The sequence below is a fragment of the Hypomesus nipponensis genome, chromosome 7 (genome assembly GCF_054491055.1).
Source record: "Hypomesus nipponensis isolate SF chromosome 7, ASM5449105v1, whole genome shotgun sequence".
In the NCBI taxonomy this organism is placed as follows: Eukaryota; Metazoa; Chordata; class Actinopteri; order Osmeriformes; family Osmeridae; genus Hypomesus; species Hypomesus nipponensis.
In genome coordinates this window covers 6071427-6127500 of record NC_140367.1, presented here as the reverse complement: position 1 = coordinate 6127500, position 56074 = coordinate 6071427, and the positions used below count along the sequence as shown (strand labels likewise).

Genomic DNA, 56074 nt, shown 5'->3' with positions numbered 1-56074 from the left:
CAACAGAGTTAACAAGTTAAAGATCTGTGGGACTATAAACACATGCAGCTTAATAATGATGACGAGCCATGGAATACTTCATAATTTGGAGGCTCGGGATGTGGAATGATGGTCTCAAACAGCCACCCAGCCGGTGCCCCCCTGACCATCTTTGAAAGGCAGATTAATAAGCAGGAAGAAAAAATATATAATGAATAATGAACCACACACGCAAACACACACGCAAACACACAAACCGCTAAATCTGACAAACTAAGCCAATTAGTGTGGGTAGAGAAAGCACACCCCTATAACTACAGTTGACAGCTTCATCTTGTCATACCTCAAATACAGTGCTGTACTGTATCTGTGCAGTATGAACCATTATAGAAAGCTACACAAACGTTGCAGCTATGTACTCAATCCGTCCTATATCTCTCTATAGTGCTGATATGATGAACAGAAGTGGCCAGCCATCTCCATTACAGTAAACCTGGAGAATTAATAACTGTTATTAAAACACAGCAGCTATGACATGAAAGCTGCTGGAGACAGAGTTGGTCAGAGCGACGGGCAGACCTGCCCTGTAGAGACAAGGGAGCAGGAGGACACCGATGAACCAAATGCAGCCGATCTCCGTGGAAACGACAAGTGGAGAGATAAAAGGACTGAATGAAAAGGTGAAGGGCCGGGGAGGAGGTGGGGGTGGAGGAGGGGGAGGAGGAGGGGCTCAGAGCCTCACCTATCCCTGCGGTCTGAAAGCCTATCTTTCAGGAGGACAAGGGAGGACTGGAGGGCTTGTAGCTTTAAATAAGTTGCCTCTGCCTCTCTCATCCACAGCTGGTATATGCCTCAATGCCTCCAGGATCTGGCAGCTGATTAGCATTCCACACTGTGGAGAGATGAAAAGGGTTTGACTTCTTTATACAATGGCTTCTGTCTTTATTTCATCGCCCATCTAACTCAATCTCCAATAAGATGCAGCCCAACAGCCTCGACTACTGATGAAAATGCCCCCCAACTCAGCTACACGCCTGTCCACCAACTGCCTCGACACATATCCGAGTGGGAGAAGGGACAAGCTGTTTGAAATCTGGTTGGGGTTATCGTCCCAGACACGAGCGTTCTGTGAGGTGGCACAGAACACTAACTTCCACAGCAGTTATCCAAATTAAAACATTGCTTGGAGGTAAACTTTCCATCATATCCTCAGGAGAAGGATCAAGTGGTGACACTGGGAAGAAGATGGTATCATTGAGATGGCAGAGAGAAAATGACTCACATTCAGCTTCTGACTGTTCTGATCAACACACACACACACACAAACACACAGAGACACTCTCTCCAACACACTCTACACACACACACACACTGTTCAAAAACAAGGTGACCATACCTAGATCAAGGCAGAAGCGGCTCATCGGGAGACTGCAGGATGTCTTCCAGCAAACATTTGGTCCACAAAGGACAGTGGGCTGAGCTGCAGAGTGGGAGGCTAAGATTGTGTCACAACAGTCCTTGGAAGAGTCTTTGTCCTCATCTAAAAGCCCATGACAAGTCACAAAGACATGTGTCATGGTGCATGGAGGGCCGAGAGGTCAGGCCATGTTTCAGGAGTGATATTTTCAGGAGCAGCTCAGGAACGTCTCCTAGACCTCTTCCTTCCAACACCATCTATCCATCACAGTGGGCTTGCGACAGCTCCCAGCCTCGCCATGGACTAAGCCTCCCTGTCCAGCCGAAGCTGGTGCTGGAGTGAGCCCTGTGAGGTATAGGGACCAGTGGGTGCTCATCCATCAGGGCGTGTGGTGGCAGTGGGGAAAAGGTCACTCCATCATGAATGGATTTTAGTGGGATTTCTCAGGGTGTTGTCTCCCTGCTCCTAAGCTGCATCCTCAGTCGTCAAGCAGAACCAGGTCTTATCTCTCTCTGCAGGGAATACAAGACAGCTGAAGCTGCAGCTCGCTTAGCTGATAGGATCACAGGCGCTAACAGGGAACGTGGAGTTGCCCAAATGTTAAATGCTGGCTTCCCAGGTCCATTTCACATGCGCCTGGCTGTGTCACAAGATAACGTGACAGCCTCTACGACAGTGTGACAAACAGGCAGCTACACACACACACACACACACACACATACATATACACACACACAAAACAGATGTGCACATTCACAGCAGAAATGACCACTTTGGAATACAGTACACAGCTTTAATTCACTTAACCATCCCCCCCCCCCCCGCCTTAACTCTCATCAATTACGTATCCTTTAAGGTTGAATAGTTCTGATTTCATTTGAGATAACCTTTCCAAGCACAGTGTTTACAAGACTTGACTTAACTCTCCTGGGTTAGAGATTGAGACTGATACAACATCAGAATTCTCACTCTGTGCTGTCTTAACCGCTGAATATAGGTTTTGTTTGGGTTTTATTTACAGATAAGAAAGGAGAAGACATTTTTAGAAGGTATACCAAATAAATGTGTTCCTCTATACACGTACACGATCCCATTCCACGCTTCCATGACTTTGCGTGCTTCATGGAGCTTCACAGTGTGAACCCAGACGAGAACAGAATATCAATGGGTCAAATTGGGAAGGGTGGGGCTGGGTGGGGTTGGTGACTCAAAACATACCCAGCTTACCAATTCCATATCTGTGTCTATGGCTGGTTGGATCCATCCCATACAGAACTCAAGCTTAGGTCGAGAGTGAGTGGGAAAAAGGGGTGGAGTCAGGTTCCGCTGACACGCAGCGATAGGGCAGCAGTTGTTGAGACAGAATGCTGTGGGAGGGGCTGCAGCCTCTATCTGTTCACCAATCAGAGTGACTGGGGGCGATTCATGAGTAATTAAGCAAGTGATGGTGGTGCTTTTTCAAACAGAGAAAGAGAGAGAAGGAGAGACAGAGTGAGAGTGAGACAGAAATAGATATAGAGACAGAGAGAGAGAGACAAAAGGAATGTAAAAGGAAGAGTCCAAGAAGGAGAGCCAGAGCAGGAGAGAGGACTGCGAGAAACAGAAAGGGCGGGAGACTGTGTGTGTGAATAGAGAGAAAGGGAGGGGGTGGAAGAGGCAGTGTGATAGAGAGAGAGAGAAAGGGAGAGAGAGAGATAGAGGAGGGAGTTTTTGAGTACAAGTGCTTTCTCGTCCTCTTCCCAGGGAAGAGGACGGCTCCCTGACATTGTGTCATATCGCAGGTGAAAAGACGGGAAAAGTTTCAGACATCTTTGTCATGGACGAACACTTCCCACAGATACCTGGAGCAGGGAAACCTGCACAGCACATCCCAGTCTGACAGGCAGAGGAGGGAGACAACTGTTGGTGGACGACAGCTGGAGGGCAGATACAGAACACCAGAGCGCTGAGACAGTGAGGAATGGGAACCTATTTGAGTGACAAGATAAAGGGGAATCGAACTACAAGGTTCACAGCTTTAAATCCTGCTCATGTGAGTGAAGGTGTCTTAGTTCTGTGTGTGTGTCTATGCTCTGACAGATGTTTGTGCTGGGGTTTGGAAATATATATTTTTTGCATGACATGCAGGCATTTGAATTTCCAAGTTAAAGATAGCACAAACGTGAAATATGGTAATGTGTTTATTATATTTTGTTGGAATCCATTATGTAAATGTTTAATTTGGGATTCATTATTTAGCCATTTTTGTTAACAATTTATGTATAATTTTAAACTCTTATCCTTGAAATATTTAATGTCAAACTCTCTACAAATCTTAGTGTAAGTAATGGTGGTATTTGTTTTGCTTGAGGGAGAATTATACTCAGTTCCAATATATCCTTGACACTGAAAGCTACCAGACAAAGATAAAAGGTCAAGGTAAAATAAACCGATTACCAACGACAAACACGTTTATCTGTAACTTCACACTGAACATGACAAAATGCACAGAAAATCTGAAAAATGTTCAGCCTCTGGCCAGACCTCTGTCCAGCCGAGATGTTGGTGTGTGTGTGTGTGTGAGGGGGGGGGGGGGCTGTGTCAGGTCTTATCTGTGTGATACATACTGCAAGCGTGGCCCTGGGGAGCTTTTAACATGGAAATAACCACACTCCCCTGGAGCCACAGAAACAAGTGTCTTATTTGGAGTTCCAAAATGGGATTGTGAGATTCATGCACACGCCAATTTAACCTTTTTGTGGGGTGGTGGCTGGCATCTTATAAGGTTTTTTACTTTTCCATTCAGTTACACACTCATGGTTTTTGTTGTGGTGGCTCTTGTGCGGCGCAGGGCTTCGCCATCACCCTGGTAACCTCTCCCCAACCCAGCTTTAGATGTCTCTCTCTCCTCCAAAACCAACCCTCTTCTGAACAGCTGTTGGCACAGCTGGGCTAGGGGCTTAATTTGTCTTGATTCGGAATCAACTGCCTCACCCGCCTCCACGCCCACACACCCTCACCCCATTCTTGTAACCAGCCCCCCCCCCCAATCCAATCCCATAAAACCCACGCCTATCTGATGAGTTCTGGATGAGGTCCAGAGCAGCAATAATGATCTCATCAACCATCAGCGAACATCAGAGCTGAGCACATGGCTATAGAGAGATGCTGTGGAACAGGTGGTTGGCGACAATTATTCAGAGAGAAACCCAAACAGACTAGTGAGCATTCTGGGTAGAGATCACACTCCGGTCAAGGTCTTGTCAATCAGACACCCAGAGCTCAATGGTTATTCTGTACAGCCCCACCCTGAGAGACACCAAGCCCTTTCAGTTCAAACACACCACAACAAAATATTCCCAGGTAACTCAACATTACCTTGACCGAATAACACTATAAAAATGTCTTTATGAATAAGAATTTTAAATATCCTTTTTATGTCTATTTAAAAAAACTCCGTCCCCCCTCCGTTTAAAACCTCCGCTAGCGTCAATTAGGAGATTGATCATTGATGCTGTGTGTGCCAAATGGCTCATACATAAAATGACTTCTTAACCTTGTCTGAGATAGTATGTGCTCATCTCCATGTGTGATGCAGTCCTGTCAGTGATTCAGTTCAAAAATCCCTGGGACAGTTATGGATGATAACAGTCAACAATCAATGAGATGTCTGTTTGTAAAGAACCAGGCTATGCCACATTCCTGAGTAGCATCCACAAGCCCAGTGGACAATTTAGTAGCAATCCTGTCTCCTCACCTCCTTAGGAAGGACGAGAGAGGACTGCTCCCCTCTCATTCAACCCTTCCTGATAAGTAACTGAAGCATGGGGAGGAGTGGTCCTGAAATGACCTTTGTCTTGGATTGACAAACATCTCCCCACCTTACAGAACCCTAGATAACATTCATGGTTCAGCGTTAGTCGACGGGATGAATGAACGATTACATTACCGCGGCTTGTTCCATCCCCCACCATCGCACAAACTGACAGACAGCTCATTAGGCGAGCAAATTAAATCTGCATCCTGATCATCATCTCTGTCACAAAGGGCCGTCTCTAGGAAACGGACTATGTTGACCAGGGGCTGCTACCCACCAGCAGCGATGGGTGCTACTAACTGGGAAAAGCAGCAATGTAAATGTGGTCATTTAAGGCTCTGTGGTGAGGGGTCGGGGTTGTTAAATGGCAGCGTTGGCAGTATTGATGGTATGGAGAACAGGATGAGGGGATGGGCAGTCAGGCGGCACCTACAGAGGCATCAGAGCACAGCAAGAGCACCTGCTAGGAATCACGGAAATCACTGGTGGAAAACTGAGATGGAGGAGAGAAAGAGAGAAAGAGAGAGAGAGAGAGAGAGAGAGAGAGAGAGAGAGAGAGAGAGAGAGAGAGAGAGAGAGAGAGAGAGGGACAGAGAGGCTGAGTGAGACAGAGAGAGAGTGAAAGAGAGATAGGAAAAGAGGATGTACAGACAGGATGACCGGCGAGCAGAAATGGAGATGTACAAGAGGAGAGATGGAAGGATGATTCAGGTCATTGCTTCAGGGGGCGGAGTTGAAATCATTGTTATGCAGAATTCTCACATAGGCCCACTAAGAGCACAGTACATAGCTCACACAGGAACACACACTTACGTACACCTACACACACAAACACAAACTGCACCTGACCTAATTGACATGACAAGATGCAAACAGCCAAACCATGAGCTCACAGTGACTAAAACCACTATGAGTGAGAGTCTGTGAGTGATCATACTGAAGTCAACCTAAAGTCAGCTAAAGTATGACGTGGCCAGAGGAGACGGTCCAAACAGCCGAGCTGCCAATCACCTCTCATTGCATCTTCGCCCTTAAAATGCTCATTATCTTGTTTTGTACTCTGTCGTCTGAGGCCTCTGTGGGTTAATTGACAGCTCCAGTGTTGAGTGTGACGGATGGAGATGCGCGTGGGTATGACAGCTGTTTGTGCAGTCCGACAGTACCCTGAAGACCAGTCATTTTCCCAGAGTAAATGCTTTGAACAAAATTACACTTTGAGAGCATCGACACCTGTTAAAACGTCATTGCACTTTCTGTCTGTCCCTCCTAGTCACTGAAGCAGACTGCCTGCAGATGTGGAGACCGCATGCAGGAAATACATCAAGTCTTTATACATGCAATACAGTACAATACATACACTCCTCACACACAACACAACCCTTATGGCCAATGACTTCTCTCATACTGAAGAAACTGATAAAGCAGCTTGTTTAATGTTAATATGTCCCCTTCCCTTTATATAGGATGATAATACATAAAGGTTTCCAGTAAGTTAATGCTGTGCTATCATGATGTTGATTGACAGGTGGAAATTGTTGTAATCGATCCCCGCTTTGTTGCTGCCTAATCTACACTCCCAAATCTAACACGCTGTTGACATGACAACCCACATCCTATAGACGGAATGCCCCCCCTCCCCCCTCCAGCCACTCACACCAAGCCTCAGCAAACACATTGTATTCTCATCCCTTGCAAACACACATGTACCCCCCCCCAAAAAAAACAACCAAAAACAACATATCCACCAATCCCACTCAAACACACGTGCATCTAACCCGGCATGTCTATTTATGTTTTCTCATTCTGACAGCTCCTCACCTGGCGTCTGCTATTGTTGTCTCTATGACCTCCCAGCATGCTCTCTGGTCCACCACTGATGGCCCCGGGAACTAAAAGGCCGTAATAAATCGGGAGGGAGAAATGCTTGGGAAAAACACAAGGAAATGTCCCACACTGCCCTCAGCTCCCGTCGCTCGTCCACAACCAGCCCGTAAACACCCCGGCTTATTGAGAGGCATGTGCTGTCAAGACTTGGCATTCAACAAGTTAGTGGGGTTGTAAAAGAGTAGGAGAACTGAAGATCTGTCAGGGAACACTTGGAGCATCTATGTTCTACGTCTCGTCTTGGCTCATTTATTGTGACATTATCTTTTGTGTTGCTGCCCCTTCCTCTAATTACCCCTCCGCCATCCATGGGCTGTGTGCAGGGCTGTATGGATGATTTAATGGCTGTGCGTGTTTGACCTGAGCTCTTCCCTGTTTCATTAGTGCATGGATCACATGGAGCTTTACCAAGCGAGTTGTGGTGGTGATCCTGTTCCAGAAACCTCTGCCCTGCACTATAAACCTGATTGATTGGCAACTGAACAACAGACAAGAAAATAGCTGGCTTGTGAAGGCATAGATTATCATCTGGTTTATAAGAAGGTAAAGAACAACATTGAAGTATTGAGATTCCAGATGCGGAGGTGTGAAGAATGGATTCAATGTAAAGGCTTCAGAGAATAGAGGTGTGTAATTATCTAGTACATTCTCTCTTTAAAGGAGAATGGCAAACTTTGATGAGTCTCATTGACCATAATTAATGCTCTGCAGCTGGGGGGGGGGGGGATTCCACAAAGGGGAGAAAAGCAATGGGAACAATCAATTGACTTCAACGGCTTAAAGACAAAATATAAATCGATCGTGTACATTCAATCCGTGAGCCATGCACTAATTATCAACACTCAATCTGTGAGTCTTTCAGCACGCAAAAGCGCATTACGACAGATGAAAAATGCAAAAGCATACCTTTGTCACCATTTCCTTCCGCAAAGTCTATTCACAAAAGGCCTGTGGCAATGTTGCAGCAGTCTGAGGAATCCTGTCACATCGCAACACATCATTGATCTATTTCAAGAAATAATACATGGATGGACTGCAGAAATGGTGCTGTCCACTGGAGAGCCAGGATTTTGTGCATGGTACGTCAAAGTGTACCGCAATTCGATAGTCGGATTCCAAACATCAGACACAGAGCTAGGCACAAACTAAAATTGTTTTCTTTTGAAGCATCTCTGCTTTCTTTAACTCAACCTAACCATCTGGCTCTTTCTGACAGACAGTCCAGTTTGACATTTAGACACTCAGGCAAAGTTGGCATTTTTCCTAACTGGGAAAAGATGAAAGAGAGATGGAGAGAAGTTTGGGTGTAGTGATGGAGGTTTTTTTACATGTTGTTCAGAAGCACAGGCCCCAGAGGGGCCTGCTTGGTCAATGGGGAGGGTTAATTTTGCTCTCTGGTCTGCTTTGTCAGTAGTTTTATCGGATCTGATCAATCTCAGCAACTGACAGTATAGGCCCATCTCAACGCTATCTCTCTTTATGTTCCTCTGTATCCTTCTGTCTCTCTTTCTCATGGGTGCTGCGCTCCTTAAGCTGAGAAATCCTGCTTGGTTTGACATTTAAGGCAGAACAATGTGTGCACAACCGCGCAGATGAATTAGCCTGCCACAAAGGCGGGTCCTGGAAACATGGTGTGTGTGTGCTTTTGTTTTCCTGTCCTCACAGCAAGATATCAAAACATTGAGCAGGACACCGGTTTCAATTACATTTCCAACAAGAATCAATTTTAACAGAGCCATTCATCCCTGTCTGGTCTGAATGACCCTTTGGGACTTTCACATCTCTCAAAATTAATGTTGAGAATATTACAACCTTATTTGACTTTTTTAAGAAATCGGAAAATATCATCCGTCTGTACACATTTTAAACAACCTTGTGAGACGGCCGTTCCCTTTAGCTGCAAAGATGTAATTGAACATCAAGTACTCTGTCAAACCAAACTAGGGAGGTGCAGTAAACTGTTTGGTGTACACAAGTGAAACAGAGTGGAAACCGATGGCTCTTTTATCATGCATGTCTGTAAGTGTTCTGTTTTAGCCTGCAAGAGCTCTTGTGGGTGTCATGGCAACACTCACCTGTTGCAGCGGAGAGGAGATCATTTCAAACACGGGAGTAGAGAGAGCGAAAGAGAGAGAGAGAGAGAGAGAGAGAGAGAGAGAGAGAGAGAGAGAGAGAGAGGGAGAGAGAGAGCTACCTGTGATGTATCGCTCTCACTGAGGAGACCCTTAAAACATGATGACACACACGATCCCCACACTGTGCCTGAACGGGACAATCGTGTACACTGACACACCAAGACAAGCATGCCAGTGACAAGGACAAACCGTGAAAAAAAGTTGTCCAAAAAAAAGAAAATAAAGTCACAAGACGATTAACTTTTGTCTTTCCCATCTGTTCCAAGCTTGGTGTGATGTCACCCTGGAAGACGTGTGTGACTGAGGTGTGATCTACGTTAACCATGGCTCTGGCACGAGCCATCAGGGGAACACACTGCACTGACACATACACACTCGACGCACCTCACCGACACACCAAGGTCAAAACACAGATCACACTTCGCTCAACTCTGGGCTTTGCATCCTCAAGGTAGGGTCTGACACACACACACACACACACACACATACACACACACACACACACACACACTCACTCACTTTCAACCCTCCTCTTCTCTCCTCAGATGTTAACTTCAGTGCAGCAGTGCTGTTTGGGGCCTCCATCATGGACAACGTGACACCCAGCATCCCTCCAGAGGGCTTGGACCAGGGGGGTTACAACTACCTGGCTCTGATTCTGGGTGTGCCACTGATACTGATCATCATCCTGGGCAACATCCTCGTGTGTCTTAGCGTGCTCACCGAGCGCTCGCTCAAAACAGCCACCAACTACTTCATCATCAGCCTGTCCGTGGCAGACTTACTGCTGGCTGTGTTGGTGCTTCCTCTTTACGTCTACTCTGAGGTGTGTGTGTGTGCGTGTGTGTGTGTGCGCGCAGAGCGTACCATATGTGTCCCTGCCTTGTCTCTTTGAATGAGGATTAGTGTTTAGGTCACTGCTGATGGTGTTTGTTGTGCTGTGTGTGTCTAGTTCCTGGGAGGAATCTGGACCCTCAGCACGTACATCTGTGATGCTCTGATGACCATGGATGTCCTGCTGTGCACTGCCTCCATCCTCAACCTGTGTGCCATCAGCGTGGACAGGTGACTCATATCTAACATGCCGGAGGACACACAAACCTGGCTACGCCACACCCGTTAACCATCGAGTGTTTTCGGTTATCACAAGAAAAGGGTAGTTATCGCTCTGGATAAGAGTGTCTGCTAAATGACTGTTTAGTCGAGTAACACATCGCTTTCATAAAATACTCCAAAAACATATCAAGTTGCACAAGTTAGATTACCCTACATCAATTTTTTCCCAGCTTCCTCCAGACTTTCAATGTGGTTTCTAAGTGCAAGGGAGGTGGGGACATGGATTAGTTCGGAATAACACATTGAATGCTAACCAGGGCATAAGCAGTTGATCAGGCCTACGAGGTTAGCTAATGGAGTTAAGGGGCAAAGCAGAGTGAATCAAAGACTGCAATTACACAACACAGCAAGAAACCCATCACAATAAACCACTCAGGGGACTTTAATACTCTAAAACTGCATAAAAAGACTGCTAGAGAACAGCTTTGGATCCTGTTGATAACAAATACAATTCTCTACACACGTCCGGCATATTTAGATGTAATGTTTTGTTCGGGAGACTCAGGCTGTGGAATGGAAAGCAATACATTTGATTAGAACACAAGAAACTGAGCAACATTGAGTCTAATCACCAGAGAAAGATAAATATGATTTTAGAAGGCAGAGAAGGTAGGGTAGGGAGGAGGTATGGGGGTCAATACCGGGTATTCACAGCAACCAGAACCACTCAGCATCATATCTTTGCCATATTTTTCTCTGTGATGGGACCATGTCTGACACTTACAACTGGATTCCCTTTGGTGCTGGACTGTCCTCACAATTATGGTGACAGGAAATTGCTTTTTTTCAAGTCAACTGCTATTAAGGCGGCAGGAAACTGAATTTGAGGCTGTTAGTTATTGATGCATTTTCTATAGGTACATCGCAGTGGTGGTGCCCCTGAAGTACAACAGGAACCAGTTCAGCGTGCGCCAGCTTGCCCTCATCACTGCCACCTGGGTGCTCTCCCTGGTCGTGGCCAGCCCCGTCATCTTCGGCCTCAACCAGGTGAAGGGCCGAGACCCGAGGGTGTGCAAGCTGGAGGACGACCGTTTCGTGGTGTACTCCTCCATCTGCTCCTTCTTCGTGCCTTGCCCCGTCATGCTCTTCCTGTACTACTGGATGTTCCGGGGGCTGCGCAGGTGGAGCTCTGGGAGGAGTCGCTCCCAGCTGACGAGGGGAGGCCGCTGCAGTCTCTCCCTGCGCCTCAGCTCCGCCCTGAGCAGGGAGAAGGCGGGGACAGGGAGTGGGCGGGAGAAGGTGATGTACCTCATGCCCGCCGGGTTCAGCCCCACCTCCGTGTCCGCTGGGTCAGCCGCGTCGCCAACGGCAACCCCGGTGGCGGAGGAGCCACCGGACGGGGCTGGGGTGGGGACCGGGGGTGGGGCGGAGAGCGACCCCATGACCACACAGCTGGACAGCATGTCGGATGCAGAGCCCACGGAGAGGCCTCCGAGGGAGGGGGGCAGCGGCAGGGAGAACGGCCTGGCCAAGACCCGCGGGGGCAAGAAGAGCAGACGCAACAGCAAGAGCAGCAGAGTGAGCGGGAGAGAGCGCAAAGCCATGAAGGTCTTGCCCATTGTTGTGGGTAGGTATAATTAGTGTGTGTGTGTGTGTGTGTGTGTCGTTGTTTGTCAAAGACATGTCTACTGGGATTTGCATACGTAAAAAAAAACATGATTACATGACACAATACAAAAAGCATTTTTAATACATTTTTAATATAATTGTAATGGGGAACTTATTGTTCGGCATGAGCCAGTATAATGTAGCATTCAGATTCAGCTTGCCCCCATGGGTTCATCATGTTGATGTTTTTATCAAAATAGAGGAGGGTAATTGTCTAATATCACTTACACTGGTAAGGCGTATTACTTAGATGGGCTACATATGTTTGGTAAGCTGCACTGACAAGTCCCAGGTTATATTGAACCTGCTCTGCTTGACCCAACCCAACTGTGTCTGAAAAAAAGATTGTCTATGTCTCTGTGTGTGTCTGTGTGAGTCAGTGTAAGAATGAGTGTTTGTCAGCAAGCAAAACAATGATTTGTTCAGATGAGTAATGACATCCTGGGGTATACAGTAAGAAGTTTCCAGAACGGGGTCTCTGTTTAAAGACATACTTCCAGAAATAGAGTTCTTGTGGCACTTTCTGCCACAGAAAGAATTATCCACAGCTAATGGGTAAACTTGTGAACCCTACCAGAGTGCCCCGTTGGGTGTATAATGATGGTGGTAGTGCAGCAATACAAACCAGAACAACTTGTAATCACTATCTCCTTGGAAACAACTATTTCCTCAGCCTCCAATAATACACATGCACAGCATTTGTCACTTTTTAAATTATAATAAATGAGTGTTACTTAAACACAGTGAATTAGGGAGTCTGCCAGCAGCTTTATCTGTAGGCCAGGTAAGAAGAGAGGTTGACCAGTTTGTACACCAGCTGTCGGTTGTGTCTCTGTGTGACAACCTCTGCATTGCTTCCCATAGGAGTGTTCCTGGCCTGTTGGACACCCTTCTTTGTGGTGCACGTCACCAAGGTGTTGTGTGTGTCCTGCAACATCGGTCCCACGCTGATCTCTGTGGTGACCTGGCTGGGGTACGTCAACAGTGCCGTCAACCCTATCATCTACACTGCCTTCAACGTAGAGTTCCGGAACGTCTTTCACAAACTGCTCTGCTGTCGAACATGAAACCGCCTCAATGGGAAAAGTATCTTTCACTAAACTCTTCAATGTTACCTTTGACACCTGCTGGCTGCTTGACTTCTGGAAGGTCTTTCTCGAAACCTGTCTGTTGCTGAACATGACATCTTTCATTTTTTGGGTTTACTGTAAGTGCTTGCCAGATGTATAGTGATCAACAGTAATAAAAAAAATACACAAATAAATAAACTTGGACACCCATATTTGCCCAATGCCTTAGAGAACTTAGTGGACTGACGGACATGGACTCTTTTCCAGTGTTTTTACATAGAAAGTCAAACATTGCTGAGTTTCCTCCTGTAAATATTGATTGCCTACAGTAGATGTGAATACTGTTGATATCATAGCCCAGAGGCATAAAAATGTGAACAGTTAATGATTATAAATGTATTTGATATAGGTATGTTATTCTTGAAATAAAATATTCATGTATAATTAGCTTAAATTTTCTATAATGTGCAGGTTTGCTATAAATCTCACAGTAGTTGATATTGAACTAACTGTCAAAAATTATCTAAAGGATTCAATCTGGGTTACAACAACGAATATTATTTAACAACTTTTGCTGAAAGCGTATTTGGATGTTATGTTGCATCTCAAAAAACCCTGTAATAGAACATACATTCTGAGCAGGGAGATACAAAGTTAACATTACATTATTATGTAATAAAACCTGTCAAAATCATAAGGGTATTTCGATTTGGAGAATTAGAACTGTTTTTTTTGGGGGGACAACAATGACACTTCTATCTTACTTCAAAAAATATTGACTGTGCAAATGGGGAAAACAATTTAAATGTTTACACAACCTTAATCTATTTTTGAAGTTTCACAGCCAATGGAAATTGTGAAAGTTACAGTAATAACAATGACCTCATTTGTAATGTTATGACTTGTGAAGTATTGCAAAAGTGCTGTGAAGAGGTGTCTGTGACAAACTGTAAACAGCACGTCTTGTCATTAATAGCTGAAACGATTAAAAGACTAAAGTGGATGGTGGAATGATGCGGTTGTAAGGGTTGTTAACTGTCATGAACTGGTTTCAGAAGACCTGCTTTTGATTCCATAGGACAACGACATGGGAAATGATCCACACACAGACACCGATTTTCTGTATACACAAAGCTTGTGTCTCGGTGAGGTTACGAGGTCGCTCTGTGGGCCCCTGGAAGGATGCATATAGATCTAGAGATGTAGTCTGTCTCTGTGCAACCTCTGCAGAGCGAGGAAGCAGATAATGGTCTCCAAACTTAATTGGAGACCATTGGACCGTGATGCACATGGACCGTGCCCCATGTGCATCATTCGTGGAATGTGTACTGTTTAAGGGCATGTTTTGGTGGTTACTACATCTGTACTGTCCAGCTCATGTAATTGCTATCTGAGAGACATAACAAGTAAGATTATCGTGTTATTAACAGAAGAAGGAACTCAATCATGTAATTTAATCTGCATGATTGATGGCCACGGAAACCATCGCAAAGAGATGTATTTGTTGCCAACGGACCCAGCTGGCACACAGCTGAATGAAAACACCTACAGTAGCTAATAGCTGAGACATAGCCTACTGGTGACTAGCCCTGTGCGTGTGTGTGTGTGTGTTTGTATGTGTGTACTCAAAGGGACCACACCACTGATCTCTAGGTGACAGCCTCCATATCTCAGCTCAACAACAGAAGTGATGGTGCTCTAACTTCCTGATGAATCAGGCTGGGAGGTTTTCATCTCTGCCCTGCCATGAGGGCCTGTCACAAAGGAATGGAATTGTTCTGGAAGGGTATCTAAAGTGTATGCAGCATGAGAGAGCATCATTCTATTCTATATTTGTTTTTACAGTATCCTTTCTTTTTTTTTTACATTACACTGTCTCATTTTAGAGAAATACCCATGGAAACCACAGCGTTGCCAAGGTAACATGGAATGACTAATTGGCAAACTTTGATCAGTTTACCAATTTTGCCTCCATGTGGTAAATACATCTATAATTTAATATCTGAAAACATGAGAGGGTCCCTGTTGTACTGCAGTTGAGGCAGATATGATATAACTTCTGAATAAGAATAACGCCTCTGTGTTTTAGATATTTTTCATTGTTATTTTAATTTCCCATCCAAGGGATGCTTTCTTTGTTGGGCTTTTTGTCTTCTCCAGCATCTAAGATTAGCTGAATAGAGAACATGGATTAGAAGATTGTCCTCTGTCTAGTCTCCTCCTCCCCCTCCCCTCCCCTCCCCATTCCCTTTGTGTGTAATGTGTTTTGAACAGCAGTTTTCCATCCATTGCTTTTCTATCCTTTCCCTTGTATATCCTGTGGCTCTTCAGCAAGGCAGAAAAAACACCATCAGCGCTATACAGAGGCACTACAGTCATCAATTACGCCTAACAGGTCCATCCTCACCTATCCCATTCATTGAATGGTGAGTCTCTGTTAAAGCCATTCAATACTCTAGTCTATTTTAATAATTTAAGCCCAGACAATTTCACAAGATGGTACAGTATGGGACCACCAAAAACAAATAACAGCTGTCAAACATCCACTGCATGAGAGGCTAACGTAAATACACACAATGCATGTACAATTTATAAAGGTCAACAGTGGCTTGGTGGACACATTAGTAAAGTAATGTAATGAATCAAAGTACTGCTTCAAAAGGAATCATGTGTAAAACCTTTAACTGGCATCTATTTCAAACCAGGTCCCTATGAGTCCAATGGGACAATGAATAGATGGAGCTGGATGAGAGGTAGTGAAGTAGTCGTTTGAATAGGCAGCTAGATGAGCTGTTAGAGCACCCAGGGGCAAGGATAAGTGCTCTTGATGCTCCCATACTGCAGACGTGAAGCAGTATGATTTTCTTGAGGATAGCTCTCAATGTTCCTCATCATAAAGGTCATGTTAAGCAGTACAATGATAATTGAAAAACACCAACAATGGCACTTCAACTAAAGGGTCTGACAAAAACGATATTTACACAGAATCGTTTTACATTTGATCCATTTGACATTGATTCGAAGAAAAATAAAATGCCAAAGTGAAAACAATGTATTCTTGCCATATAGATGCTCTTAAAAAAAGTTTACATGACCTATGCTTTCATTTACACTTTCTTTGAGTAGTTCCCTGTCTACACAGGGAGTGTTGTAGCTACAGTTCAAGGGCTCCAAGTACTTATATCTAATCAAAATATAATTATTATAATATACCAACTCTAAAAAACTCTTGGCTTGTGATTTGCTGCAGAGCTAGTCCAAATCGATGTCATACTATTTCCATGTTTGATAGAAAAGTCTTTACCGCCACATGTTGATTACGAGGCTGATTTTGTCATCGGGGGGTCTTATTCTACCGTCTATTTCTTTATACAAAGCAATTTCACAGTGAGAAACTAATACCTGCTGGGGGGTGGGGGTATATGAAGCAGCCTCCCATCGATCTCTAGCTCTCTGTTCCCCGCCTTGTTAAAACAATCCATATTCTCCCTCCCCATATTCTCACTCCTGAAATACTGTAGATTAAGGTGGAATACAGGAGCATTTGCTTGGGATCTCTTTTTAGTGAGGGGCTATGAATGGCAATGTCTGCATTTACTCACTGTGTCACAATCCAAACACTAAAGGACGTCATTATAAAATACACAACAGGAACACACAGGACATCATCCCCTGGCTCTGGGGATCATGGCCAGATGTCTATTCAGTAATAACACCATGATGACTAGTGCTGAAGACAGACCAACATACACATCCTGAACACAGATCCTGAGCAGTCTAAGTTCTGGTATAGTTCTGGTAGTTCTGGTACTAGCTCAGTAGAAGCCATGTTTAAACAAAGATGACATCTGCACCAGCCAACAGACTCATTAGCGACTGTCTGACCAAACGGCAGCTGGGCAGAGAATTGAGCAGGATCTTACACGGCTGAGATGAGGACAGGGGGATATTTATGTTACCACTTCCTGTATGGTCAACTAACCCACAAATCAATCAGTGTTGTTGGAAAACGTTCATTAAAATGCATCCCAAAAAATGCGCTATTTCACACTTGCACCGTGACGGAAATTGTGATTGTTGTGATTACTTTGAGGCTTTTGTTTGGAAGCACACTCGTTGAAAGCCAAAGCTGGAATGAGGCACAGAAGAGAGAAGGAGCAGCCTCACTGAGCAGGGGAGAGGAAGTCCTAGAGCTGTCAGCCGGTTATTTGATGCCCTGACTGAGCCAGGCCTTGGCGGGGGACGAGGTCGAAAGTTAGGAGAAACTTTTTGTTGCTAGGTTACAACATATCTTACAAGCAGCAAGAGCATGCCGCTCGCACACCAGACATGCACCAATCCCCAAAGGAGGATGGAGTGTTTGTCATAACAGCTTCTATTAGAACATGAAGTAAAAAGAGAGTTGTCCTCCAAGTTAAAAACATGAAATGAACGAACAGTAAAGAGATGTGTCTTTTTGATATTTTAGTAAAATAAAAAAATAATTAGAACTACATTTGCAGCGAACAGTCTTTCCACAACACCATGCCGCTTTGTTTGAATCGAGAATGTTTTACTCCTAAGAATGCAGTAATAGTGTGTGCAAAAATAACACCTTCCCATACAGTCAGTCAGCGACACACGGGGAAACATTCAATGACAAAACCCTATTTTGTTGTCCTTTACACAATAAAGGATGCACTGACACAAATAACAGATAGATAGAGAGATGAACCCAAATCCAGACACAGTCTCAGGGTGTGCGGCCTGTTTAACCAGCAGATGAAATGAGTATTGAAGGTGTAGGAATTTGATTAAACGGACTGCTGACAGATTCAGATTCAACACAGATACCTCAGGAACCTCGGGGTCACCATGGATGACAAGCTCTCCCTCACAGCACACATTGCTGCAGTCTCCCGGTCGTGTAGATTTACCATCTACAACATCCAATCAGGAGACCAGGAGATACCTGTCTGAGCGCTCCACCCAGCTGCTAGTCCAAGCACTTGTCCTCTCAAAGTTGGACTACTGCAACTCGCTGCTCGCCGGTCTCCCAGCATGCGCAACCTGCCCTCTCCAGAGGATTCAGAACGCGGCCTCCACTGGCTTCCCATCATGGCCCGTATCAGATTCAAGACTCTGGTACTGACCTTCCGAGCGGTGAACGGGACTGCACCCGACTACATCCAGTCTCTCCTCCAGCCTTACACCCCCACCCACCACCTACGGTCTTCTTCTGACAACCGCCAGCAGTGGTCCCACCGCTCAAGACCGCCCGGTCCCAACACAAGCTCTTCTCCTGTCTGGCCCCCCAATGGTGGAACCAACTCCCCACCTCCATCAGAGATTGTCTCCCCACCTTCAAGAATAGGCCCAAGACTTGATATTTCAGGATCACAATGACTCTTATTGAGAGTCTTGTTGCTCTTGTTGGTTAGTTGTAACTGACTTTAAACTATTGTACTTGCTGTGTAATATATTTTTGTTGCTTGATTTTTTTCTCCACAAGTACACCCTTGCACTTTTGAGGTTCATGTTGTTAAATTGTTTAATTGTAACTTGTTCAACTAAATGTTCTTATGGTTCTTCCCTCTAGGACTTATTTTGTTTTCACAATGTATGCTTCATGTTTTGGTTTCCCGCAATGTTTGGGGCTATCTCGTTGTTATGATCAGTGACCACTTTCGTAAAACTCTCTTTTGGAAGTCGCTTTGGATAAAAGCGTCTGCTAAATGCATAAATGTAAATGTAATGTAGATACAAGCTGGAAATCCCAGAGGCAATGTCTCTGGTACTGTCCCAATTTAAAGTTGAACGAATAAGAGAACGAAAACATGGATGGTATGTCACAGGCATGTTGTGTGTTTGAGGATCGTCATGTTCATGCGTGTTAATGTTTCACTGATGTCAATGATTGATGTGATAGATTAAATATACTCAAAAGATTAACGCTTCATGCTCATACAGACCGTGTAGGGAAGGACTAGGCAGATTGCTACAGAGAAATACTAATATCGATTGTCCAAATGAGATTTCACATCAAGCATCAGTTTTGAAAGACGACTTGCTAAATCAAGGTTTCACGTGATTGAGATATTGAGCCGTGAAGCATTCAGTACTGGATGGAGAGCACTATCTCATCACTCCATCAACAAATGCTGTGTGCAGCGACGCCGCTCCTGTCGCCCCACCGCAGAGCAGAGCAGCCGCTGCAGTCCCGACAGCTGTCACAAACATGATTGATGATCAGAAAAAGAACACTGATCCTGTTCAAACACAATACATCATCCGCCAACCACTGTGGTAGGGAAGGTTAAAGTGTTGCAACAATAATGAGGTAGTCATTATGAAATGACACAAAATCTTGTTTCTTGACTGACAGCTCAAATTCAGTGTGTCCTATGTAGCTACCACATGACTCACATGTTCAACTGTTAGGTGTGTTTTTTTGTTATATATATTTTTTTTAAGTGACAACTTTCTCCTGTTGAAAAGCGTGCGCAGGGCTATTTGTAGAGTGCTAATGATGTTCTCCCCTAGTCTGCAGAGACACCAAAGGTGCTAATCCGACAGACACAAGGTGTCGGGAGATAGAAAAAAAGAAGGGGGGAGATGATGAGAGCGATGAGGGGAGAGGTTTTAGAGAGAGAGCAAACCATTCAACTTTTAGTGCTGCTTAGTTGGCTTCTATTTTAAAATTGGATCATGCAAACGATCTAAACCTGAAACTTAAACACACACACACACACACAGTGTATGTTCTCATTTGTGTGTAAATAAATCAGTGTTGCGTGTAATTATTTCTTATAGACAGATGCAGCTCATGGAAGGAGCTGATAACAATCATGTTTTCTGCGCCTTTTGGGTCTGTTCACAATAAGTCTCTGATTGCTGGCAAAGGGTGTTAATGTATAATATCATACCCTTTAAATACACACAGCCAATAGAAATGAGATCATTTACATCTCCTCAGTAGTGTCCTACCCAGTAGGGGGTAGTGTGGACAGCAGCCTTACAAAGGCAGCCTCGCCAGGCTGCTGATAAATCTTCGATGTAGGTGAGCTGCACTGATATTTTGAGGAGGTTTAGAAAAAAAGGGATTCATTACAAATGAAATATTCCAGGCTCCTGCCCCAGAAGCCCTGTTTAATTGTGGTGCTGTAGCCTTGAGAAAGGTCAGTGGGTGAGAACAATGGCAGAACGGTCACCAGACACAGATCAGGTGAAGTGTAGAAATTGGCCTTTAAAAACTGAAAAAGGAGAGAGGGGAAGACAGAGAAAAAGAGGGGAAAATGAGGGAAAGAGTTAAGGATAACGACAGTCGGAAAGAGACAGGTGGAAAGAGCCAGGCAGCAGCGACAGAAAGAGAGACACACAGAGAAAGAGAGAGAATAAGTAAGAAAGACAACCAGACAATCAGAGGGAGAAATTGGTGAGGAGGAAGAAAAAAATCTGACAGACAGGATTTACACCTGAGTGGTGAGCAGGAGATAAGGTTACCACTCCGCCCCTGGTATTTTCCACCTGAGGAGTTAAAAGGGGAACACATACTGTACCACACACAGGGACAGTGGGAATGACAGAGAGAGAGGAAAGAGAGGGATGTGGAAAGAGAGGGCGACAGGAGGAAGATAAGGACATAAGGAAAGGAGAGTAAAAGCAACAGTAATTCATTTATTCCTGGTACTTTGGGACATGTTGGACACACGTTTCCTCCCATGTGTTTCCTCAGATATCACCAAGCTCTTTGCATTTGCTAAATTACATAATTCTATACACCATAACAAGTCAAGTCAAAGCCAAACATTGTCCTTATCACGGAAAAAAAACAATACCACAGCACCGAACACACAAAAAATTTGGCAGGTTGAATGTGAATGCAGCTGGCCTTGTAGTCAGACCAACTGCAGCTTCTCGATTACTAGTCTCATTACCAGGACCCACGTGGGAGAGAGGAGCTCCTTTATCGACACCATACAGACAGAATCACTGGGGCCTTTTGGTAAAAGCAAAGGGAGGGACCTAATCCTGCCTCTGAATGACGAAGAACAATCGAAGCACCCTGGGATAGCCAGCAGGCTGTCTCTGTCTGCGTGGGCGCTGTTGGTCTGGTGCGTGTTGGGAAGACGTGTGTAAGGATCAAGCAGAGGCTGTGTCTAGCTGGTGTGTAAGGATCAAGCAGAGGCTGTGTCTAGCTGGTGTGTAAGGGTCAAACAGAGGCTGTGTCTAGCTGGTGTGTAAGGGTCAAACAGAGGCTGTGTCTAGCTGGTGTGTAAGGGTCAAGCAGAGGCTGTGTCTAGCTGGTGTGTAAGGGTCAAACAGAGGCTGTGTCTAGCTGGTGTGTAAGGGTCAAACAGAGGCTGTGTCTAGCTGGTGTGTAAGGGTCAAACAGAGGCTGTGTCTAGCTGGTGTGTAAGGGTCAAACAGAGGCTGTGTCTAGCTGGTGTGTAAGGGTCAAACAGAGGCTGTGTCTTGCTGGTGTGTAAGGGTCAAACAGAGGCTGTGTCTAGCTGGTGTGTAAGGGTCAAACAGAGGCTGTGTCTAGCTGGTGTGTAAGGGTCAAACAGAGGCTGTGTCTAGCTGGTGTGTAAGGATCAAACAGAGGCTGTGTCTAGCTGGTGTGTAAGGGTCAAACAGAGGCTGTGTCTAGCTGGTGTGTAAGGGTCAAACAGAGGCTGTGTCTAGCTGGTGTGTAAAGGTCAAACAGAAGCTGTGTCTAGCTGGTGTGTAAGGATCAAACAGAGGCTGTGTCTAGCTGGTGTGTAAGGATCAAACAGAGGCTGTGTCTAGCTGGTGTGTAAGGGTCAAACAGAGGCTGTGTCTAGCTGGTGTGTAAGGGTCAAGCAGAGGCTGTGTCTAGCTGGTGTCTCCTCAGCTGAGCCTTCCCAAGTGTTACTGTAGTAAACCTAAACGGACACCAGCTTGAACACCACAGAGCAAAACACAGCATGCAGCTGGGAGGAGCTCCTGGCTATTACAAACCATCAGAGCTGATTACTCGAGGCATGATTGGTCAGTGATAGGTACACCTTCTACAGATAATATATAATCAGTATGATAACATGGTGACGAGTTCCACTTATGACTAAGTTTTGACTTTGACTAGAGGACATTCACAGCCTCCCTAACACTGCCACCACCTGGTAAAAGACACAATGATGGGTCTACTTTACATTTCAACTGGGCTAATAAGGCTTAACTAATAAATAGGAAATGTAGCAGATTATCATTAATTCAGGATTCACATTGAAATGTACACTATTACTAAAGGAGGATTTAAGTAGGAATATATATCAGAATAATAATCGGACACAACAGCAGTTTCTTTGTTGCATGGCAACTAGTCTTACCTGTTTCGAACCGAAGGAAGCTGGTAATTTAAAAATGAAAGCTAGTTATTTAAATAAGAAAGCAAGATAGCTTAAATTGGAAGCCAGTTATTTTGCAATGACACAAACAACAACATCTTTTTTGTGTTCAGGAATATTTCATACGAAGGAACAGTTTTTTGAAAGCTCTAATGCTTAGAATTTACGAGTGCAGCTCATTAAAGGTTCCTGAGCAAGATGTTGAAACCGACTCAACCGTCGCATCATGCCTTAGATAAAATATAAAATATAACATGTAAAAAATGCATTCTGATGTGACTTTGACCCCATAAGGAGTTCAATGAAAATGCCACCAGAGGTCCAGTCACTTTGTCATGAGGCTGGATGCGTGACTCACTTCTGACAGGGACATGTGTGACTGCCCACTGACAGGATCTGGAGGTGAAGTCAGTCTAAGACTGATCAATTCAAAACTAGCTCTGGTGATCCCGATGTGTCCTGCTGAGACCTCTACATCCATTACGGATAACGAGAAAAGGGGATGGACACAGCTGAGGGTGGAGAAGGCAAAGCAAAGATGCATTGTTAATGATATCACCATGAGACTGAGAAGTGTTGACTGCATTGAGAGGCTGTGTGCTATCCTGTGTGTGTGGCATGTGTGGCAAGAGGGGGGGGGGGATACGTGCATGCATGTATCTAATCCACAATAAATGTTAATCACAGCACAAAAGTGAGAGATCCAAAACCCATGACATGCTGCTAGAGAGAGGTGCCCCACTAACACAAGCCAAACATAACTGTAACATTGGAATCAAGCAAGCACAATAGCCACTGTCCACTTTCCTTACACAAGTAAGAGGAGGGTTTACATTTGGGGGGAGAGAGAGATATAGAGAGAGAGATAAAAGGGGGTGGGGGGGGATTATAGAGAGACAGAGCCAGGCAGTTTAATCCCTTGTCAGAGGTAATTAAGGAGTTGAACAGAGTGAGTTAGCCCAAGGCTGAGTGCAGATAGAGAAAGAGATGGAGAATTCACATTCATGAAAAACGTACGGTCCTAATTGTTTGTGTACAGAGAATTCAAAATCCGGAAAACTGATATTAAATGTGACACAGTGGCAAAGCATGTATAACTCACTAACTAGGCTTATCTGGATGAAAAAAAATGTATCTGAAACTCTGCCAGCAAATCTCACTCCTACTGTGATATGTATAGCAGTCTCTGTAACTCGAAAATGACTTTTGTAGCTATTAGCCCCCTAGGGTGTCTCGCTAGCGCTACCCCATAATAAGGGCCTCTCTGTTCCTGCTCAGTGACACAGCATACCTGGGGTGCTTTAATGATCTGTCAAACACATGTATGCCTCCCAGCAGGGGGGCTCACAGTGAGAGTGAAACCGAGGCACGGGACGGGCTCAGCACACCCCTGGGCGGGGTTTAGCACATTAGCCAGCGTTCTCTGTTTAACCTCCCTTCCAGGCTGCTTGATGGTTATCCTGTTCTGGAAATGCCCTCTAAGCCCCCAACCACCCTCATCAACCCCCCCCCCCCCCCCTCCCCCCTCTGCTCGTGCTCTGTGCAGGAGCTCTTAATACTCTCCACACACACAAACAAACACACACACAGACACACACGCATGCATCTCCCTCTCTTCCCTGGCCTCTTGCGCTGCTCTCCCTTGTTTAGGGAATGCAGCTCTGACAGTGGTGTCGGGGGACGAGTGACGCGGGGCTGCCGCTCGGTCCGGGAGAGAAACGGCAGCGAGGGAAATAATGTGGCGCGTAACGAGGGGCCAGGGAGCGAGCGTGCTGGGGACTTGGTGAGAGTGCTTGGGAACCCAGTCCTGATAGAGGAACAGCACCGCCAGAACGAGCGAACGAGCACGGTGAGCGGACTGTGTCAAGTAGGGGCAGTGTGGTAGGAGTAGCAGTAGTACAAGCAGGTAGTTGTAGTAGTCTGTGGGATTGGGGAGCACTGGTGGCCCTATATTTTCACAGTATTTGTGTTGTCGTAAATCTGTTTGGGGTGTTTTGTGCTTAAACAGTGTGGTTTTCAGGAAAGCTGGGCACAGCCAAGGAGACTCTGGGACTGAGTCTCTAGACAGTCACCTCTAGAAGTGGCTGTGTCAGTGTGCTACCACTGTGATTGACAGGGTCATCAATGAGCTTCCACCGCCACTGTCACCTCACATACAGGTGACAATCCTGACCTCTAGGCCTGGGAAAAAGTGATTACTTCTCTCTGCTGTAACAAATTGGTCGGCATCAGGGCCCTAGCAATAATAATCTTTTTGGGTAGGCCTAGAAAAATATGGACAGGCATCTTGTCAATTTTTGTACTTATTTACTTTGCGATGTGCACCTGGTGCCTAATCTTTCTGAGATCTTTTCGTTTTTGGGTAGGCCTGTGGTTATGCCTCTGGTTGGCATACATCACAATCACCACTGGTTTATGCATTGAGGCTGTCATTGGGATCTGTAAAACCTCATCAGGCAATGAAACAAAAGAAATACTGAGACAAAAACAAAGCCGTATTCTCTGAGGTTGGGAATTTACTGGCATTTCCAGCCACGCAGAGATAATTTTGTGGCTGTGGGGAGGGTCCGGGACATCATAGCTTGGTAATTGCTTTGCCCAGTTATCAAGACTGCAGTAATGAGCTTATTTAATTGTGATGGGCACAGGGCAAAGGAGAGGTCAGATGGCTTTCATTGAAAACTGTGTTGAGCAACAACACCCATTCAGAACTGTCTTGTTTTCTCTGTGTTGCAAAAGTGTTTGCAACCGGAACATTCCGAGACGCTGTGTTCATTTCCCTTTGACGGAAAACACAGTTGCCTCGTCTCTATTGATGTTACAGATGACACAAATCATTAACCCATTTAGAAACTTGATAATACTTGATAATACTCTGGTGTAAACACCACACACACACACACACACACACACACACACACACACACACAGAGTGTGTGTTCATACAATATGTATGAACGCACATGCTCGGGGCAGGTGCATCCATCTTGAGATACTGAATAGAACAGAGTTATAATCTCCAAGTAAGCTGTTTGTGTGACCCGAGTCCTACTTCCTTTTGCACATCTCATACTAATTAAGGAGGTAATCCTCAAACTAACTGGGAGAGCTGGACTCATCGCCTTTACACCTCATTAGCAGTACACATGCAAGTACTAGCTTACCTTCCTCTTGTCTGTGGCAATGAATTGTGTTCAATTGCTTCTCTACACAGAATGCAAATGTGCCCAGCAGTTCAAACCCTCTCTGCTGGCTGGATGCCATGTATTGTAAAACCAGAGTATTCTATTAGGGTCATGACTCATGACTCTACACAGGGAAGGAACTTCTAAGTGGTCACATGGTTTGTGAAGGATCAGAGGTTTTCAGGAAACCTCTACACTGCAATGTTTTTGGTACAAAACCAAAATACCAATGGAGTTTCCATCTCATTCTTGCCTAACAGGCAACCTTTGAGGTAAAGTTGACAAGCTTTTAGTTTGTGTTAGTCTCCAACAGTGCAAATGTGGTTTTGAGGACACTAATCAATGGAAGTACTTACACTATCAGTACCTTTAATGTAAAACACAAAACAGCACAAAGACACCAGATCAAGTCTCTCCATTTGTGGACACCCTCTGTAGAACAAAGGGTTGAATGGAGCTGACCAACTCTGGGAAATAACCACAAGTAAATCAAACCACAGCTGGTTTGCCTGCTCTACATAATAAATACAAAACAACCATGGCTCACAGGGATAAAGTAGGGTGAAGGGATCATATTATTAACAAAACGACACGGGTTGTCTCCTTTTGGGTGTGGGAAGCCGGTGTGGGGAGTGAAACAGAGGAACCACAGAGGAGGATTTAAAGGTATTAGATGAGGATCCAAAAAAAGCCCTCAGTCACTAAGGGCGTGTGGCGTAGGAGGCTGGGGTTAGAGGGGAGCGCATTACCACATAGCAAGTCGTGTTCCTGGCAGTGCTGCCGGGCAAGAACACTACTGGGAGTGACCAAAGGCCTACTAAATGGTTTAATGTATTAGAGGGGTTACAAGGCTGGCTGTGCTGAACGTAAACAAAAAGAAACTGATATTATTTTATATGGGACTGACAGAAGTCTTCTAAAGCGATCTCCTCTCAAAGACTAATGCTGGAGTGTATCACCATTGAAAAGATAGAAAACAAGGTGAATCTCTTCTGCATTTTGTATTTACTGCTTTTTGGTACCTGCTGTTAATAGTGGGTGTAGATATCTTCTGAATGTAGCTTGCACTACAGGCCTAATGAGTGCCACTGTCTTGGCCATCTTTTAGGGCGAGGGGCTTATTGTTTTCTGAATCAGGAGTTGTCTTGTTTTTTTTACTTGGTGTTTTTGCTAATTTGCACATACATTCATGCAGCAGTGTTTTCAGCAGAGCTTCATGATGGTTTTCTAGTTATAATGTTCTATGTTAAAGCACTACTTTGTGATTATGGCATTTCGTTTGAAAGCTGAGCTGAACGTTGGTGCTGCTGTATTCTCTCATTCGCAGTTGCAGGCTGAGAAACTGGAGGAGCAGGAGGTCAGAGGAAGATGCTGACCCCATGTAGATTGCTCCTCTGCCAGCTGGCCATCAACATTTCCTACCATGTCGTGTCAGGTGGGGAGCTAATTACTCACACACCCCCACTACCCGCTCCCACGCACTCCCTTTGAAACTACAACATGCCTCAACTTTCAAATCCTGTTCATATCGTATCACTTTTAAAAGTCCACCATAGATGAAGCTGTCTGGCATACAGAATATATTATTGTCTTACTTTGTGATTGCTTTACTTATTGCCTTAGTGAATAAAGACTTACTCGATGCGTGTCTGCTCTGATTGACAGCTAGCCTATGCCTTGGTGGGTCAGACATCTTTGCAAAAGTCAGAGAGAACAGCCCCACTGGAGAGTTCATTGCAAACCTCAGCATTGTTGGCGACCCAGGAGCCAATAGCATCCGCTTGTGCCTCACAGGAGATAACGCTGATTGGTTCTTCCTTGAGGGGCGGACCATCAGGCTAAACTCCTCCTTCTCCAGGAACCTGGATCGAGAGGTCAGTCTTCTTTCTCTTATTGTGTTTAAAATGAAGTTCCATCAAACAAGTCCATGTTAGCACTGTGTGGGGAGTAACACATGAATCTTAACTCTTTAAACCTGTCTTTCATAGGTTCAGGGAACTATTCTGATGGCAGCATTAACTTGTTATGAAGAAGACATTAAACAGGTTTGTCTGCTACTTAATACTATCAACTGAATGTGATTCAACACAAGTATACTGTAGGCTTTGTAAAAGCAAATGTACTTCATTAAAGAGTATTTGTTCTGTCCCCAGAGTGAGTACAGCATCATGGTAGAGATCATGAATGAAAATGACAACAGACCACGCTTCTTGCAGAGGACTGTACAACCATTCTTCATCAGTGAGGTAAAGATAATCATTTGTAATGCATTGTAAACATGGACAGAAAATGTATAAAAGGGTGTTGTGTGAAGCCAAACTGCACCTGGCCAACATATCAAGATTTGTGGAGTATCTCTTTTGGAAAGTACAATATCAAATATAGAGAATAGAGTAGTGTAGTTATGTCATTCAATATACAAAGACGCTTTTCATAATTCCCCAGCTCGCTACCGTGAACTCTGTGGTCTTCACAGTGAAGGCAGTTGATGCTGATGGAGACACCCTCACTTATCTCATTGACTACTCATCAGTGCGTATTCATCCAGGATTAACATTTAACAAAAAGGATTTCATAACATTTTCATACAATGTTTTCACATGGACTGTGCTGTAAACACAGGTCACATATGTATGTACAGGCCTGTATGTTTGTCTCTGTATCCTCTCCTATGTCAGCCTGATGCGAGCTACTTCAGGATAGATCTACCAAACATTGGAAAAGTATTCCTGGACAAGCCTTTGGACTATGAGACCCAAACCCAACTGCAGCTGGTTATCTACGCTGTGGTAATACCTACTAAACCTAAATTCTAGAAATCAACAGGAAGGGGAAAGCACAATATTTCTCTTTCTACCATATTATGTGATTAGGTTTATTCACTCAAATATTTCTTAAGCTCCGGTGTAAAGTAGGTCATTGATGTTTATGAAACAATCAGCCAGCATGGGGGCCAGCACTCAAGCAGCTTTTGAAAGCTTTAGGGAGTCAGGTGGCTGAGCGGTTAGGGAATCGGGCTAGTAATCTGAAGGTCGCCAGTTCGATTCCCGGCTGAGCCAAGTGATGTTGTGTCCTTGGGCAAGGCACTTCACCCTACTTGCCTCGGGGGGAATGTCCCTGTACTTACTGTAAGACGCTCTGGATAAGAGTGTCTGCTAAATAACTAAATGTAAGATAATAGATCTACTTTCTCACTGTGCTCCACTGTCATAGAACACACCTACGCATACAGTGTATGTGAACATGTTTGACTTTGAACGTTCATCTCCTGAATAACCCTTTTCAAGATAATACTTTGAGAGACTTGTTATTGCCGTTGCTAAATGATTAAATGTAAATGAAAGACATAGTTTCTGTTGCAGGAATCCAACACCAAGGAAAAGTACAACGCCACGGCCAACTTGATCATCAACCTGAAGGACGGTGATGACCAGTACCCCCAGTTCCTCCCCTGCACCCTCATCTCCCAGGCCAACAGCCCTGATGTCTGCACCAACCCCGTTTACACCAGCAACATCACAGAGAAAGACCAGGTGAACTCAGCTTGTAGACTGTCCTGGTGTTCGTCTAACTCTACCAACTCTATCATCAACAATCACTGTAGATGCTAACACACACCAAACTGTTGTCATTTCAGGACAATGTACTCAAATTTTCTCCTGGTCCAATTCATGCGGAGGATGGTGACAAAAGTCTTGATACCCCTCTGCAGTACACTATTCTAGCAGGTGAGGTCTCTACAGTACCTCATCTCAATGTCAATGACAATGTGAAACCCATCCGACCTATCCAGTGTGTGTGTTGACCCTCACTGTGCCTCAGGTGATGATGATGGCAGGTTTGTAATCGCCAACCTGACTGGAGAGATCACGTTAACGAGACGTGTGGAAAACAGACAGCTGACGCCAACCTTCAGAATACGTCTCATGGTAAGGAGGTGTCTGAAATATTGTACTGTTGATTGTTCTTCTACAGGTTAGGTTCTACAGTCTTTAACTTTTTGGGGTTCATGTTGTTTTGATTTGTAACTTGTATAACGGCATGCTCTTATGGGTCTTCCCTTTGGCACTTGTTTAGTTTTTTACAATGTATGCTTCATGTTTTAGCTGCTTGCAATGTTTGGGACTACCTCGTTGTTATGATCAGTGACCTATGCTCTTTTGTAAAGCTCTCTCTTGGAAGTCGCTTTGGATAAAAGCGTCTGCTAAATGCATAAATGTAAATGTGAATGTCTGACCGAGAGGATCATCTAAATCTGGCATCTCGATTCCTGCAGTGACGTCATTGTCACCCCCCCCCCCCTTCTGTAATATCACAATGCATAGAGACACATGTTTAACACTTTGTGTCACACCTGCAGGCATCTCAGCTCAACGATCCCAAAAAATACAGCGTGACGACAGCCTTGATCCGAGTGTTGGCAGAGAACCATTTCCCTCCCGTCTTTAACAAAACCATCTACAAGGGCTTCATCATCGAGAGCTCCAGCCCTGCCACCCTGGTCTCCACCTATGGGAACAGAGTGCTGCTCATCAACGCCATAGACCGGGACTTCAGAGATGTAATACGTTTGTCTCTCTCCCTCCCTTTTCAGCCATCTACTCGTCCCCTCACTCCATTTCTGAAGCACGAGGACACATACACAGTTCTGAAAGCCTCTGCTTTGCACCCCCCTTGCAGGGGGTGAATCCAACGATACACTACTCCCTCCAACCTCATTCTGCCAGCGGTGGGCTGTACCACATGACCCAGGAGGGGGTCCTTATTGCCAGGACAGACCGCCTGCGAGCCTTTGACAGGGATATCCTGGAGGTGAGGTTTTAATCCGACCAGAAACACAAATCTGCTGTCTGGCAATCAGGGTTTACTTAACAAGTGTGTGACCATGTGTGATTCTAGTGGGATGGTTGTTCATAAGATTTGATGCCTCCACTTTCACAAATGTTGGCCTGGGCCAAATAAAAGTTTCCCAGTTATACTATTTCCTGAAACACACAAAGTGGGATGGGTGTCTCCGAAATCGGAGATTAGAGCAGCAAGCTTTACGGTGTCAATGTCCCTTCAGCTCCTGTGGTGTGACATGACTCATACATCCAGTCGGGCTGCATCAAAACTTAGATGAGATATATATTTTAGTGTCCCAGTAGGAAAAATTGTCAGTGTGTTGGGGGGGGGGGACAGACAGTAAAGTATATCTATAAAAAGCATTCCAACTTTCTACTGTCTTAAATAAATCTATTTCCTACAGATAGTAGCTACGGATGAAGAATCAGGTGAAGTTGCTCAGGCCTCTGTGGACATTGAGGTATTACAGAGAGGGCAGCCAGGTAAGCAGAGCAGGAAATGGCACTTAACATCAGGCTGCTGAGAATTTATAGCCAATCCAAACACAGACACATTAAGCTGTCCGACATGTCATCCCTTCACAAGCACAACAGGTGGCGGGTCAACAAAGGTTAATCCCTCTAGATAAAGACAACAGAGAATAATAGTACCACTTACAGCAGTTGTAGTAGTAGTAGTTGTTGTGCTACTAAGGACAACCAAAGGACACGAGCATGCTTTGATTACTACAGTGGTTTAATCTGCTCTATCCATTGTGAGGGCCTAAATCTGTCTCTCTAACTGGATTACCTCCATTATCTCCCTAACCCCCCCCCCTCTCCATACACACATCCTGTCAATCACCCCCCCCCCCCCCTATTATGGCATGCCAAAAGTTAAACACTAAAGGATGAATTACTTCTGGAAGCTCAACGTCAAGCTGTTCTCTTTGGATCCCCGTCTATCTCCTCGAGTTACCATACCAGAACAGCAATATCCACAACGCCGTGTCTTGTGTTCAAGCTTCAGAAAACCGCTTTTCAGCAGTGCAGATGACGGGGTACTGAGAGGACTATGAGTGAAAGCCAACAGACAGACGGGCGAACTGACTGATTTATCCCCCTGCTCTTCTTCCCCTGCCTCTCCCTCCCTGCCAACACAGTGCCCCGGAGCCCGTTTGGAGAGGAGCGCTTGTTTGCGGACATGGACGCGGGGATGGCTGGAGGAATAGCAGGAGTGATATTGCTGGTGTTGGTGGCAGCCCTGGTTCTGCTGCTCCGATTGGTCAGGAGGAGGAGAGACAGACAGGACCCATCCGACAGGGGCGCTGTAGCCCTGGGGAAGCACCCAAATGTGGTACGGGATTTACACACACACACACACACATTGACAGCAGACAGTGGGCTTCCTTCATTATTGTGCAAGCAACACCAAGGGCACACACAACAGGGTAGTAATCTAGGCATTAAGTTAACATTATCTACAGCGCAACATAGTATCCATGTCAACACTACTTCACTGTCAACCACACATGTACTATCACAAACTATTCACACTTGACCTTTTTTACAAAAGCAGTTCAGACAGAGCAGAAGACTGTCTCCACCCCTCTTTCACCCTCACTCTCCACTATTACCACCTTCACCCTCACTCTCCACCATTACCACCTTCGCCCTCTCACCCTCACTCTCCACCATTACCACCTTCGCCCTCTCACTCTCACTCTCCACCATTACCACCTTCACCCTCTCACCCTCACTCTCCACCATTACCACCTTCACCCTCTCACCCTCACTCTCCACCATTACCACCTTCACCCACACACTCTCACTCTCCACCATTACCACCTTCACCCACACACTCTCACTACTTCCGCCCATCTCTCTTCCTAATGCTGCTTATATAGAGCCTATGCTGGTTCCAGATGGTGAGTCAACAATGTAGTTTGTGTTGTTGTTGTGGTCGTGACCCTGAGTGATGCAGTGTGATGTTTGTACTCGAGCTGCACTTCCATTGCATGGAATGGCCTTGTGGTATTCAACGGCACTGGGTGTTCTGTTTTGCTTGCCCAAGATGGAACTGATAAGGTTCTTGAATGTCACCTCTAAATGTGGATGTAAGCCACAACTGTGTTTTTGTTGATGAGGTGAAAAACTGTCCAATTAAGGTCCTTAAGTGTGTACCAGGGTCAAACGGCTGGGAATTGGTCAGAAACAGTCTCGTGTGTATGGTGAATATCATAGACCCAGTCGTGATGTGCTGTGAGTGTAGATTCAACAATAACGTTCTGATCCTTGAGAACAGATCGACCAATGAGCAACATTGCGACATGCCCTGAAAACAGACCCCACAGAAGCCCCTAAACGCCCCTCTTTCCGTGATCAACAGGTTAACTCAGCCAGCCCTGTCCCTTTGGTTGAGGAGGTGTCCTACCACAACAAGGCGTTCAGCGGGGACCACGAGCCCTGTACGCCAGGACGGTACACCAGGAGGGAGGATATAGCCGCGCCGCCCCGACGCTCCACCAGCCAGGAGCAAGAGAGCTCCAAAGGAGGCTCCAGGCTTGTTGGCAACACCCTGCCCCTCCTGGTGATCCCAGAGCCAATGCCCAGACAGTCCCCAACACCCATCACCTCTAACGGTGGGAGGACACCAGGCAATATCATCACAACAGGGGTGGCAAACAAAGACAAGAATCTGGAGGAGGAGAGACAGAAAGAAAATGGGAAGGAGCTCACTGCCTCAAAGGAGAATGGAGAATTTTCTGCAGGACTAACCAAGGACGAGGCTGTAGCTGTTTTGGAATTGGAAAGAAATGATGCTAGAGAGACATCGACGACAGTGGAGCATCAAAGCGATGCCATGATCACAAACCAAATCACAGAACCCAAAGAAAATGTGATAAACAAGCAAGAAATAACTGCTATTGTGGAGCGTGAGGCAGAGGACCCAGTTAACTGTGTCTCTGACCATGATGACAAACCCCCCATGGGGCAACGCCATGAAAGGTCTGGTTCCCACGGTAACATAACAGGGACCCAGAACAGGGAAACGATAGTTTCCCAGAACAAGGACTCAGAGAAACTTACAGTAGACCAGCCATCCAAACCAAACAGCGCACACACCCAACAAGACCCCTTACAAACTATTCATTTCATGGATGATTCGGAATAACTCTGGAGGATATTTTTAAGCAAAACTGCCATACATTGACGGCAAAAGAAGGGTGTTTACAGACAAGTTGATAATTTGGCTGTTTTCCTAATTTTTACAAAAGCCAACACAGTTCAGACAGAGCAGAAGACTGCCTCCACCTCTCTTTCATCCTCACCCTCACTCTCCACCATTAGGAGTTTTCCTCATTTTGAAGTGCTGGCTGGGTGAAACAGAAATGTGTTTGTGGCCTTAATGCCAACAAAGCCACTGTATCTTTATTTCCTTTATTCACAGTACTGGCAGTCCAAAGAACATGTCTTGTAGCACACAAATGCTACCATGCAGTGCACATTTCAAACATGAGTGTTAGCCATAGTCATCTGATATATTCTAACAATTTAAGGGACTGTGGTTTTGTCAGCAGGACACCCACACTCCTGAACAAAATCTCACTTATCACTGTTAATACACAATGCATTTGTAATTAAACCGATTTTGTGACTGAGGAATTTGTCAAAATGTTTCTTTTGTATTGTGGGTAAAGGATTTGAGCTGTGTAAGCTATGTTCATGTCTGTGGTTTTTAAGTAAGAGGAGGGTACTCATTATTCATTGATAAGTTATTTAATTTGGATGGATGTCCTTTGGATTTTGGTTTTTAATTGCCTTTCCAAATGAGCTTGCACTTCCTGAATCACACATCCTGTCTGCTGTGGGGCCTCTGAGCTGCAGCGTTGTAGACTTCCACAAGTCTGAATGATTGGACGAGCAGAGCAACGTGTAAAATAGTGTATCTGACGACGGCAAGCAGAGGCCTGAGTATGTTCCTGACAGCCATTGATATGTTGATGAGAAGCCGGGCCAGTGGCTGGATGACATGGCTGTACAGTGTCCCAAACAAGGGTGCAATCATCTGCTTCCCAAGTACTGTGACTAGTCCCACTATCAACATCTGTTGACAGGTAAAAACCAGTAAGCTTAAAACAATTTAGCCAAACAGAAAACTGTAGCATGTAGCATGCTGTAGATCAAAAGACTGAGTCCGAGCATATGAATATCTTTAGGACATGTGTGGGTTTAGGTTAGGGTTTGTCAGTAGGTAGTGGCTGCCTTTACCTCAACAACATACTGCGAGATGAAGCTGACCAATTCTATGATGAGCACAGAGGTGAAGCTTAATGGGAAGCCGATAGCCTGGAAGATTCTACGCCAACAACTGTGCATCATTTGTCTAGACCTAGAGAGATGACCTTAAGGTCATGGCTGGCAGATGTGGTCTTTTGTATAGCCAAATGTAACATGACTACAGTAACAGGTGCTATGGAGGACTAATGAAGTAGAAACTCACCTGTGCATAGCATGGTCACACCCATCCCTATCCTCCGTGTTGCTGTTTGGTGTGTTTTGGGGAAAACGTAGTGGCACAAAATAACGCAACTTAAAAACATTTGTCAATTGGAAGTGTGTGCTGTGTGGTTTGGCTGACATTGGCTGCTTACCTCTCATCTTCACCTTCTCTCTGTCTGTCCTCAGATCCCAGAGGTGCCCTGCCCTCCACTCCAGAATCCTTAAGGACACACACACACACACGTGTGTTAACAGTGTGGAGACCTATCATCTACCGTTCATCCACAGCTTAGAGAATGATTAAGTGATCCATAAAATTGTTTTAAAATGTAACCAAATCAAAACATTACCATTTGTACCACATTTTGAAATGTATATAGTTTTCTGTACAGTATGTCTGTAGTGGGTGCAGCAGATAAATTTTCATGAACAGTTTGTTACTGGTACTCTGTATTCCCAAGTATATGCTGTTCCCTTTAGAAAATATATTACCATAAGGATGCTGAATACATGCACTGCCAAAAATTATTGGTGCTGTTACAACAAATTATGAACAGAAAAAATATGTTATAGGTCAAAGCATTGTTTGGTGCAATAAAGTTAAATGGGACACAACCTTACTCTAAATAACCACATTCGTATTTTATTAATTAACCCCATTAGTACTTCATTATCACACAGGTGCTCACCAGTCCAATTTACATCCTCAGTGGGCTTGTAGGAAGGACATCTTATTTACAAACACCAAGACAACATCCCAAAACTATCATTCAGCTCCATTAAAACTACTGGCGAATCAATTATATTTAGCTACTCAATTTGTTATATTTCATGAACAAGTACTGATCTTGACCAAATGATTGATCTTAACCTTGGTTAATCTTTCTGATATCATTGCATACTTTTTAATTAACCATGGTGATGTAATGCCAAGTAAACATGAGTACCCCCATGCTCAGTAGCTCCTCCTCTTCCAGACTGTACTGCGACCCAGACAGGGGATCCTCGGAGCCTGTTATGGTGTCCAGCTTCAGGAGGAGCTGCTGCAGCTTGAGCTTCTTGAGAGCAAGGTCCCTGATGTGCTGGTTCTTCTGGGCTCTGACATGGGCACTGGCCTGTTCCTTCATCCTCAGTAGGACCTCTTGGCTGCTGGGATTCATGGAGCTGGGTGGATCCACATCATGGTCTTCTCTGTATGCACTGTTGCCATGGGCCTCTGTGAAATGTATGAGGGTAGTCTGAGTAGCTGTGGGGAAACTGTTCAAGGTGAAATGAAGTGAGGTACAGGACACGCTATTGTAAAGGAATAACTCACCTTGACCAACGGATGGGAAGTTGTCAATGTTCTCATAGTTTTCATAGAGTTCAGAGTTTATGCTGCGGCTGTCTGACTGAGAGTCACCAACAGGTGTGCTTGGGCCTAAAACTGAGAGAGGAAGAGTTTTCACTGTTAACAAATGCACTGGATTGAAGCCTGTGCACTGGATGTGTAAGAGTGTTATGGAAAACATCTCTGTCACCTTCAGGCAGATCAGGGATGAACGTGGTCTCACTGTACTGTGAAGGAAGGACATCAATGCCAGACTCCAGTGCTGGCTCAGAATACTGTGGAACACTGTTGAGGACTCTGATACAGCAAAGACACCAGTTTAATCACTTATCAGTGATGGTCCAATAAGCTAGTCATTGTGTTAGTGTCAGAAAACCAAGGGTGAAAGGTTTCATTACCCTAATGGATTAACATCGATTTGCACAAAAAGAGGTGTATTTACGCCTTCTTTGTTATGTTGAATCTCAGAAGCTGAGTCACTGTTATTGGCCTGTTTTGGGAAAATACACTGTCTTAACATTGACTTTTGATGAAATACATTCAAAAGAAACATAATAATGGCTTAGCCTACTCACCATGTGCAATTAGGTTAACTCCAGCAATTTGTTTTTCAGATAATGACTTTACGTTCGCTTTGACATGACTACTCGCAGGTCATTGTATATATTCCTCCCAAACGTTACGGCTGAAATAACCCAAACTGACGTTAAAGAAACAAATAATAACATGACCACGAAAACAATCAAGAACACAAGCCATTCAATATAGACAATCATTTCAGAATGGTTGATTTGCGTTAAGTACGGTTTATTTACACAGTAGCCCTATTACCATGGAAATAGAACACGTGAAACAATGTCTACTGAAAATAAGAAGGCAAAGGAATTCGGCTGGAATTATCTTTAAAATTACCAGGAATACATTTTGTTCCACAAATGGGATTAGCGCAGGCTTTCCTGCATCTCTGAAATCCTATAACTCCCCCTGGTGGTTACAATATATAATCTATTTATTATTTTGAAATACCAATGATATAATAGGGTAGGCCTATATATAATTTGTATTGATGCATGTTAGCCAACTTCCTACTTAAATCATTCACAACCACATTGGACGGTTGACAGGCATGGATGGGTGCAAAAATATGTGTGTCGGTTAATAGTCTGTTTGATAAAATTCCAAGGAATAGCAATTGCTTAAAATATAAATACAATTAGTATTTAAGATCAGAAAGATACACGTCCATGCAGTTTTTGCAAAATAGTCCTTTAAAGTAGCCTAACCAATAGCTACACAAAACTACACATTTAGTAGTCTAAAGGTCAATTGGACCTGCACTAACATACAAAAAATATCACCATTGATAAGTTTTGTTTAGCTACTTGTTTCCGTTCGTTGCGCTGCCACCCGGAAGGGTGGTACCTGCACTAGTTCTGCAAACACATTTGTAACGCGTTTGTTTAAGTAACAATATTTTGCCGCGGCTAGTGGACAAACTATAGTGTACGTTTTCAGTGTTTGCTTTAACGTGTATGAATGTAACCTTTTAAAACGAATTATTGAAAGAAAATGGCACATTTTAATCCACCCTCACAGCTACACCTGTGGGAGCACTAGACGCTTACTTTTCTGACTAGTTTACCTCTTGTGTCCTAGAACAAGAAACAAATCAACCTCGGTACGAAGGTACGAGATCGTCCTTCTGGAACGGTGGGTACTACATATTACTTAAAAGTTGAACTTACAAGTTCAAGGGACCGTCTACTGACAACGGTGGCAATATGAGTATATATTTTATAATAGCTTTTATTCGTGAAACATGTCTTGTTTACTCCTTTGCTGCTCTTTTGGTTGGGGTCCTTGCTGGGTTTTGCAGAGGTTCATACTCTTTATAATGAATCAACCTTTTGTCACTTTTGGCATTTCATCGTAGAATATCCGCTCACAAATGTCAAATGGAATAGGTTAATGGTCTTCATATGGACGTTTCTGTTTACCCATACATGAGTTCCTCTTCATAAACCTTATTTAACAAAAACAAAAAAAGTAAAACCTTGCTTCATTTTGGGTGCAGTTTAGTACAGGTAGACTGCTTACAGAAAATCTGCTCATATTGTGGAGCTCCTGCACTTAAAGATGAAACAACTTTGGTACAGTTTCAGTCCTTGTCAAGCACTACGTATGACTTAGCAATTTAACAAGTCTCTGGAGTGAAATGTAATGTGTTATTCGGCCTCCGGCATACCTGTCATTTCATACAATGTCGCAGGTAGTATACATTTCCGTCCCATATGAACTCTGTATTATAAAGGACTAAAGGGTTTGAAGCACCTCAGATAATGCCACGGTTTTACCCTCATACCTTTCCATTGACCATGCTATCCTCAACGTGTGTGTGTGTGTGCACGTGTGTGTGTGCACGTGTGTGCGTACATATAGATCTGTTTGTGTTATTTAAGGGGCAGGGAAGACTTTGCTACTGTTTTGCCTCCGTCTAGGGTCAGTTGAAGCTGTTGTCTGTGTATTATTTTCCCTGTTCACATGATCCAGGAGCTCATGCAGAGGGTCTGCTTTGACTGTGGAATGTGTGTAGGCTAGACCAGCATGCTCGTATTTTAGTATCAATAAACTTACCTTAATTCATCTTGAGGTTCCATGTCTTGTTTTCTAGGTTAAGGCCACATTGTGTGTTTTTGTTCTGTATTTGATTAAATCATGGAACCCCTGGTTCCTCTTCTAATCTCAGTTTCAGTTTCCACATTCCCTGTCTTTCTGTGTGTCTCAGGTGATACATTTCTAAACAAGGATGCCATGAAAATAGAAATGACACACTACCCCCCCCCTCTTCTCCCACCCTCCATCCCCACTGCCCACATATCCCCATCTGCCACACCAGCCTCAGCTTCCCCCAAGCCAAGGCTTCTCCAGGATGAGTGTCCAGCCCAGGCGGATCCGTCTGAAGCCGTGGCTGTTAGCCCAGGTGAACAGTGGGAGGTACCCGGGCCTGCAGTGGCTCAGTCAGGACCAGCGGCTCTTCCAGATCCCCTGGAGACATGCCACGCGACACATGCCCATGTCAGAGGAGGAGAACACCATCTTTAAGGTTTCCATTTATTATATGTTCTATCTAATATGATTTTTTGGGGGGTAAACATCTGTCAAAATAAAAAGTCAAATGTAAGGTCAGTCCAGCATTATTATCTCTGAGCAATGCACATTGGTTGTGAATCAGGGACGTAGCCAGAATAATCTTTTTCGGTATATATTTTCATATTTTTTTTTTTTTTACTTTGCGAGGTGCACTTGGTGCATCATTTTTCAGAGATATTTTCGTTTTTGGGTAGGCCTTAGAACATATTGGGTAGGCTTTTGTGCCTATGCCTCTGTTGTGAATACATATGCTACGCATGAAGAAAGGTCTGAGCTGTGTGGCAACAGCATGTGGCAAAAGGCTTGTTTTGTCAGCGATTTCTGGCAACTTCCTTGTCTGAAGAGGTGGACATACTTCCTTAGGTTTTTTTTAAGAGTGAAAAAGCACTAGTTTCATTTCACCGTTTCTGGATTGGCTCATCGGGGTTTCCCTGACACTAGCTGAAACATCCTAGTATCTTTGAAAGGCATGTGCGTTTCTGTGGTAACAGAAAGTCATTTCCTTCTTCAGTTTCCCAGTTCTCTATTTAGTTGAGACAGATGTGATTCTAACCGCTGAGCAGTATTTCTGGCTTTATAATTATAAGAGAACCATTAGGTAGTACTTCTTAGGAAATTAACGTCAGGGGCCATTTAGCTCTTCCTATGCCGTCATTGTAAGTTAAATAAATGTCCTTATCTATCAATCATTGAAGTAACCCTTTTGTATACATAATCACAAAATGGAATCAGAGACAATTGTGAAAACCATTCTTCACTTTATTAAAGTAGTTTGATTGCCCTTTACTTGTTTCGATTCAGTTTGACAATCACATTTAACAACCACCCCCCTCCCTGCCAAAAACAAATACATTAAAAAAATCCCTTCCCTTTCACCTCACTTCTTCAAACCTGTTCTACTTCCTGTTCACCTCTGTATAACCTCCCCCTGCTTCCCCTTCCTCCCCAGGCCTGGGCTCTGGAGACAGGGAAGTACCAGGAGGGGCTGGATGAGCCCGACCCTGCCAAGTGGAAAGCCAACCTGCGTTGTGCCCTCAACAAAAGCAGAGAGTTCAACCTGAAATATGATGGCACCAAAGAAACCCCCGTCCAGCCATATAAGATCTACGAGGTTTGCGACCAGCCTGGCAACGGAGGTGTGTGTGTGTGTTCTTCAGCGGGCCTACCTGCTAATGTCCCAAACTGATAATACTGCTCTCATAAAATGTTATTTGTGGAACTTTATGGGAACTTAGGAGTTAGAATGAGGTATACATTTGTCATTTTTAGAGTTATCTTGAATATAAATCAAGTTCCTTTTTATCTGGATTTCAGATGCTATCGATGATGATGATGAAGAGGTGATGTGATAAATCAAAAGAAATCTGCATCTGGGATTTATTTGCATTGGTATTAAAACAATTTCACTTACGTATATCTTTTGACCTTTCAGATGCCGAATATTAACGACCTTACTATAAGTAAGTGTATACACCATCCCTGGTAACCAGAACATTAGGGTGCTGTTAGTTGAAATGAGTAATGCAGTCTGTGTTTTAAATAAGTATTTAATATGTTTGATGATGTCAACAAAGGATCAATAACATGCACTCTTTCACAGCATTCCCTGCTCACAGGGACCACTCAGTCCGCTTCAATGAGCCACTCTATGACAGATTTGGTTCTGCACCCCCCATCTCCATGCCCCTTCTTCAGCACCCTAATCCCAACGGAGGCCTTCACATGAAGACAGAACTCCCTGGACCGGCTCAGGTTCAGCTGGTAGGGGTTGGCAGTATGGACCATGGGGCCTTTGCCCACCAGGCAGGACTCTCTAACGGGCTGGGCATGGCTGGAGGGAGTATACCACCTCCGACTCTTTCAGACCTGCATCCCATGCCCTCCTCTGGAGCCCCCGTAGCACCAGGGCCGACCCTCATGGACGTCCAGTCCGGACCCATGGCAGGGATGCAGAGCCAGGCAGAGGAACAGCCCCAGCCCTGCAAATACGACCTTCTGAACAGCCTGCCTTGTGAGTGTCACACCGCCACCAGGACTGAGATGATGATCAATGATATCCATACAGGTCCTGATTTCAGTTCTCATTGGTCCTACTATTCCAAATCCATAAAGCACTTTCATTGGTGTTTAACATTCCTTAGATGCACATTGGCTACTAGAATAAGGAATTGGTATACAGAACAGGTAGTACAGTGCATATTTGTTTGTCTATCAGTCACACCCAGCCTCTGGCACTGGCTGCTGTTTCCTGAAGGTGTGGCAGATGGTGTTACAATTTCTGTGGGTGATGAAGAAGAAAGCTGATCAGCTGGGTTTCTGCTGTTGGGAGTCTCATGTATCTGTTGCCAAGTCACAAAATCAGTTTGTCCACAATGATCATCATCCGTTGGCCCTGTCTCTCTCTTACTCTCGTCTATGTTCCCAGTGACTGATCTAGACTTGAAGTTTCAGTACCGGGGTCGTACTGTGGGCGCCCAGATCGTCAGTAACCCCCAGGGATGCCGGCTGTACTACGGCCACCTGGAGCCCACACCAGAGCAGGTGGAGCTGTTTGGGCCCGTCACCCTCCACCAGGTGCGGTTCCCCTGCTCGGCGGACATCCAGAACCAGAAGCAGCGCTTCTACACAGAGCATCTGCTGGACGTGATGGACCGGGGCCTGATCCTGGAGATCTGGGAGCAGGACATCTACGCAGTGCGTCTGTGCCAGTGCAAGGTGTACTGGTCAGGGCCCGGCGTGCCTGAGCTGGGGCCCCCCAACCCCATGGAGAGGGAACGCAAGATTAAAGTGTTCAGCCTCAACAACTTTCTACACGGTAAGCGAGAACCTCATCGAGCAAATCAGTCCAACCATTAACTTAGCCCTGCTGGTAGCCAGTGGTTGAACTGAAGGTTATTTTTTTACATAAGACAAAAATGTTCGTCTCCTATTCCAGTTACATGACCTTTGTGTGTGTGAGCCCTGACTAATTAGTGTGTACACAGGTGCATTGCCTTTGCATGCCATTCTCTAATTGGCCAAACAGGCCACCTGTGATGAAAGCACTACTAAAAATGATCTTGCATCTTTCTCGTTACACTTAATATCTGCTCACACCAAACTGCAGGGCTCATCCTGTTCCAGAAGGGAGAAGCTCCAAGCCCTCCTCCGTTTGAGATCTGCTTCTGTTTCGGTGAAGACTGGCCAGATAAGAAGCCTAAGGAGAAGAAGCTTATCATCGTCCAGGTGACGACTCGAGTGTAAAGCAGTTCCTTTTGATTCTTTCATAACTGCCTGTTGGAATGGAAAGCATGAAGACACACTCATGATAAGACACTCCTCATGTCACTGTACTGCCGTATCCAAACACATCTTGAGATAACTCTCATCTGAGAACAGAGATAAGACCAATGTAGACAAAAACACGCTGTCCAATGTGACACAAGCATATCCAGCCGTTTAAATGTTTGTGTCATTTATCAGACACTCGTATCCAGAGCGACTTACAGTAAGTACGGAGACATTCCCCCCGGGGCAAGTAGGGTGAAGTGCCTTGCCCAAGGACACGTCATTTTTGCACGGCCGGGAATCGAACCGGTAACCTTCTGATTACTAGCCCAATTCCCTAACCGCTCAGCCATCTGACTCCCCCCCCCCCCATTGTGTTGAATGGGTAAGTGAGCAGTACTGTGACGGTGTTTCCAGGTGGTGCCCGTGGTGGCCCGGATGCTGACTGAGATGTTCTCCGGAGAACTCAACTGGTCCACGGACAGCATCCGCCTGCAGATCTCCAACCCCGACGTGAAGGACCAAACAGTGGAGCAGTTCAAGGAGCTGCAGAGGCTGCTCCAGAGCCAGCATGCCCAGGGGCCCTGGGCCAACAACGCACCCTGAGTCGGAGCCCTCGACCATGGCCTCAGTAAGAGGCATGTTTTAAGCTGCGTTTTCAGACCTGAACTTCACAACAACTGCAGTCAGCAAGATGGAATCATAATCTGCCTTTATGAACTCTAAGCCCATCTTCTGAAGGCCATAAACATTGGAGAATCGGTACAATGCAAGCTTTGATCCAGACAACCAGCTGTGGAACCACCCAGAACTAATCCACCCACACCTGGCTGGGTCTGTGTCCTGGCCACGGAATTACAACACCACTGGAATTAACAGTAGCTGGGTTCTTTTTTAAAGATTTCAGTTAATACCAGACAGTATTGTTTACATTGTGGAAGGTATACCTTCTCTTCTCTTGTGTCATTTACTTTCACAAATGTTTAATACAATTGTTACCACAAACCTGCATTTGTGAAGAAGCCACATGATGTACTTTGTTGCTGGCTTCTGCCCAAAGATGTGTGCCTACAGTGCCAACAATTGGAATCTTTTAAAGCCATACACAATCTCAAAAGTATTGGAATGTTACATTTTTAATAAATACATGATATGCATACATTCAGCAATGAGTGGTAACTGCTTCCCTGAACTACACAAACACATAGCAATGTTTCCTCATAAACACAACTATTGCCAGGTTCCAGAAAAGGGTTGACAATGTGAGCATGGTTCCCAGAAAAGGTGTGTATCAGGGGGAGGGGTAAAACTAGTATTTCCCCCCCCCTCCATTGGGTATCAGATTCTATTGGCAAATCTACTGGGAATTTCCCTTAACAGCAAGTGAACATGGGCCTCTATCAGTGTTGCCAAGTTAATATGAACCTGTTTTACCTGAACTAATACACACAGGGTCTCAGCATGGTGATTCAAACAGACTTGAAATGATGTCATCAGAAACTCGAAGGAGGGCTGAGAGTGGCTTCTATGCTACACAGCTCTAGACTCTACAGGTGGAGGAGATGAGTGTGGACAGTGATGCTATTCCAGGTCCTAGCAGATCCTGATGTGTGCAGATTGAGTTGCGAGTCAGATTTGAGGACAGGGGACCTCCTGTGCTGCATGTGTAGAAAGAGCTCTTCTACAGTGCATGTCTGCAAGTGTAAGTATTGTCTGGCAGATGGGGGGGCTGTGCAACAATGGAAAACTTGTTCAACTGGTTTCCAGATATAATTAGTGAAGGGTATAGGTGCAGTACCAGAGGGCTTGATCTCTACAAGACAACCTAAAACATGATACACAGAACAAGGGTACGTTTGTTCCTCACAGTTGTTTTTATTGTTCACAACAAGGCTACATAGCCGATGGTAGTGTCTGCCTCTCCCAAAAATGGACCAGTTGGAACAAAAAAAAAAAAAAAAAAAAAAAACATTTGCCAGAGTCCACTATCCGCTTGACCTACCTGTCACCATAGTCTTCCTGGCAAAATAACAGTAAAACTCCAGCCAACATGTTTAAAAAGGTCAAAGGTGACGCCAAATCTCCAAGCATTCCCCTTCCACCATTTCCTAAATGCCCCCCACAGGCACCGGCAGCCATTTTGTGAAGGGCATCATGGGTTTGCTATTCATTTTTTTATATGGCACGGACAGCAAGACCATGTTTTAAAGTTCTAAAGACACGTCCATGAAAATAAATCATTTCTCAATTTTTAAAAACTTACAAGTCTTTTTTTGATGCATTATGATTTGCAACCAGGCACATCCTTTGTTTTGTTTTCTTTGTTGTCGTATTTTGTTCTTCTTCTTGAAGATGGATCCTGTAGAAATCCAACTGACGCAGAACTAATCCGTTTCAGTCCATTCAGTCGGTGAACGTCCTTCCTCCTTGGGCCTGCCTCCATCTCGCCCCCTTCCAACACTGCAGCCACCCGCCTCTGGGGCAACAATGAGGCAGGGAACCAAGAGGGAACCAAGAGGGAGCTGAAGGGGGGTTGGGGGGGCTCCTCTTGCAAAATGTGTGGTTTGTTTCACCCTGTCGCTCCAGTCCTAGCGATGCATCTTATTGGCTTTCCACAGTGCCAAGTCCCGCTTATCAATCCAGTAGGAGTTCCCTTTAGATTCTTGTCCGCAGTCTTCAGCCTTTTTGCCGTCACCTCTGAACATTTGCCAACAAAAGATTTAACCTGCAGAGTAGGATACCAGAAGTAAACAAACAGAGTTTATAGACACTGGACATGTTGTGACTGATCCACTACTGGAAATAACGGTTGGGCAGGGGTGTGGAGGGTCTCTGGGAGGCGTCCGTTCCTGGGGCTTAGAGCCTTACCTGGTGTTCTGGCAGATCTCTTTGGGGCGCGGCTATCGGAACAATCTGGTGAACTCCCGGATAGCCCAGCACACCTGTTTACACTCCTCCGCACTGGTGAGGGGGCGAGAGAGAACGGCAGGGCACGGGAGAGTTAGACAAACGCAGGACAAGACAACAGGGAGCGAGCTCATCACCACAGAGCTAATCAGGGGGGAAAAAAGAGGGGTATTTTTGTCATGAAAGGAGTCACACACACACACACACACACACACACACACACACACACACACACACACACACACACACACACACACACACACACACACACACACACACACACACACACACACACACACACACACACACACACACACACACACACACACACACACACACACACACACACACACACACACACACACACACACACACACACACACACACACACACACACACTATCTGTGCCCCTAGACTGCCTCGGCTGATTGAGGCTGCAGTATAGCATTGGAAGGGGGCAGCCTTGGGCAGGGAACAGGCCGGCCTCTGGGCAGGCCTGGACGAGTGCTGGGGAACCCATGTGGATTCACCCACTTTCTCCTGCATTCTCCTAGGTTCCACAGCACAGACACCTGTCTGGGCATGCTCCGAATACTCCCACTCAGGAGGCGGAAAACCAGCTGGTCTTAAAAGCACAGCCCTGGGATCAGCATAGTAATCTCAGCCACGAACGAGCACAATAATTAAAAGTCTAGGTACAGCTTTAACCTGATTCTAATGAAGCAACAGCTGACAGATGAGTCAACCGTCACTCGTGCAGGCCAGGATCTGTCTGGAATCCCAGGTTCTGACGAGTGGGCGTGTCTGTAGCGTGAGCGAGTCACGGTCCTCCCTGCCCTCACCTGGTGACCTGCTTGTGGAAGTCTGTGAGCTGTTTGTGTGTGACGGTCACGGCCCCTCCTGACGTCTCCTTTGGAAGCCCCTTCAGAGCATTCTCCAGCCAGCGGCAGAACGTCTGGGAGGGAGAGGAGGAAGAACGGAGGGTGAGCTGTGGTGGCGCCATCTTGTGGTAGAGCCAAGTGTGTGCACTTTGTGGAATCTGGGCATATCTTTAGACACATAGAATGGGCGAGGGCGAGCGTGCAGTATCGCATGTCGTCATGTGAGAGGGGGGGGGGACTGGGTGTCTGCGTGTGTGTGTGTGAGACTCACAGGCCGGTCGAACACCATGATCTCCCACAGCACCTCAGCCACGTCTGGGAGGGTGTAAGGCGGCAGGCAGAAGCAGCACGTGTGCATGAGCTGGGTGACCAGCTGCTGCCCGTGCTGCTCCATGGCTTGGCCAATCAGCTGCTTCCGCACCTCAAAGTCATCCTCGTGCTGGAATACAATGACATACGTTTACATGGATTCATTTAGCAGACACTTATCCAAAAGCGACTTCCAAGAGAGAGCTTTACAAAAAGTGCATAGGTCAATGATCATAAACAACGAGATAGTCCCAAAAACATTGTGGGTAACCAAAACATGAAGCATACATTGTGAAAAGCAAATAAGAGCCAATGGGTAGAACAAGAAGAGCATGTAGTTAAACAAGTTACAACTCAACAATGTGATCCTTGAAAGTGCCTAGAGTGTACCTGGGGGAAAGCAAGCAACAAGAATATAATTCACAGCAAGTACAAGTAGTTAAATCAGTTACAACTAACCAACAAGTCCCTCAATAAATGTTATTGTGTTCCTGGAGGAAATAAACTCTGATCACATCTGATCCAACAAATCTTTCTTAAGTGTCGCCCCCGCTGGAGAAAACAATGTTACACACTGTTCAACATAACCATCTTCATATCTACTTACCTATCTACTATTCAGAGTGAAAGATGAAGGAAATAGTACTGAGTGATTTGAACCAATCATGAAGTTCAGTATCCAGCTCTGATCACTGATTACATTAGCTGATAAAACAGTTGTCCTGGTGACTTTGTCTGATTAGATTGTGTCAGTATCAAGCGGTGATGAAATGCGTGTGCGCTGCGTGGTGGTTTGACTCACGTCGTTGCTGACCCCTGTGTGGATGAGGTCTCGGACAAACTTCATCACGCTACAGTTAGCGTCCCGGTGGTCGAGCGTGGTAGCGGCGATGGCACACTGGATGATGTGGACGATGATGCCACTACTGAGCAGGGTGACGGGACTGCGCTGGACAAACCTGGAGAGGAGGGGAGGAGGGGGTGAGGTCTGCACTCAAGTCACCACAGCGCCAGTCACCACAGCAGCAGTCACCACAGCGGCAGTCACCACAGCCCCAGTCACCACAGCGCCAGTCACCACAGCAGCAGTCACCACAGCGGCAGTCACCACAGCGGCAGTCACCACAGCGGCAGTCACCACAGCGGCAGTCACCACAGCGCCAGTCACCACAGCGCCAGTCACCACAGCGGCAGTCACCACAGCGGCAGTCACCACAGCGCCAGTCACCACAGCGCCAGTCACCACAGCGGCAGTCACCACAGCGGCAGTCACCACAGCGGCAGTCACCACAGCGGCAGTCACCACAGCGGCAGTCACCACAGTAACGCTGGGGGCGTTGAGGGGAGGCGGGCGGCTGCGTACCTGGTGGCGAGTCTGAAGAGGTCGTCCACCGTGTCGGGGTGGTTGCGGAGGCCATTGGGCTGCTCCAGCAGCTGGAAGGTGGGCATGCACAGAGCCTACGGGCACAGAGGAGGGACAAACTGAAGAACCAAACAGAAAATCCACTGTGAGCTCACCGTGTGAAGACTGTATAGCCTTTCATTTTGTTACAGCACAGATGTTGAACGCCTGTGTGTGTGTGTTACCTGTAGCATGTCCAGTAGTCCCTGTCTGCAACCATCCTCCATCCCATACTCGTCCACCAGGATGCTGCCCAGGTACAGGAAACAGGAGTGGGGATACACCTGGTACACACTCACCATCTGGAACACACACCACACCCAGCACTCACTTTAAATCCGGTTTCAGGAACATACTCACACACACTTACACAAATAAAGTTAACACATTCACAAACACACACACACCTGAGTGACCAGGGGCTGTAGAAGGGAGGCAGAGCCCTTGCCCACACAGCGCACGGCGAATCGGAGGCAGCGGCAGCAGCGCTCCACGATGCGGTTGTCGGCCTGGTGTGTGTTCAGAGTCTCCGAGAGCACCGGCCAGATCTGCTTCCGTGCACACACGCGTGCGCACACACACACGCACACACACACAAACGTTAGAATCAATCGGATTGGAGCCTCGTCCTTCCGGGCCAGGTGGCAGACACACGACTCCCCAAATCTGAGTTACCTCCTGGATGACTTTCTGACAGGGGTGCGTCTGTCCGTTCTCCACGATGGGGTTTGTATGTCTGCAGAAACAATCAAACATGGGAATGGGAAATCAGCTCGGTGCTCGGCCCCAACTACACAAACCCCACCCAGATCATTGGACTGCATGTCGGGGGTGCGGCAGAGCGAAGGAAAGCTGTGCGCGTGAGCAGAATGAGAGCTGAGCGTACCGGAAGATGACCGCTAGCCTGTCCAGCCACACGGTGGGGTCAGCAGTTTTGCCATTGCTGGGGTTCTGAGACAGAAGCTGGGGGGAACAAAAACACACACATTAGCACAGACACTCAACTACTAAGTTACTACCTGACCCGGTACATTATGTAAATGAGTCAGATTGCCTGATGCCAAGATTCACATTACCTTCTTAAGGGCCATGACCTGCACAGCACACAGGTCACTCAAACACTCAGCTATCTTCTCCAGGGGCAGGCGAGCCAGGACCAGGGCAGTACCTGCAGCATGACAAGGCAGCATTACTACTGGCACACTCGACCACAGCAGACAGGAGAGTGAAAGGCAAAAACAAGACAGAGGGGGAGGGGGGACGACGACAACAAGAGACATGGGAATACAGGGCAAGTTTTGCAGTCACCTTTGAGAAGTCCGACGGCAGCTTCGGTGGAGAGGGCGAATGAGTCCAGGGCTCTGGCAATGTCCAGAAGCCCCTGGAAGTGCTGGGCCATGTGGTCTCTGCACACTGAGCAGATGTTGTGGATGGCCTTGGCTGCCACCGAGGCCAGCGGCTTCTCCCTCAAGCCCTTCATCAGGTAGTTCAACACGGGATCTGACACAGGCAAGCCAGCAGGGTCAAAGGTCGCTCGGAGACATTGCACACGCAGAACAATACGTCGGGGGGGAATCATGCAGTGTGGGTCACCGGGATATAGAAAGACACCAACACAGATCCCTACCTAGAAAGCGTGGGTTCCTATCCACGACCTCGCTCATCTCCCCCACCAGCTCTATGCTGGTGAAGCGGACAGCGATATGGACCGTCTCAGGCAGCAGCACCACCTGCTCCAGAACCTCCGTCAGGGTTGGGTTGTTCTCCCTGCAGGCGGGTGGGGGGAAGAATTTCCATGTAACACTCAGGCAAACAAGGAAAGGTAAAAGGTCAATGGGCCTGATGGGACGCGCTGCTGACACTCACGGGTCGACACTCTTGGCGATGGCGGCCATGATGAAGAGAACTGCCTCAGTCACCTCCCAGGGAGGGTTCCCCTCCTTCAGAGTGGAGTACAGCTGAGGGGAAAGCAGAGAGGGAGAGAGAGAACAGGATGTGAGGTTCACGAGTTTGGACGTTCTGATCTGGTTAGCTTGGCACTCAGGTCAGCCAGGCTGGGGGGGGGGGGGGGGTTCAACAGCTTCCCGTACCTGGGAGAAACACTCCATGGAGCCCACCAAGAAGATGACGTCTTTGACCAGGTCAGACACCCTCATCCTGAACTCCCCAAAGTCATCCGTGTCCTCTGGAATCCCCTCCTGGGAGCCACCAAAAACACACAGGTTAACAAATGCAGCAAAAGACAGAAAATGAAATACAGACACAGAAAGGGAGAAGCAGCGTGCGAGGGATCCATACGTGGTCAGGGTCCAGCTGGCAGTGGCGGGCCAGGCCGTGCAGCAGTCTCTGGATGTAGGGTCTGAAGATGCCGTGCAGGGCTGGGTCGTTGGTCTTATACAGGTGCTCTCCCAGACGGTACCAGAAGTTAAAGGAGATCTCAACCACCTGGGACACAGCAACACACACTCAGGATCCAGCTGGCTGCGTGTGTCGGTGTGTGTGTGTGTGGCATGTGTGTGTACCTCATACTGGGGGTGTCCTGCACAGATGAGGAGGAGCTCCAGAGTCCGTAGGTCTCCCATGCCCTGGCCAGGGCTCCTCACGGTGGTCTCCAGGAACGTCTCGCACAGCTCGGTGAAGATCCTACAGTAATTGAGCACTCTGGGAAAGACCCAAAACAAACAGGGGAAGTTGTGAGAAAAGGGAGTTGGTGGAAACATCGGGGAAACCACTTATCAGTCGTGCGTGCGCGCGCGTACTTGTCAAGGTCCTCTCGGGCCACGGCCATGTGGTAGGCCGTCTCCAGCGTGAGCACGCCCTGGAACAGCTGCAGGGCCAGCGGCATGTGGGTGTCCACGTTCTCGATGGCGTACAGGGCCGAGCACACGCAGTCCGAGGCGGCCTCGTGCAGGTTGGTGGAAGTCTCGTCTCTCTGCTGCAGGAGGAAGAGAGGTGGCCACACAGGTGTGAACATCGTCCTCATGCAAAATGCAGAGATGGGGTTTGGGAAACGACTTGAATTATAAAAGGCAATTGGGGGACGTAGAAAGGAATACGGCAGACAAATGAATGCTTGAAGAAGAAGAAGAAGAAGAAGAAGAAAAAAAGAGTGCAAACGAGAGAACAAGAAGAGAAGGAGGGAGATGCTGAGGGGGGAGAAAAATGGAGACGCTGACCAGCACTTGGAAGAGGACCATGAGCAGCTGGTTGCTGGCCATGAAGTTGCTGTCCAGGACTCCCAGGTTGAACCAGCTGCCCAAACAGCGGAACACTTTGATCAGCATCTTCTCATCGCTGCCCGTCTTCTCCACACACGTCACCTGGATAACACGACATAACCCTCATCATCCATCACACTGGCCTTCAAGTCAAACATGTCAATGCTCCGTGTAAAAATAAAAAAACATAAATCCCTTTTCTGGAAAATGTAGGTGTGGTGGGTGAGGTTGTGTGATTAATTGTGGAATGCTGCTCTTGGGAAACTCTTAGCAGGCAAATGATAGGGCAACAAAAGGTAACAATTTCCCTGTAAATGTAAAATCGAAACTAGCTGAGTAAATCACCAACTTTCATTTTTCTGTCAGATCCATTGATTGATTGATTGAACTGATTAAACTCAGGAGACTGGAAAGCAAGACCAGCAAGAGTGAGTGGGTTTGTCTAAGCTTGGGATAATGAGGCTGTCCCCTTGGGTTCCACAGTGACTATAGAAAGAAAGCACTCAGGGGAGCTCTGCTTAGCCGGCATGCTCTACTTTATTGCAGTCTGTGTCTGTCTGTGTATGTATGTGTGTATGCTTGACAGGATGGAAGCCCTATCAGTGCAGTAGGGTCGGAGACAGGAGGCCATTTGAGCGAGCCCTCACCAGTAGGGTGACCACGGTGCTCGAGTAGTAGGCCAGGTCCTCAATGATCTCAGTCCTTCGGTTGGCTCCGATACGCAGGGAGCGGCTGTGCACCTCCTCAGGCAGCACCGTCAAGATCTCCATCAGGAACGTCATGGAGCTGACATCGTTATTGTACCTGGACAGCAGAAAGGACGGGCGAGATTAACACAAGAAGCAGAACTATCACTTTTACACAGTGAGAGGGAACGTGTGCAAGCGTGGAAGAGAGGTGTTGAAGATCTAACACTGTCCAACTTCACTCACTCACACACAGAGAGAACATTACAAGGAATTTCCACAGATGCCGAAACTGCTTCTGTTCCTGCCACTCTTACTTTTCAATGAGGGTGTGAACGCAGCCCTTCCAGGAAGCCATCTGAAGGGCAAGGTCTGCTATGGCCAGAGCCAGCTGACAGAACAGGAAGAGAGAGAGAAATTAGATACAAGACCAAATTAAATGACTTGTAATTCTATTAATATGAAAGGGTAGCCTCTCAAATGCCAGCCTCCCTCCTTAAGAATATATTTTCTATTCAGCAGGTCAAACACACTTACACATAACAAAAAAGCGTGCAGAGTGAAACCTTTGAGTAACAGTGACCCTGATGAGTGTGCTACCTGGGAGACAATACCCGGGAACGCCTGGGAGGTTTGAATCAATGGGAGGTGTTACCTGCGTGGTTCTCACTGAAGGCAGGGTGGGGGCGAGAGGCGTTACCTGAGTGACGATGATGGGGGAGAGGTCTTTGAGGTTCTGGATGTGGGACAGCAGTGAGTCACGCAGGGCGATGTGCGTCTCCGGAGGGAGCTCGTAGAACGACGTCTGGATCTTCATCTTCATGGTCTGAGCTGCGAAGTAGCATGACTCCACATCCTGCTTCATTTGAAGGAGCTGGTCGGATATCTCCCAGGCATACATCTGCAGAGGGGGGCAGTCCAGGATCAGATGAAGCTATGAGCTCCTCTACCCGTGATGTACGTTAGCTTATAAGTGACACTTTAGTTCACTTCCACTGCAAATCAGGTGTTTTGGCTACTTTGAGAAAAAACTATCTTAAGACCGTCGAGCATATGTTTAGGTGCTAGCTAGGCATGTGATTACTCTGCTTGGCATTCTTTACATTCCCAGACCTATAAATATAGCATTGCCCAAGCTGACACTGACTGGTGCTAAAAGCCATATACTGTATACTCACCCCACTTGCAACCCTGCTACGTACACTAGATAAAGTATTTACAAATTCCCTTTTATATGTATGCAAAGTTGCAAACCTGTTTGATTAAGTAGAAACTCTGAAAGGGGAGGGGGGGGGGGTTTCTTCAAATGTCAGTCAGTGACTAGTATGTCCTGCCATTGGCAGCCATAGAAAAGTTGCTGACAGAACAGCATGCTTTATCTCCGCCACCCCCCTCCACACACACACACACACACACACCGGTCAATCACTCTCAAATTTTCCCTTTCAAATTCCTTAAAAAAAACAACAGCAATGTGCATTTCAATGCCGTACCACATACATTTTAGGTAAAAATAAATAAATAATTGGATTCCAGGCGTAAGACCCATAAGTCATCCTGAATCCCATCCGGCAAAAAAAATGTGTTGCGTTACCACCCGAGATGCGCTTTAGAAAAGTTAAATTGTATTTCTACGACGAGTGCATCAAAACTCCTTTAGTCTTTTATTTTTACCAAAGTGATAAATCTGCTGAAATCTTTATTCGTAGGTACTTATTGTAGTCACAAATTCTTAGTAGATTATCATCATCGGTTTTGAATCAATTTGATAGCAGGTATAAAATACTCCATACGTAAAAGTCCTCTTTAAATTGCAGTTGGAACTCGCAGGCAGGAACTCAATTAGATAAAAAATAGGTGTTTCGGTATTTAAGAACGGTACCCTACTCGTATATATTTTTTTAATCTGGTGCTGCCTCCAGGGAGACATTGAGTAATGTATGTAGTACATGCAACGGAGTAAGGGTCAACGGATCTCAAAGTTGCAACGACAAGAAATACAAACACGGAAATGAAAATAACGATGGCTAAGCTATAAACAACGTCAGCGATAACGCCTCACATTCAATACAGGCCGATTGCATGGTGTACAACTAGCTACCCAGGGTAGGCTAGCATTAATCAGGTGGTACACCGCTAGCAAGCTAGCCCCTACTGAACAATCAAGAAGCGCCGCCCCTCATTACAATGCAAACATATTTTAACAAAATATTGCACGCTTTAATAGCCGGTTTGGTGCTACTGTTAAGTTGGCTAACTACGCGTGTAGCCTACAAGTAGGCTAAGTTGTGTTGGCTCACTGCGGCCATGCAAGCTAGCTAACGGTACCCACCCACTCTGCCGCTTTAGCTGTGCCTAGTAGTAATCCCCGTGGATTTCTCTGAAATTTCACTTTATTTGTCAGTTTCGCAGGTAGACACAAAGTACAATTATCTACCACAGTGTTTTATTGAAAGCATGTTGATGCATAACGCTATATGCAAGTTTTCCGGCAGCTAGGCAAGGCTAGCCAATGCTGTAGTTTGCTTCCGTATAGCTAGCATAAAGGGCTATCTAGCTAATTGTTGTTAGCCACCAGATTCATTCATTCCTTGCAATGATGACGGCAAGCTGGATATTTTACTAACTAGCTAGCGTAACGCAACAATTAATCAATATGAACCGACGACGAGGTATCATGGAGTTTCATGCAATATTAAGCTGAGCAAGGGCCTTTCGCGCTATGGCTTTTTTCCAATAGGTTAGCTAGCTAGGCCCATTCGAAGTCCCCATACCTCTCCCATTTCCTTACCGATCTCTGCAGCTCCCCAAGCCACACGGAGGCTCGCTCTTTACCGGCAGGGTCCGGATCATGATAAAGAGCCTGCACGGCTTGATACACAAGTGCAAGTGTCGGTTTACCCCCCTCCATAGCGCTATGCTATGTCGTAGGTTGAAGATATCTATGTGGGTATCTATAAAGGCGCTAGCTTCCTCAAGAGAGTATAGTTACACGGGGTACCAATGCCTATTCAGTCCTTGTGGTTGTGCTCGTTATTCCCGGCCGTACAGTTTCCCGTGTGCACCGACAAATATCCCCGTCTAGGAATAGAGTCGCGAGAATTAAAGTACCGCCCGCAAAATCAAATGACCAATTACCTGATTTAAAAAAGGTGAACTACACTAGTGTCATAAATAATTTACGTCATATACATTTATGTTACAGTATTAATTACAACGTACGATTATTACTTAATTTTCGACCGTTCACTAAATAGATACACTCAATTAAAATCATACTAGTTCATGTCAGAGTACAGTGCTTCAACAATGTTTTAGGTTGACAATCCATCATGTACATTAAATTACATGGATGACAGCGCAGATGTAATTTAAATGTAGTTAGTTTTCAATCTGAGCATCAATACACATCCATCCTTGTATCCCATTCATGTGAATTTGCCTTAGATCAACTTAATCAACTGTATCAGAAACCACACCTTGTCTGGTTGAGTCAATGCCAGTGCACCATCTGTGGCATACTAAACAGCATACAATTACATAAAAGGTGAGGATTAGGATAGACTATGGGGATTTGTTGAAATCAGAGTGGTTTTAGTGGTGGCATGTAAAAAATGGTTTTCAAGCAGGGGCAAATTAATGGACCACCAGGGGGCCTTAAGTTCTCATATATATATATATATATATATATATATATATATATATATATATATATATATATATATATATATATATATATATATATATATATATATATATATATATTTATATATGATAGATCACAGTTCACTGTATCAATGAAATAATGTAATTTACACAATCACATGTACAGTTGCACTAACTGAAATAGTTGACAAATGATTTGTCTATGTGATTAATGGAGCATCCAAACTGTTTGTCAAGCAGCTTACCAGCTCTCTTGAGTCTGCTGAGCCTTCAAGAAGGATCCTAGACTTTCCTCCTTAGCCCCTTCCCAAATTCATCAATACAGACATGGATTTAGATACTGAAGTGAGCATAAATGTTCATTCATTTGTTCAACCTGCTACTCACGCAGT

At 45.7% G+C, this 56074-nt stretch overlaps 5 protein-coding genes across 11 annotated transcripts; 3 read left to right on the top strand and 2 right to left on the bottom strand.

Annotated features, from left to right (window-relative positions):
- The first annotated feature begins 9797 nt into the window (after positions 1-9797).
- On the top strand, positions 9798-13691 carry drd4-rs (dopamine receptor D4 related sequence). Its single transcript, XM_084701526.1, has 4 exons — positions 9798-10037; positions 10164-10276; positions 11185-11894; positions 12800-13691. Exons 1-4 carry the CDS (start codon positions 9798-9800, stop codon positions 13000-13002), a joined length of 1266 nt encoding a protein of 421 aa, XP_084557652.1. The 3' UTR covers positions 13003-13691.
- Positions 13692-26908: 13217 nt separating this feature from the next.
- Positions 26909-33538, top strand: cdhr5-rs (cadherin-related family member 5, related sequence). The gene is made up of 14 exons (XM_084701916.1): positions 26909-26975; positions 27206-27414; positions 27529-27585; positions 27694-27786; positions 27986-28072; positions 28219-28329; positions 28903-29073; positions 29178-29268; positions 29363-29469; positions 29901-30101; positions 30221-30352; positions 30789-30867; positions 31527-31720; positions 32753-33538. Exons 1-14 carry the CDS (start codon positions 26909-26911, stop codon positions 33536-33538), a joined length of 2385 nt encoding a protein of 794 aa, XP_084558042.1.
- Positions 33539-34114: 576 nt separating this feature from the next.
- LOC146276470 (uncharacterized) lies at positions 34115-37003 on the bottom strand. Of its 2 annotated transcripts, XM_084701755.1 has the most exons (9): positions 36772-37003; positions 36595-36686; positions 36387-36493; positions 36182-36292; positions 35814-36082; positions 35019-35086; positions 34868-34909; positions 34636-34756; positions 34115-34471 (listed from the first exon to the last, which is right to left on the bottom strand). In XM_084701755.1, exons 1-9 carry the CDS (start codon positions 36772-36774, stop codon positions 34214-34216), a joined length of 1071 nt encoding a protein of 356 aa, XP_084557881.1. In that variant the 5' UTR covers positions 36775-37003; the 3' UTR covers positions 34115-34213. The 2 variants fall into 2 exon arrangements, with proteins under 2 accessions (XP_084557881.1, XP_084557882.1); XM_084701756.1 differs by lacking the exon at positions 34115-34471 and having other exon boundaries at positions 34685-34769.
- A 598-nt stretch (positions 37004-37601) lies between these two features.
- Positions 37602-43778, top strand: irf5 (interferon regulatory factor 5). Of its 5 annotated transcripts, XM_084701191.1 has the most exons (11): positions 37603-37699; positions 37853-37906; positions 39093-39299; positions 40296-40482; positions 40661-40686; positions 40779-40806; positions 40947-41357; positions 41772-42161; positions 42453-42571; positions 42809-42922; positions 43031-43778. In XM_084701191.1, exons 3-11 carry the CDS (start codon positions 39126-39128, stop codon positions 43217-43219), a joined length of 1638 nt encoding a protein of 545 aa, XP_084557317.1. In that variant the 5' UTR covers positions 37603-37699; positions 37853-37906; positions 39093-39125; the 3' UTR covers positions 43220-43778. The 5 variants fall into 5 exon arrangements, with proteins under 5 accessions (XP_084557321.1, XP_084557317.1, XP_084557320.1 ...); XM_084701195.1 differs by lacking the exon at positions 42809-42922 and having other exon boundaries at positions 37602-37699; positions 42453-42585; positions 43031-43208; XM_084701194.1 differs by lacking the exon at positions 42809-42922 and having other exon boundaries at positions 37604-37699.
- Positions 43779-44468: 690 nt separating this feature from the next.
- Positions 44469-55080, bottom strand: tnpo3 (transportin 3). 2 transcript variants are annotated; one of them, XM_084701189.1, is made up of 23 exons: positions 54808-55080; positions 52717-52917; positions 52334-52407; positions 51978-52134; positions 51289-51432; positions 50872-51047; positions 50635-50773; positions 50411-50557; positions 50203-50310; positions 49979-50070; positions 49740-49879; positions 49421-49612; positions 49189-49280; positions 48999-49075; positions 48788-48848; positions 48520-48663; positions 48298-48414; positions 48074-48168; positions 47513-47669; positions 46673-46840; positions 46363-46475; positions 45482-45574; positions 44469-45338 (listed from the first exon to the last, which is right to left on the bottom strand). In XM_084701189.1, the coding sequence occupies exons 1-22, from the start codon at positions 54925-54927 to the stop codon at positions 45514-45516; spliced, it is 2775 nt and encodes a 924-aa protein (XP_084557315.1). In that variant the 5' UTR covers positions 54928-55080; the 3' UTR covers positions 44469-45338; positions 45482-45513. The 2 variants fall into 2 exon arrangements, with proteins under 2 accessions (XP_084557315.1, XP_084557316.1); XM_084701190.1 differs by having other exon boundaries at positions 48520-48660.
- Between the last annotated feature and the right edge of the window lie 994 nt (positions 55081-56074).

What these genes read in the sequence shown, in the direction of transcription:
- drd4-rs (XM_084701526.1), top strand. Translation starts at nt 9,798, where the DNA reads ATGGACAACGTGACACCCAGCATCCCTCCAGAGGGCTTGGACCAGGGG. An exon ending in CTCTTTACGTCTACTCTGAG is followed by an intron (nt 10,038 to 10,163) that starts GTGTGTGTGTGT and finishes GTGTGTGTCTAG; the next exon opens with TTCCTGGGAGGAATCTGGAC. An exon ending in GGTCTTGCCCATTGTTGTGG is followed by an intron (nt 11,895 to 12,799) that starts GTAGGTATAATT and finishes TGCTTCCCATAG; the next exon opens with GAGTGTTCCTGGCCTGTTGG.
- cdhr5-rs (XM_084701916.1), top strand. Translation starts at nt 26,909, where the DNA reads ATGCTGACCCCATGTAGATTGCTCCTCTGCCAGCTGGCCATCAACATT. An exon ending in TTCCTACCATGTCGTGTCAG is followed by an intron (nt 26,976 to 27,205) that starts GTGGGGAGCTAA and finishes TCTGATTGACAG; the next exon opens with CTAGCCTATGCCTTGGTGGG. An exon ending in ACATCACAGAGAAAGACCAG is followed by an intron (nt 29,074 to 29,177) that starts GTGAACTCAGCT and finishes TTGTCATTTCAG; the next exon opens with GACAATGTACTCAAATTTTC.
- LOC146276470 (XM_084701755.1), bottom strand. An exon ending in CATCCCTGATCTGCCTGAAG is followed by an intron (nt 36,293 to 36,386) that starts GTGACAGAGATG and finishes TTCCTCTCTCAG; the next exon opens with TTTTAGGCCCAAGCACACCT. An exon ending in CTTCCCATCCGTTGGTCAAG is followed by an intron (nt 36,083 to 36,181) that starts GTGAGTTATTCC and finishes TACATTTCACAG; the next exon opens with AGGCCCATGGCAACAGTGCA.
- irf5 (XM_084701191.1), top strand. Translation starts at nt 39,126, where the DNA reads ATGAGTGTCCAGCCCAGGCGGATCCGTCTGAAGCCGTGGCTGTTAGCC. An exon ending in AGGAGAACACCATCTTTAAG is followed by an intron (nt 39,300 to 40,295) that starts GTTTCCATTTAT and finishes CTTCCTCCCCAG; the next exon opens with GCCTGGGCTCTGGAGACAGG. An exon ending in AGAAGCTTATCATCGTCCAG is followed by an intron (nt 42,572 to 42,808) that starts GTGACGACTCGA and finishes GTCATTTATCAG; the next exon opens with ACACTCGTATCCAGAGCGAC.
- tnpo3 (XM_084701189.1), bottom strand. Translation starts at nt 54,927, where the DNA reads ATGGAGGGGGGTAAACCGACACTTGCACTTGTGTATCAAGCCGTGCAG. An exon ending in GCCAGCTGGACCCTGACCAC is followed by an intron (nt 50,311 to 50,410) that starts GTATGGATCCCT and finishes GGTGGCTCCCAG; the next exon opens with GAGGGGATTCCAGAGGACAC. An exon ending in AGGTCATGGCCCTTAAGAAG is followed by an intron (nt 49,076 to 49,188) that starts GTAATGTGAATC and finishes TGTTCCCCCCAG; the next exon opens with CTTCTGTCTCAGAACCCCAG.